The 72089-nt window shown below is 42.7% G+C and overlaps 1 protein-coding gene and 1 long non-coding RNA gene across 4 annotated transcripts; one reads left to right on the forward strand and one right to left on the reverse strand.

The window, feature by feature from the left end:
• Positions 1-10052: 10052 nt before the first annotated feature.
• Positions 10053-14763, reverse strand: LOC117353530. Its single transcript, XR_004537969.1, has 3 exons — positions 14630-14763; positions 11876-12050; positions 10053-10570 (listed from the first exon to the last, which is right to left on the reverse strand). It is a non-coding gene; the product is annotated as an uncharacterized LOC117353530 (long non-coding RNA).
• On the forward strand, positions 13475-52760 carry ALKAL1 (ALK and LTK ligand 1). Of its 3 annotated transcripts, XM_033929537.1 has the most exons (6): positions 13612-13742; positions 14814-15121; positions 40986-41036; positions 46960-47040; positions 47472-47548; positions 52100-52760. In XM_033929537.1, exons 2-5 carry the CDS (start codon positions 14830-14832, stop codon positions 47534-47536), a joined length of 489 nt encoding a protein of 162 aa, XP_033785428.1. In that variant the 5' UTR covers positions 13612-13742; positions 14814-14829; the 3' UTR covers positions 47537-47548; positions 52100-52760. The 3 variants fall into 3 exon arrangements, with proteins under 3 accessions (XP_033785429.1, XP_033785428.1, XP_033785426.1); XM_033929538.1 differs by lacking the exon at positions 14814-15121 and having other exon boundaries at positions 13475-13742; XM_033929535.1 differs by lacking the exon at positions 13612-13742 and having other exon boundaries at positions 14798-15121.
• Positions 52761-72089: the final 19329 nt, after the last annotated feature.

The raw sequence follows: 72089 nt of genomic DNA on the forward strand, positions 1-72089 counted from the left end.
CGCAAGACAATTGAGCGCAGCGACAACTCAGTGCCAGACAATTTAGCGCAAGATAACTCAGCGCAATGACAATTCAGCGCGCCACTAGAGGCCGCTGCCCATCCAAGGAAACATGCACGTACAGCACTTTAACACGTCATGTGTCACGTGATCACGTCAACGCGTGTTCAGTATGATTCCCTTGACTCTTTGCGTTTTCAATATAAGTCACGTGAATGCATTTTCGTTACTATGGTTACGTTATCTCATGATATATATTCTCTGAACAGCATTTAAATATAAGTCACGTGAATGCATTTTCGTTACTATGGTTACGTTTCCACATTATATATGTCCTCCGAACAGCCCGCCTTCCTTTCGCTGCCTGACCGTGTCTGTTATAGGTAAAGATCTGGTTTTGCTAGTACTTGATCTATAACGAATATTTGTCTTGCGCGGATTTTTCTCGCTTCTGGTGAGAGCGAACGTACTTCCACGTTTCTTCATTTACAGGTATGTTTATATTTCCGGTTCACGAGCAAGAAAAGGGAGGGTATGATTATAAAACTCAGCGTTGTGTCTTGCGTGTGCGCAATTGTCTATGAACTGACTATGAACTGTTTATATTGGGTATGTTGATATTTATATTTCCGGTTCATGCGCAAGAAAAGCAAGGGTATGATCATAAAACTCAGCGCAATTGATTATGAAGTTTATATAGGGTATGTTGATATTTACATTTCCGGTTCGCACGCGCGCGCCAACCGTGATTGTAAATGTCGCTGCCTTTGCAAGCAATACCAGATGCGTGCAGTTGAGTATACCTTTTCCGATTTTTTTCCATATAAATTTACTGTCCGGGGTTCAGGGCTCTAGTTTTCCCATTACTTTGGTCACGTCCAGTCCGAGTGAGCCGTTATTAGGTATGTAGATTTAGTGAGTATGTTGATAATTAGTTTACGATTCAATGGATATAACTACATGATAATTAATTTAGACCTTTGTTAATAATAGTTGAGTTAACATAATATTGTTTTTATTTATTTTGTTTAGCATCTATGTCCCTCCCTGACGAAGAAACGAAACCTGGGTCGGGGGGACAGGGACCATAAGTAGAGATAAACACTGAGGCCTAAATTCTCTATTACTGCGTTTAACTTAGGCGTGCTTTGGACGTCCGATGTAATTGAATAATTACGGAGTTAAGGGTCTTAATTAATGTTAATTGGGTAATTAACGACACATAGACGTCCCTATGAAGTACTTGACGAACTGACATCTATCGAAAGCATAGTCCCGTCTCCAGCTCTGGACGTGGGCATTCCGTGGGCGTTCCGTGGGCGTGCCAAATGGGGACACTAGATAGGCGCTACCTGGGCGACCGCGTGCGTCTAAATATCGTGAATTATGTAGACGTAAGAAACCCTGGTCTAACTTAGATTTCAATGCCGTTTCAACTATCGTAATTGCGGCTCTTTGTTAGACGCGAGGCAGACGTCCGCTGTGTTTTTTCATCAATAATTGCAATAGTGAATTTGAATAGGTAATTTTCATCTTTTCTCTGTCCTAATAAATATAATGACACCATAACAATGGAACACATTATATTGCATGGATAACAAACCACATTTCAGCCCGAACCATAATATAATTTACACATGGCTTTTACAACCCCCTTTTTTTTCTCAACAAACAGCACTGCAATCGGCTCTCTTTTGAAAGCAAAGAAAAACCAGCACACATTATCAGCACTTAAAAAGAGAATAAACAGATACACACCTTAACATTCCAGCTTCCCTCATTGCAAAATGGAGGTCTTCAGTTGCACAAAACTGACCTCATTGTGACCTCATCAATCTGCATCTTCCAAAGTAATATGCCACAATTAAAAGATGTGCCGGGTGTAGAACCCACAACCTCTGGATGTTAGGAGCAAAGGCTGGCTCCTAACCGATAGAGCTACAGCTGCTTGACTGAGCTGTCCGTGCTTCATTAGGTATCATATCAGGATGAACTCAAATAAGTTTAAGCAAAGGAATGCCTAAAGATTTGGAAAGTTTTCAAGTAGAAAACAAATATCAAATATATATTAAAGAATTGCAGCACAAATAACGCCTAAACGGAACAGATTATTTACGGTCATATATGCATTAGGACAGTGCTTAGAATGAAGATTAGCGTGTGAGAAAAACGGAGCTCCACCTCACATGCATTCAAGCACACTTGGGAATATGGGTTTGGGGCTCAGTGAAAGCAGCGCTTTTAACCATTGAGCTAACACTCTTTTGTCTCAGCCTACTATGACATTATAGCTAAACTCCTTTTCCCTTAGCACTTCACTAAGATATGATATGACAAGGGAACCAGAGGCATTGGAGCTGTAGGTCAGTGAAGAAAGGCACTCTCTACCAATCGTCTGGCTTTTGAGGGTTCAAATCCCAGCCTGTATTTTACTTGTGGCGTATCTGCCTTCCAGGTGCACTTTGATGATGCTTTCCACTTCTTATAGGAGTTGAATATAACATTACTTGCTGTGTAGCAGAAAAATAAACTTTTCCCCCTTCCATGCTAAGAATTTGAGTTCAACTCATCTTATATTTTTCCTTTTAAACTTGGCATACTTTGTTAGTTTATATCATGGTAAAGTATACATTTCTGAAATGGTGAAGAAACAATAATATACAACTGCAGTGTTTTGTCTCACCAAACTGCTATAAGCACAAGAAAGCATTTGTAGCTCAACACGGTAATGCTCCTGTTCTGAGCTCTTACCTCTGAAACTCCCCGGTTCGACTCCCACCTTTGCTCATTTTAATAAGGTCCTAGTTTTTTCCTATTAGCTCTTATAACAGGGTCTACATGGTAGACTTTGCCATTTGTAAGGTGCACAGGCAAACCTATTTTCAACTTACCATGGCTCGGACATCCTAAGCAGTGATGAGAGGAAACCTTTCCTCTGACAGCAAGATGACATTTGTGGATCGCCTGGTTAATGTGCTCTCATCACTGCTTAGGATGTCCGAGCCATGGTAAGTTGAAAATAGGTTTGCCTGCAAAGGGAAATGTTATAAGAGCTAATAGGAAAAAACTAGGACCTTATTAAAATGAGCAAAGGTGGGAGTTGAACCGGGGAGTTTCAGAGGTCAGAACCGTGTTGAGCATTACCGTGTTGAGCTACAAATGCTTTCACTGAGCCCCAAACCCATATTCCCAAGTGTGCTTGAATGCATGTGAGGTGGAGCTCCGTTTTTCTTACACGCTAATCTTCATTCTGAGCACTGTACTAATGCATATAGGACTGTAAATAATCTGTTCCGTTTAGGCGTTATTTGTGCTGCAATTCTTTAATACATATTTGATATTTGTTTTCTACTTGAAAACGTTCCAAATCTTTAGGTTCCTTTGCTTAAACTTATTTGAGTTCATCCTGATATGATACCTAATGAAGCACAGACAGCTCAGTCAAGCAGCTGTAGCACTATGGGTTAGGAGCCAGCCTTTGCTCCTAACATCCAGAGGTTGTGGGTTCTACAACCGGCACATCTTTTAATTGTGGCATATTACTTTGGAAGATGCAGATTGATGAGGTCACAATGAGGTAAGTTTTGTGCAACTGAAGACCTCCATTTTGCAATGAGGGAAGCTGGAATGTTAAGGTGTGTATCTGTTTATTCTCTTTTTAAGTGCTGATAATGTGTGCTGGTTTTTCTTTGCTTTCAAAAGAGAGCCGATTGCAGTGCTGTTTGTTGTTCACTTTTGTTTCCTTGCATCCTAACAGTTTTCAGAAGTGGTGGAATTTGCTGTTTCTCCTCAGCATTCTGCAGCTACAGGTGCATGAGATATTTTCATTTGCTCTTAACTGCAAGCCATTCTAGTAGGAATGTGTTTCTTTTGATGCAATATAGGCATTGGGCAACAGCTATGAGTTAAATCAAACTTCAGAAGGCTTGGACAGGTGTTGAAGAATGATCCAGTTAGGGGGGGATGTTTTTGGTGGGGAGAGGGTGTTCAGCATGAGAGAGAACAGGTTGCATTAAATATTAGACAATGGGCTGCACATAATAAAAGCTGAAGCAAAATATTGATATGTAAAGGCAAGGCTAAAGAGTTACCAGGTGTCCTGGCTGAGAAATGAATATAACCTATTTGCTAACCTTACTCAAGACTTGAACCCCCTGATGTATGGAAGATGAAAAAGCAATGCCTTAAGGCATAGAGCTATAGAGGTAACTTTGTTTAGAACATAGAGCTTAGAGATGTGAAGGAAATTACTACAACGTCACTACAGCTGTATATTGCAAAACCACATCCAATTAGATTTGAATCCTAACGGTTCCTATGACGTCACCCGCTAATTAGGCGTGCTTAGTATATAGAAAGCTTTGGCACAGCCATTTTTCCTATGTAAGACCCCCTCATGTGAGTTGGTGTTTGTGGTGTTCCGTTTCCTCAATGATGAAACTTTGTGCTATGACTTGCCTGTTCTCCTTTATACTCCCTTCTGCCTTTGACACTCCTCCCCACCCCCATTATCTGTATTTCTTTAGTTTATGGATTTTTCTGGATGTTGGTGTGAGGGATTGTTGAGGACTTAGGTTTTGTGTTAAGTGTGGAGGGGAATCAATTGTTAGGGAAAAGAAGGGGCCAGGCCAGGTTACACACAGATGCCTACACCCATCACTCTCCCTGCTTTCATAATGTCATGGTCTGCCCCACTTCCATTTTCCATATCTGCAACTCTCCATGCAAGAAATTCGATTTCCGTTTTGGAGCCATGTTGTAAGGTGAAGATATCTTTTCAGGCTACTTGTAGAACACGTTCAAACACACCCCCATAGGATAGCCAATGAGGTGTGATGGGCGTGGTTAGGAAGCGGGCCAAGGAACCGCACCCGAACGGTGCCCAATAGGCATTGAGAAACTTTCCCCCCCCCCCTACTGACGAATAGATGCCTTCTAGGAGCTGAATTTGTCATTTGAAATCCTACTACTGCTTCTTTGGGATGTGCTTTAATTTCAGTATTCAATGTAAAAGATTTATTATGCACAATTGTAGTTTTTAAAAGGAATCAAAATTTACCCACAAAAACATGAACAATTTGATTGAGACAGGTTTCCATCATTACATTTTACATGATTATTTGTGAGGGCCTGACTTGGAATACTTACTTCCCTGGGACAGGAGGCTCTACGATTGAATCGCCGGGTCAGGCGGGTCCAGGAGTCCCTGAACTGCAGGTATGACCTGCGATGGCCTGCCACTCTAAAATAGTGGTGCTCATGCCCTAAAAAGAGCCTGGCCAGCAGCCTGGAGTCCTCTGTGGAGAAATTTGGCTGTCTCCTGGCTGCCATTTTAGAGGAAATAACTGCGTATGAAGAACAGGCGATTCTATGACGTCACAACGCAAAAAAACGCGATGACGTTTTTGTGCCGCTTGGGCGTGCTTGCAGCGACCGATCCGCGCTACAGCAACACTGTTGATTATATCCTAAACCACGCCGATCTCGCTGTTATACAAAAAAGTATAAAAAACAAGGAAGGCAACCAAGTCACATCAAGGTCTGTGAGGGGGAAGCTCAAAGTGCCTAACTTGGCTCACAACTTGCAAACCAAATATAGTGTAATATGTCAAAGAACATGTCACATTATATGATGTTATAGGGCGCTCTCAGTGTGAACCCTCAGTGAGGGTTCACACTGAGAGCGCCCTATAACATCATATAATGTGACATGTTCTTTGACATATTACACTATATTTGGTTTGCAAGTTGTGAGCCAAGTTAGGCACTTTGAGCTTCCCCCTCACAGACCTTGATGTGACTTGGTTGCCTTCCTTGTTTTTTCTAGTTTAGGATTTGTTTGGCAAATTAGGAGTGTGTTGTTGTTGGATACAAAAAAGTATAGCAGAACACTTAGAAGCTTACCATGTAAACCTAATGAAACCTCACCTCCCCCAAACACAATGACAAGTTTAGCTTAGCTATGCATGTTTGGGTGGGTGGAAAAAAAAAATATTATGTCTTTGGTAACCTTAGTCAGGACTTGAACCCCTGACCTTTGGAAGATACATGCAGTGCTTTTAAGCACTGAGCTATGTTGGGGATTTGGGAATGGGAGTCTCCAGAAATGGCTTTAGGTACAAGCTATGATGTCAGACGCTACTTTATGGTTAGGGTTAGGGCTAGAGTTAAGTAGCTCAGTAGCTCAGTGAATAAAATGCGCTGTACCAATCATCCGTAGGTTGTGAGTTCAACTCCCGGCTTGTCTTTTACTTGATTATAACATGAGGGGTTTATGCTGCAGGAGTGTGTTGTTGGGGTATTGCAGGGGTGTCTAGGATGACAGAGAATAGTCACTTGCGTTTTCAACAACGCATTTGAATTTCTTAAGACGAAACCTTAGTGAGCCGGGGGAGGGAGGTCACCGCAGCCTCGCGCCTCAGATGAAAAGGTTCATTTTTTAGGGACCGTGTAAGCTGATCTGGGACAGTCTTCAGCGACTCAGAACCCTCCTCCCGGCTGGGCAGAAGGAGGAGGTTTTGGCGGTGGTGGTTTTGGTGGTGAGTGAGGGCGGGAGGGGGGATTCACCTGGCTGCTGCATCTGCACTCCTGCTGGCCACAGACCTACTGATCACAGAGCAGAGATCACAGAAGCACGCAGGTATGTGCGCATGCGCGGCTAGGGTTTTATTATATAGGATATACACCTATCGCATCTCATTTTCATCATAAACACATTAGCGAGACTATACACAATACATTACAAAGTTGAGCTTGGGTTTGATAAAATAAACAGCATAATTTTGACTCTGTATTACATTTATTGAATCATACTTAAGAATATGGGTGTTGCATCCGTGACAACAGTGCTTTACACCATTGAGCTACCAGTCTTTTGCCTCAACTGACTGTGATATGATAGCTAAGTAGAGTATACTTTAGCACATCACTAAGGTATGCTATGACAGGGGAACCAGAGACACAGGTGTAGGTCAGTGAGTAAAAGCACTATATCGATCATCTGTAGGTTGTGAGTTCAACTCCCGGCTTGTCTTTTACTTGTGGCATATCTACCTTCCAGGTGCACCTTGATGATGTCACAATGAGATCAGCATTGTGCTGCTTGCTACTTCCTCTTCCTGTGAACTGGAAGCCACATTCAGGTTTAATCTGTGTTTTGATTCTGTTTCTTGTTGTGAAGAATGAGCTGATTGTTGCAATGTTTTAAGACCAGGAGAGTGTTCTTTCGAGCAAGATATCACTTCTAAACTATCCTCTCTGAAATAATGTCTCTGGGAAATCGAGAGAAAGCTTATTGGATGACTTAAGGTGCCTTTCCTGCCAGTCTTTGTGGAAGTTAAACGAAGTTTATAAAAAGTCTATATGGTGTTCAAAGTTCTATCCTTTCCACTTCTAATAGGAGGTGAGTATGACATTTCTGTACAGCTTTCTGTGTAGCACACATCTACCGGTTCCCACCTTCCATACTGATAATGTAAGTTCAACACCCACTAGGTACATTTCATCTTCTAGTTCTCCTTTGAAACATAACACATTTTTTTTCCTTGTATTAATGGTAAACTGTACAATTCTGATATCCTAGAGGAAAAAGATACAACACAGAAGTGTTCTCTGCTAGATTAACTAATATATAGTTTACAAAATGGTATACTATGTTTTAGTTATCTTTTTCATCATCCTATACTTACAATGCTGAATGTGTGATAATAAAGAGTATAAATAAAGTATAATTTAAAAAACAAAACAAAAAAAAAAAAAAACCGTACCCACGTCTATCATGGGTCCATTGGAGACGTCCAAAAAAACCGTACCCACGTCTATCATGGGTCCATTGGAAATGTCTTAATGACGTTTCAGAAACCTGCGTTTATTTTGCGCGACTACATTGTAGGGACATCTACCGTACGCCTAAGTACCGGTTAATTGGCACTGCCGTTTTCGGGACGTCTAAAGCGCGCCTAACGTAGACGTACTAATAGAGAATTTACTCCTGAGTGGATATATTTTAAAGCCCACATAACACAGTTCTTACACTTCATCAACGAGGTTCAACATTACCAACAACCACCTGGCGAAGATAAGTATATTATATATAATAGCAATTCACATAGAGTGTCTTGTTGATATACTAAAGGTGGTATGGGGACGTTGAAGGCGATGATGGTCCCCTTGTTAACCTTGTTTTGGTGACATCACTAAAAACATTGGTTATAAGGTCTGAGCACTTCACATTTAAATAAGGATATTAATTAAGTAACATTTATTGTTTAATTAGAGCTGTGATTTATTAATAGTATCCAAAATTAATATGACAATGCCAGCATCTATTAGATTTTGAATTATCAATTTTTTGTAATCGAACTGGGGTCCAAAAAATCCTGTGCAACAGAAATAACCATGTTTGTCTCATAGATGCTGATGCTGTACATTTTAACCTCCAAGACCAAATTCGTGGCCATCGAGATGCAGAAATATACTGTTTTATCTGGATACTCCAAATGTCTCTAAGATTATTTTTTGGCTTTTTATTTAAAAATTCCAAAATTAATTTATACCACTGAGTGGCTTGATGACCTACTAAATCTGTCTGATAGCAAAGGATCTGCAAGCTATAATAAGTTTTTAAATTTTTCCATTCAGGGAACCCACTCCTGCTTCAACTGCAACGATCTATATTGTTGAGAATTTAAAATACCAAACGCTTGTTGCAGCCGTGAAAACTCAAGCAGCTTCTCATTAGATATTACTTCATCTAATGTCCGAATTCCTGCTTGCATCCAATTCTTCCAGGCAATCCCAGTACTGTCCACTTGTATCTTGGAGTTTAACCATAGGGACTGTAAAGTAGATTTTATTATAGGAACATCTGTTAATTTATCAATAAATTTAATTGTTTTCCATGTATTCAATATAATTCTGTTATTCCTAGCATAACTAGGTAATCTGATACTTAATGCATGGGATAGTGTCATAGGGGACATGATTTTCCACTCTAGATATAGCCAGTCTGGAAGATGTTCCATGAGCTCGGGGAGGATCCAATACATTCCCTGGCACATTATATAGGCCTGATGATACCTATAAAAGTTGGGAAAATTTACCCCACCCTCTGTAATTGGTTTTTGCAAAGATACTAAAGCAATTCTAGCTTTTTTACCCAGCCACATAAATTTAATAAGAATAGTATTTAATTTTTTATAAAAAGACCCCTGAAAATAAACCGGTATCATTCCCATTTGGTAACAAACCACAGGCAAAATCATCATCTTTACTGTTTGTATTCTCCCCCACCAAGACAGATGTAATGGGTTCCAATGCTCACACATTTCTGATATCTTTAATAATATGGACCTTTCATTTACTTGCAACATTTCTTCCAAAGTCTTCTGTATCCAAATACCTAAATATTTTATACCTCCTTCTTTCCAAAGGAAACAATTAACATTTAAAGGAAGAACCTCTGATTTACTCCAATTTATCTTATAACCTGAAAATTTACCAAATTTATCATTCAACTCAAGTAAACATGGAATGGTGGTCTCTGGATTTCTCAAATGAAGCTAAATATCATCTGCATAAGCAGAGACTTTATATTCCTGACCTGCATAAGGAATACCTTGAATCTCCTTCATCTGTTGAATTGCTAATAACAAGGGTTCCAAAACAATATCAAACAGTAAAGGAGATAATGGACATCCCTGTCTAACTCCCCTCTCCAGACGAAATCGCTCTGAAAAAGTATTATTAATATATAATCTGGCAAATGGGGAGCTATACAAGGTTTTTGATTAGGTTTTAATTGGTTTTTAATAGCATGATCAATTATCACACCATTTAGAACTAATTAAAACCCTTAAGTTAGATGCCAGTAGGCACGATCTAGGCACCTGCCAGCAACTAACCTTTGGTGGCTTTTTCAGACTCCAGGCCTAGCTGTTTGGCCCCTTGGAAGATAGTCAGTCATTATATCTTTCTGATCCCAAAACACTGTGGCCATGACCATTCCTGCTGACTTTTGGGTCTTGAATTTTCTTGGCCTTGGAGAACCTGAGTACCGCCATTGCATGGATTCTTGTTTTGTCTCAGGATCATAGTGGCATAACCATGTTTCATCAAGAGTAACTAGTCATTCCAAAAAATTGGCACCAGTTCACTGAAAATGCTGCAAAATCAACTTAGAATTATCCACATGATGTCATTTCTCATCAACATTAAAACATTTGGGCACCCACTTGGCTGACAGCTTCTGCATACCCAGCTGCTTGTGGATTATACACCCAGCACATTCCCTGGATATCTGTAGTGTCTCAACAATTGTTTTAGCCGATATTTGCCAATCTGTCAAAATCAAGTCATGGACATGATCAACAACTCAAAAGCTGACACTATTTAAAGCCTCCTAGACCTTGCTGCATTTTTGGTTTTTAAATCTTCATACTGAAAGTTTGCACACCAGTTCTTCACTGCGGAGTATGATGGGCATTTGTCACTCAATGTTTGCATGATACATTCATAGATTTCCTTAGGTGTTTTCTTCTGCAGGAACAGGAACTTCATATTTTTTGTTGACCTGAAATAATGTCAAAAAAATATAGCATTATAATTCTGCAAATTGGCACTTTGCAAAATAAAATAACACTCTTTTCAGCTACAGAGGCAAAATAACACTCAGAATTTAGGAAGTTGGTTGGGCTGAGAACTTTCATAAGAACATAAGAATAGCCTTACTGGGTCAGACCAATGATCCATCAAATCCAGTAGCCTGTCTTCACGATGGCCAATCCAGGTCACTAGTACCTGGCCAAAACCCAAAGAGTAGCAACATTTCATGCTACTGATCCAGGACAAGCTGTGGCTTCCCCCATGTCTTTGACAATAACAGACTATGAACTTTTCCTCCAGGAAATTGTCCAAACCTTTCTTCAAACCAGCTACGCTATCCACTCTTACCACAACCTCTGGCATTGCGTTCCAGAGCTTAACTATTCTCTGAGTGAAAAAATATTTTCTCCTCTTGAGTGTTGGTAATGTATGACGGAGTGAAAAAATCAATCCACTTGTACCCGTTCTACTCCATTCAGGATTTTGTAGACTTCAATCACATCTCCCCTCGTCTCTTTTCCAAGATGAAGAGCCCTAACCACTTTAGCGTTTCAAGTTTAATGGTTTTTAGATATATCGCCTATCATAATACTAAGCAATTATACAAAATATTTAAAATCAGGGGGTACACAACAAAAATACATATTATCAGATACAAAGACAGAATGGACTAACATGGCACAAAAGGACTAAGGGTGAACTACAATAAGGTATAGTAAAGGAAAGAAAAGAAAAAAGAAGGATAGAACAAAGGGGAGGGGTAGGAGTTTTATTCAAACTGTTGATTATCCGCACGGAATGGAGAGAGAGGAAAGTAGGAGATTAGATCATTGTTCAAAGGCATCTCTATATAAAAAAGCTTTAAGAGCTACTTTAAATTTTCCCGATGCGAGAGGAGTTCCATCCCCTTTATCATCTTGGTCTCTCTTCTTTGAACCTTTTCTAGAGCCACTATGGGCTCCTTTTATAAAGGTGCGTTAGGGCCTTAACGCGCAGAATAGCGTGCACTAGCCAACATTGAGCTGGCGTTAGTTCTAGAAGCGTAGCACGGATTTAGCGTGCGCTAAAATGCTGCATGCACTAAAAACAGTACCGTACCTTAGTAAAAGGAGCCCTATATCTTTCTTGAGATAAGTGTACAGTATGCTAATTTTTGAGCATTCTTAATGGCCTTTGCGGGCACATTAAACTTATAGGCACTTTAATACTTTGCACTAGCTTAACTACTTAACAGGTGGATATATCCTCTCAGGAAAGCTGCCACCTTGCTCACCTTCCTCAAATTGCTGTCCAGCAAGATGCACCAAGAATTCTGATTTGCTTCTTTAACATGACTGGACTTCCTTCCATTGGCATCACTCCATGCTATACGTATGCAACATGCCACCTAGCTGTGCATCTGCATAGGGTAATGGAGCTGACAAATAACACCTGTTCCAAGTAATTGCCTATTGTATATAAACAGAGAAATATATTTTAGGAAAATCAGTCCTATACTTCTATAAAAATGTTTCCTGAAATAACCAGAACTCTGAAGTTGCTAATATAGAATTACACATAAATGTACGCTTCCAATTTGAGTTGTGTAATTAAACTATGAGTCCATGGAGATAACATTTGAGAAATAACATTTAAAAAAATGGAGGACAGAGAGCTTCATAATTATATAGGAATTTTTGTGATTAAAAACTATCATTTTATTTTGGTTTTAAAAATATCTAGTCCGCTTATTGTTCCTATAGAGTAGAGGCTCCAAATGGATAATTTTGCTCATGTCATAACAGGAATAAACTTCACCGGTATGCCAGAGCATGTTGGAGAGGATCTCAACTTTTCTGATTCACTGCTAGGCTCCCCAGCACTGATTATTAAAAAAAAAAAAGAGCCCCTTCTAGAGATCATAATGCTGTAATATTCTCAGAGAACAGCTGTGTGTAAAAAAACGTTTCCTCCTGATCACATTCAGTTTCTGGCACAGAATGGAGACTTTTGGATAACAAACATCTTTCTTATGTATCTTACAACTTCCCTGTTTTACAGGTCTATAATAATGATCTGATAATAAATAAATATCCTTACATAAATAGGATCTATAGATGCTTTGTGATGTTGCCGACAGCTGTAACACCAAATAATTCTATTTTAAAATATGTATAGACTCATTTAATGATTATAAAAAATGGCAAGCCACACCCACAGTTCATTCCAGTCATATGCCAGTAAGTCTGAGTTTTCCCTTGAAGATTATGGCATCTCTATTCTCTGTCTTTGATACCTTCTGATTTTAAAATTGTGATTTTTTTTTCTTTTATCCATATATATGATGCCAGGTCAAAGGGATTCCGGTAAGTTCCCAAGTACAGTCAAACCTTGGTTTGCGAGCATAATTCGTTCCAGAAGCATGCTTGTAATCCAAAGCACTCGTATATCAAAGCAAATTTCCCCATTGGAAATAATGGAAATTCAGACGATTCATTCCACAACCCCAAAACTTTAATACAAAATGATATACATACTTGTATTGCAAGACCTCGCTCATTTTGAACAGTCACTACACTCCTGCAGTGTCAGAGAGAGAAGAACCATCGGCTCAGTTATGATGATGTGACACGTGCATACTGTATGTACTTGTATTGCATGACATTGCTTGTATATCAAGTTAAAATTTAATAAAATGTTTTGCTAGTCTTGTAAAACACTTGCAAACCAAGTTACTTGCAATCCAAGGTTTGACTAGTATCTTTTTTTTGTTTTGTTTTTTGAGTCAGCAGACATACCCACATCTTCCACTACAAGGAAATCTAATTTTACAAATAGATCAGAGCTACTTTAATTGATGGCTCTCAGTGTGATCCACTAGGGAAAAGGGTGAAGGTGAGTGTGCCAGGAAGAACCATGGGTTAGTCGAAGAATGAATTACTGAAGCTGTTTTCATTGCCAGCCACCCACCTAAAGTCGATAGTATTCAATTGAACAAGCACATACTGAACATATATATAAGACAAGGTGAATGGAAGCTAAAAGCATCACTCAAGTAAGAGCCATACTGAAGAGATCTCCTGTCCATTCCCCTTCTGTGAAGGATAAGAGAGCTCGGGGGACTTTTCAGGTTCCAAACAGGATTTTCTCTGGACTTAAAGGTAAGCTCCTTAAACAATTTTAAAAGCCAGGTAAACAAAAGCAGGCGTTGCTATTCCTGCTTTGGGTTATACTTTCTGAAAATATATTAAGCAAGAACTATTAGAACAAATAAATGAAAAAGTGTGGGACGTCAAAGACACATTAGCTACATCATTGTAATGTTTAGAAAGTTTCCCAGATAATTTTTACCTTTATTATATATATAAAATAATTGTGACATGCAGTCCAAAACTCTATACAATTGGTTCTACAATTAAAACTGCTATTAACTGTTGTATCAAACTGAGGGTTTAAAAAATGTTTTTGATACACTGAATATGTAGTGTAATGATATGTTTATAAGGACGATTTTTAAACTGTATGGATAGTCGTAATGTGTTCCCATCTAGCCTCATGTAAAACTCATAGGAGGTTGCAGGATTAGTGAAATGTGTATAGTTTGAGAATAATTAGCAACTAAGGCTTATTTTAAACAACAGTTAACCATTTCATGGCAAACCTGCAGTTTAATCTGGATTTCTCAGACGAGGGCTTTCATGTGTACAGCATTGGAGTTATGCTGCTTTGTGCTCGAATGCAGTCCGGGAGAATGAGTGTCTTTTTCCCTGTACTTTTGTTGGTGGTGGTTTTTTAATCAGTGGTTGTAAATGTGCCCTTTAAGGGGGTCTCGGAGAGGTGGAATGGGAAGCAGCCCTGTGGGTGGAGAGTTAATCAGGGGCGGATAGTCCTTGACATGCCATTAGTGGCTTCGAATAAATGTGTCCCAGGAGGAGTATTAGCTAGTTGGATGGACTGGGGTTGGAAAAAAAAAAAAATAGAGAAATGTGCTAATTGCCTTTTGAATGTCAGAATCTGGTCAGAGTGTTAAGCCCTTCTACAAAGTTACCTTCGAGCAAGAGTTCGGGGTTTTGTGTTTTTTTTGTTAACTTTTTCATCTCTGGTTTTCCAAAAGGGGCAGAGTGACTGGCCCCAGGTAATGAGGGGAAACCCTGAAGTTTGGCATGGCTAGGGGCTAGCTGCTGTAACCGTCTGTGTCTCTCTCCCCCTCCCCCCCCCCCTTTCTTCTCAAGGCTGACAGAGAGAGAGATGCGGGGCTCTAGGAAAAGTCACGCTCGGGTAATCATCTGCTTCCTGCTACTGGCGACCTCGGCTTGGGGCAGCCACTGGGACAGCGACGTGGAGCAGAACGGACGGCGGACTCTCTTGGACCGCTTATTACAGGCCGTTGGGGAGAAGAGCCGGAACAGCAAGGAAGGCAGCAACGTGATCCCCAGAAGATCTGCCAGGAGCGGCTATTTCGCAGCCCAGGAGTTTCACAGACCAGCTTCCGGGGAGAGAAGCGCTTCGGTCCGGCGGCTGGAGGGCAGGGCACGCAGAGGTAAGCGTCACCGTCGCTGATGGGACGTCCACGTAATTGCCTCACGTTTCACCCCCACGTGTGACTCGTTTCTCCTAGGACAAGCGGGATGAAGTCAGCCACGTATGGGGGGAGGTCCCGTCAGCTCCCGGCTGGCTATCCCGCTGTCCACGGAGAACCTACGTTACAGGTAAGTAACTACACTTTTCACAGCACGGCTAGGTTTTCCACTCTCTCTGTAACCTGAACAGAAAAGGAAAGATGACTCCCCCCCCCCCCCGCACTAAATAATCGCTATTCCTTCAGTTGCATTTCATTTTAAATATTGTCTGTCCTGCTTTCCTGTGCAAAAAAGGGTTACAACACCCTTGCGATGATCATCAAAATAGTTACAAAGTGCCTCGGCACGTTTTAATCAGTTTAGCACATGAAGTTTACTTCTGGAGGCGTTGCTTTAAATACGAATTTGTACTCTGTTGTGTGATAGATTTATTTGGTCTAACTACACATTTCTTTATGATGTTCATGTTCCATTTTCACTGTGCCCATTTATTGGGGAGAGAGAAAAGGTGCTTTTATAGTTACAGTATGCTACTATTGTGACTATTACACTGAGAGGTAAAGGTGATGGGGATGGGATTTGCTACAGCCTTTCTGTGGTTACAATCGACGCGGCTGAACCGGGAGGAGGAGCGGGGGGGAGGGGGGGAGATGGTTAAGTGACTTGTCCAGAATCACAAGGAGCCACAGTGGGGATTGAACCTGGTCCCCCTGGTTCTCAAATTAGTACACCCTTCTAATACTCTAGTATAGGGGTAGGCAATTCCGGTCCTCGAGAGCCGGAGCCAGGTCAAGTTTTCAGGATATCCACAATAAATATGTATTAGATGGATTTGCATGCACTGCCTCCTTGAGATGCAAATCTATCTCATGCATATTTATTGTGGATATCCTGAAAACTTGACCTGGCTCCGGCTCTCAAGGACCGGAATTGCCTACCCTTGCTCTAGTATGACTTTTAAAAAAAAAAAAAAAATTTAGTCATGCTTTCATTCTTTGGATCTTTAAATAAATATGCTCTAAATTATTATTTATATATGTTCTGTAGGCATTATGAGCTTTTAGTCATTCTCTCTTAATTAGATCCAGGTTGCTTCTTCTCATACAGTAGTTGCTCTGGTGGAGCTTTGTTGTTCTGGGATGGGGTGGGCTAGGATCTGAAATCTGAGTGCTTTGATCCTATTCTTCTGGGGCCAGTTAAAGTAAGGGTTAAGCTGAGGCTCCTGGCAGGTGGGGGGAGGGTTACATCTGAGGATTTTATCAGTCCTGTTTAAATTGTTTTCTGCTTTGCTGCAAGTCTAAGGTTTCCCTGTAGCTTCAGTCTGTGCTGGCTTACAGCTAGATAACATGAGTTTTATATAACTAACCACTGTAAGCAAATGTAGCTGGTCTATGTAGAAAAAGCAAGTATTTTATAAAGGGAAAGCATGTATCCAGGTACTAGTGACCTGGATTGGCCACCATGAGAACGGGCTACTGGGCTTGATGGACCATTGGTCTGACCCAGTAAGGCAATTCTTATGTTCTGCCCAGTGTGTGGCGGTGGCCAAATAAAATAAACAAGATGCTAGAAATGATTAGGAAATGAATATTATAGTGCCTCGGTATAGCTTCATGATGTGACCTCACCTTGCATATTGTGTTCAGTTCTGGTAGCCGTATCTCAAAAACCAATAGCGAAATTAGAAGAGGTTCAAAGAAGAATAATCAGAATTGATAAAGGGGATAGAACTTCTCTCATATGAAGAAAGGCTAAAGAGGTTAAGGGTTTTCAGTTTGGAAAAGAGATGGCTGAGGGGAGATAATGATTGAGATCTACAAAATCCTGAGTGGTATAGAATGGCTGAAAGTGAATTGATTTTTCACTCCTTCAAAAGATAGAAAGACACTCAGTGAAATTACATGGAGGATTGAGTGACTTGCCTAGAGTAAGAAGGAGCAACAATGGGACCCAAACGCAGTTCTCCTGGTTCTCAGCCCACATTAAAATACCTATTGTACCAAAATGTAACTTGTTTCAAGCTACAATTGAAAAAGGAATAAGCTAAATATAAAATCCCTTTCCTTCCCTTCATATGTGTACTGTATGTGGATTAATGTTGGTAAATGTGTGAAACTAGGGGGGGGGGGGGTCATGTGATGCTTTGGTGCTAAGTGGTTGCTGAACTGCTTAGCTCCTCTCTGGCCTACCCAAACCCAACCTCTCCTATCACTACAATTGCCTCCTTTTTCCATATCAACTACCTTGATCCTGTTGGGACTGTACCTGGCTCCTGTGGTGTGGCGATTGGGGCTCTATGGCAATGAAATAGCTCCGCAGAGGTGAAAGCAAGGTGGCGGAGGGAGGGAGCTGCGCCAACGTCACCGCAAGCGAGAGCAGTATGGATTGTTGAAGTAATGACAGAAATCTCAGCGTCGGTCGAGGGTTCATTGGATCGCCAGCTTAAACTGATCCTGGAAAAGCTGACGGATGTGGGAGATAGTGTGGCAGATCTCAACCGGGACATGGAAGCAATCGGACAATGCATCGACTTATTGAAAACGGACACGGGGCAGCTCAAGGTGGAGAATCAGCACCTTCACAATGTATGTCAATAGTTGGAGGAGAAGGTCAATGACCTTGAAAACAGAAGTCGCCAAAACCAACTTACGACTCATCGGCTTGCTGGAGACGATAACAGATAAAGATCTGCGGGGCATGCTAGAGACAGCTGTTTACGCACCTAGATTTACCCCAAGATGCAAGCCCTTTGAGGGTGGAACGGGCCTATCGGTTGGGGGCCTGTCTGGACCCTAATTGGTAGCCTCGGGCAGTCATTTTCCACCTGTTAAATTATGCCCACAAAGAAATGATCCTGCGAGCGCTTCGTTCTGGGAAATCCTTGGAATACCAGTCCCACAAGATTCTATGCTTCCAGGACTTCTCCAGCGGCATTGTGAATCGGCAAAAGGCTTTCACACCTCTTTGCTCACAACTGGCTCGGGCCAAGGTGTCGTTCACGTTGTTATACCTGGCAAAGCTACACTTGCACCATCAGGGCAAACAGCAAATTTTTCCAATCCTTCTGAAGCACTACAATATATTTCTACACACCACATTCTGCCAGATGAGAGGCCCTCTAGAGCGGAGGGCTGAAGTTTGAGGGGCAGCTTGGAAGCCAGCGTTTTCCTTTTGGCTCCCGGCCTCACTGAAGTCAGGTCTACAGATACTGTTTTGACTTGGGGCTTGTGTGAGCTGGGTTCTGGTTCCTTTAGTGTAAAGTTTTCTTTACTGATGTTGGGGTAGTATGGTGACTATTGGTTAGAGGTATTATCTCCTCTTGTATCTTTATTTGTGGACGTTAGCATGTCTACCCTCCTTATAACTTGGCCTTTCATTTTTATTTTCAGGCTATGTGGCACAGCTTCATAGGGGGGTGATGAATGTGGGTGTGAATGGCTCTGCTTTCCCTTCTTCTATCTTGTGTGTCTGAAGTTAGGCTGTGTGGATGTGTGCTGGGCCAGGGTTGGTAAGCTTGGGATCTTTTGTTTACTTGGGGGCCCTTTCCAGATTCTGCTAGGTGTGGCCCGGGGGGTGGGGATGCATGTGAGAGTGTATAGTGATGGGACCTTCGGTTTGCAGATTCCCTAATTGAGTGTGTTTGGTTGGGCAGGGGTTGGGGGGTTGTTTGGGGAGTGAGAATGTTTAGCGGGAATTTTACCACTAGTAGCCTGGGTTACTCTGGGTCTTCTTGGCCGGAGTGCCTTTGATCTCCTTTGTGGTAGATGCTGGCTGGGCTTTAGCTTAGTTGCTCTAATATCTTTATCTTTGTAGCATATAAGAACATAAGCACTGCCTCTGCCGGGTCAGACCAGGGGTCCATCATGCCCAGCAGTCCGCTCCTGCGGCAGCCCCCCAGGTCCATGGCCTGCAAGTGATCCTTCACCTAAATCGTTTATTCCCTATTCGTTTACTATCCTGTATAGTTATCCTCTATCTGTACCCTTCAATCCCCTTCTCCTTCAGGAAGACATCCAATCCCTTTTTGAAACCCAATATTGTATTCTGACCTATCACCTCCTCTGGGAGCGCATTCCAGGTGTCCACCACCCTCTGAGTGAAGAAGAACTTCTAGCATTCATTTTGAATCTGTCTCCTTTCAATTTTTCTGAATGCCCTCTTGTTTTTGTTGTCCCCGCTAGTCTGAAGAATCTGTCTCTCTCTACCTCCTCTATGCCTTTCATGATTTTATAATTCTCGATCATGTCGCCTCTACGTCTCCGCTTTTCCAGGGTAAAGGGCCCCAGCTTCTCCAGCCTTTCAGCATATGAAAGGTTTTCCATGCCCTTTATCATCCTTGTCGCTCTTCTCTGGACCCTCCTGAGTGTCGCCATATCCTTCTTAAGGTACGGCGACTAGTATTGGATGCAGTACTCCAGATGCGGGCACACCATCGCTCGATACAGTGGTAAAATAACTTCCTTCGTTCTGGTAGTGATACCCTTTTTGATAATGCCCAACGTTCTGTTCGCTTTCCTTGAGGCCGCTGCGCATTGTGCCACCGACTTCATTGTTTTATCCACCAATACCTCTAAATCTTTTTCTAGGTTGCCTTCCCCCAATAACTTCCCTCCCATCATATAGTTGTACATCGGGTTCTCTTTCCCTATATGCAAGACTTTACATTTCTCTACTTTGAAGCTCATCTGCCATCTTTTTGCCCATCACTCAGTTTGTTCAGGTCTCTTTGTAGTTCTTTGCATTCCTTAACAGTTCTGACCCTACTGGAGAGTTTTTTGTCATCCACGATTTTTATAACTTCGCACTTCGTCCCTGTTTCCAGGTCATTAATGAATATATTGAACAGCAGTGGTCCCAACACTGACCCCTGTGGGACAACACTTGTGACCCCTTTCCAGCCAGAATATTGTCCCTTAAGTCCTACCCTCTGTTTCCTGTCCGCCAGCCAATTCCTGATCCATCTGTGCACTTCCCCTACCACTCCGTGGCTCCACAGTTTTCTTAGTAGACGCTCATGAGGTACCTTGTTGAAGGCTTTTTGGAAATCCAGATATACGATGTCTATGGGGTCACCCTTGTCCAATTGTTCGCTTATCCCCTCAAAGAAATGCAGGAGGTTTGTTTGGCATGATCTTCCTTTACAGAAACCATGCTGGCTTGTTCTCATCAGATTATTTTTTTCTAAATGCTCATTGATACTTTCCTTGATCAATGATTCGGCCATCTTCCCCGTAACTGAGGTTAAGCTCACCGGTCTATAGTTCCCTGGGTCGCCTCTCGATCCCTTTTTGAAGATAGGTGTAACATTCGCTATCCTCCAGTCCTCCGGGATTACCCCTGTTCTCAAGGATATCTGCCGCAGTATCTGCTGTTTCGTCTCTGAGCTCTTTCAGTATTCTCAGGTGGATTCCATCTGGGCCCGGAGATTTGTCAGTTTTTAATCTATCTATCTGTTTGAGTACGTCTTCGAGGCTTACCTCCATGCATTTTCCCTCTTGATCCCCCTTGAAGTTTTTTCCTGTTCTGGCATGTTGGATGTGTCTTTTCTTGTAAAGACCGTCGAGAAGAACATGTTTAGTCTGTCGGCCACCTCTTTTTCCTCCTTCACCACTCCCTTCCTGTTGCCCTCATATATATATATGCAGGTTTCGGGGGGTGGGGGGGAATCCTGTTTTTTGGGACTTGTGATGCTATTTCTGTTTGCACTATTTATCCTTGGTTGATGGAAAATATTGCATGTTCATTGGGGAGGTCGGGTTTGGGTTGGGGGTTATAGGGTTGTCCCTGGCCGACTTGTTGGCTTGTATGAGGGGGAGAAGGAATGCTTATGGATTGGAGAGGGGTGGGAGGTCTCGGGGGGGGGAGGGGGGAGGAGGGTTTGGATGGAGGGTGACTGGGATCTTTATCGCTAATATGTGGAGTGACTGGGGGGCACCAGAGGATGTCTTTGACTGGTTTTAATGGGGCCTGGTGGCTAGGACGGTCCCCATTTTTCTATTGGTTTCTTTTATATGACCAGTCTGCTTTTCTCCAACTGTAGGAGGTCCGAAGGATTTAAAACTTTTTACCTGGAATGTGGGGGGTATACCCTCGTCAATGAAATGGAAAAAGATATTACAGAGCTTGAATAGACACAAAGCTTCTATAGCTTTTTAACAGGAAACACACCTGACCTCACATGAGCATTCCTAACTCCATACTTGGTGGATTGGTGACAACATTGAGGCTCCTGCCTGCCACAGGAAGGCAGGGGTGATCATCCTTTTTCATAAGAGCTTGGTAGTTGAGAAGTTTCATGAACACATAGATCCTGGGGGATGCTATATAATTGCCCGGGATAAGGTTAATGGGGTGGATCTGTTGCTGTGCAACCTCTATGCTCCCAATACTTATGATAGGGACTTTTTTGGATCCATTTAGCATCATTTATTTCAACAAGATCCCTGTCCTCTAATTGTGGGGGGTGATTTTAATAGGGTGGAAGATCCAGCGGTGGATAAGTCTGCACCCCGGGCGACAGACCGGTTGGACATCACGAAAGGGGTCCCTTTGTTTTGTGATTCCCTTACCCTATTGGGTATTTGTTGAGTGTTGCATCCCTTGGACAGAGATTATACACACTGTTCTAGAGCTCACAACACCTACTCCTGTATTGATTATATTCCTTGCTCTGATGAGCTGTTTCCAAAGGTCCAGGAGGCAGGTATAGGACCCACTGAGATTTCTGATCACGTCTTTGTTTGGGTCATGCTGTCCTTTGCTTTGGAGTCTGTGGGAGCTCCACACTGGAGATTTCCGCTAGATTTATATCATGATGTTAGGTTCAAGGAACATATTCAGTGATGTTGGGCTTCTTATCAACTTACCAATGCACAACATAGGGAGCCCCCTACCCTGTTTTGGGAAACTGCAAAAGCGGTTTTGTGAGGTGCGATTATTGCCTATTCCAGCCATAAAAAGAAGATCCAGGATCGAGCCATATTACGTTTAGAAAAGCAGCTTGTGGAGCATCGCGTTGTTATGGTCGTCTTCCCAGCAAGGATAATAAAACTCAATTGTTGACCATTCAGCTTCAATTGAACAAGCTTCTTCATCAAAGGGCTTTAAAGTCGGCCAAATACCATCAGTACCAGACATATAAGCATGGTAATAAAATGGGGGCAATGTTGGCACGACTAGTTCGTGGTATAGGCCAATCATCTCGGGTATTATGTATCCACTCCCACCCGGGTAAGGTCTCTACACAGGATGGGGATATCTGTCGCTTATTTCAAGATCATCCTTTTTCATAAGAGCTTGGTAGTTGAGAAGTTTCATGAGCACATAGATCCTGGGGGATGCTATATAATTGCCCGGGATAAGGTTAATAGGGTGGATCTGTTGCTGTGCAACCTCTATGCTCCCAATACTTCAAGATCACCACTTTATATGCTCAGGGCCTGGATATGGGATTGTCCAGTGACACTTACCTGTCTAAGTCTGAATTTGCCATGTATTATTTCAGAGGATTGTATTGCCTTGAATCTTCCCATTCGGGAGGAGGAATTGTTGCTGGCCATACAGCAGAGTTCTTTGGGTAAGGCCCCTGGCATGGATGGCTTTTGGGCAAAGTTCTACATAATTCTGGGGCTGGAAATCTCGAATCTGCTAGTCTCCATGTTTAAGTTTCAAGTTTATTATAAATTTGATCGCTTATTCAAAATTCTAAGCAATGAACATATCAGTAAAATTACAAAATTAAGAGGGCAACAAAACAAACGGATAACTAAACCTTACAAAACATATTGAAGACTAGCTTTACAAACATAATAAAGCACGAGGAAAGGATTGGAAAAGAAATACAAATTGAAGAGAAGACAATTATGGTAAAAAACAATAGGAAGGGAAAGAACAATGAACCTCAGAAGTTATGGGATTGGAATGAAACTCCTAGTCAGGCTTTCTAATTATTAAATGCATCCTTAAAAAGAAAGCTTTTTAGTTTGCTCTTAAATTTATCCAAATTGTTTTCTTCCCTTAAGTAAATAGGGAGGGAATTCCATGTTTGAGGAGCTGTAACAGAAAAGTTGAAATGCCGCAATGTGTTAATAATTTTAAGTGAGGGAATAACTAGTAAATGTTGATCATTGGACCTCAGTAGTCTGGTTGAGGTATAGGGAATCAATGATTTGTAAGTGAAAGCCGAAGTTTTGTTTAGCAAAGATTTGAAGGTAAGCAGACTTAATTTATACATTATACGGTGCGCGACTGGGACTGTTTAATCATCAGACTGCGGAGCAGACCTTGCCAATGACACTTAGACAAGCTCAAATTGTGGTCTTTCCGAAACTGGGCCGGGATTCCACCTTGGTGGAATCCTACAGACCTATATTCCTTCTTTGCTGTGAGGCTAAGCTGCTGGCAAAAATTTGGCCAAACTGTTACCTGCTTTGATCGCGGCGCTGCAGGTGGGCTTTGTCTGGGGTAGAACTGCAGTTAAAAAATATTTGCTCGATTTTATCTTTGGAGAGAGTACATCTCACTCATACGCCTTCTCTGCTGATTAGTTTTGATGCAGAGAAGGCATTTGACAGGGTTCACTGGGACTTCCTCTTTGGAGTCTTAGCTAAATATGGTCTCGCAGGATTCTTCAGTGATGCTATCCATAACTTTATTCAGACCCGAGGGCATGGGCCTGTGTCAACGGTGTTCTATCTGATTTATTCCCAGTGTGTCGGGGAACAAGGCAGGGCTGTCCATTGTCTCCGTTACTCTTTATTCTTACTTTGGACCCATTGATCCATGACATCCTTTCTAACCCTGATATTGTGGGGCTGGATATTGGGACCCAATCCTTTAAAATAGCTGTTTTTTGCGGATGATATTCTGGACCACTTGACGAGACCCTAATTGTCATTGTCTACTCTGCTTGAGGGTTTCGCTGAATATGGGGACTTCTCCGGCTTTAAACTTAACATAGACAAGTCAGAGGCTTTGGCTACAGATGATGACTTACGGCGACAGTGGGGCATGGATTTTCCCTTGCGTTGGTTGGATGGTCAGTTTAAATATTTGGGTATCTGTTTACCGTCCAATCCTCCAGTTTTTTTGTATCAAGTTAATATACCCCCTCTGCTCACTCATACTACTCAGCAGCTGCTGAAATGGCAGACTTTGCCGCTTTTGCATTAGTACTGCTTTAATACTACTACTACTACTACTACTACTTATTTCTATAGCAGTACTAGATGTACACTGCACTGTACACAAGACACGTAAGAGAGCCCCTACTCAGCAAAGCTTATTATTATTCGAGACCATCAGAACAAATAAGAGATTAGAGAGCTACATTCATTATGGAAACAAAACAACATGGTTACTGAACAGGTAAGTAAGGGGTTAAGAGTTAAAGCCCACCTTTTTTTTTTTTTTTTTTTTTTTGAGGCTGCTTTTTAGCCTACATTTTAATAAGGCCAGAGACAATGATATACTGGCTCAAGTCTGTTGTGGTGTACAGAACAGCATGATGGGATGAAGGAAATCCTGGAGCTGGTTGGTGGTGGAGAAAAAAATCGGTATAGGCAGGAATGAATTACCTGATCTGATGGAGTTTCTGGGGAGGAGTGTAGGGAGAAAAAAAAGATGAGATACTGAGGGGCTGCAAAATAAATGCACTTGTAAGTCGGTAAGAGGAGTTTGAATAGTATACTGCTTTTAAATAAGTCAATTAATTTACTGAACTCGACGAATGTGCTGATCATTTGGGAATATGGTATTCCTGTTTTCAATATGTTATAGCTATTAACAAGTACAGATTTTTGTGCAGCATTTGTGTTCAAGCTCTGTATGCTAGTTTTTTAATGTGTCAACACTAGTATTTAACTATTTTGACTATTTGTAAGATGTTGTCCTGGCTCTTGCATCTACCTTTATTAAGTAGGCAATCTTGTTTGGTTAGGTGGGCTTGCTAATTTAGAACATTACTTGTAAGTAGTTTTTCCTTTGTACTGCTTAAATTTGTATGAGCATGCATGTAGGCTTTGAAAATCAAATACGATACTGTATAGTTAATGATTCATGTAGCCAAGATGTATACAATATGGCAACTGTTCTTGTCTCAGAAAAGAGAGCATATGATAAGAGAGCAGAAGGCAAAATCCATATATTCATATCCAATCATGTGAATACAGTTGAGATTAAATTTTTATGTATGAATGCATGATGACTAAAGATCATTCTTGACTTACTGTCTTGATGATAAGCCTAATATTTGTTGTATAACAAAGACCTGGCTTTCTGATGTTGATGTACCGTATTTATTTTCAATCAAATAGTTTCTAAACCCTAGGATTAACAAATGTGGGAGAAAAGTAATGTTTTCCTAAAACTGAAAGATTTAAATTCAAGACTGTTCCGAGTTTTCCTGGGAAAGGTGGAGCTCTGTTTGTCTTTTGGTGGCTGATCTCTTTGTTTGATCTACTGTCCTGCAGACTGGTCAGCTTTTGACCTGCTCAAATTGATAGAACACATTATTCCAGTGTTAATTATTGGCAATTCTAATTTACACATAGACCATCAGACTAATAATGAAGCTATACATTTGCTGGGGCTTGAGCAGCAAGTTAGTAGTCAGACTGAAAGCCGGTCATACATTAGATTTATAAGTATTTCTATTATGAAACGTTTGGCAGAGGACACTGTGTTCCTTGGAGTGATCATTCAGTTTTAAGATTTGTTATGTGCTCTAAAAGGTTATTAACCACCTGTGGGTCTCATCACAGACAGAAAGGTAGATGAACACTTTAATCCTGAATTAGAAATAAAATTTTAGACTCATGTATTTGAAAGAAAAAGTTATGGGTTTGGCCAGGGCCAAGATGGTGGATGAGAAGGGTGTCCAGGTTTGAGCTCCATGATCTCCATTGTTGGTCTTGTTTACCTGCCCATGGTTCCTGACTCCCGATGGGGAAAACCTGGGGGATTCTTCCAGACTCCAGTGGAGCTCCAAAGGCAGGCCAGATCACTTTGGAGATGAATGGTGTTCGTCTAATGGGAAAAATTGCCAGTTGTTTAATGGGGTCCACTGTAGCAGGAGTTACCACAAACCATAGTGGGGAGGAATATTTATTAAACCCTCTGCCAAGAACAGCTCCACTGAGACCCAGAAGTATTTTGGACAATGTAAGTCACTCAGAGAACAGAGAGCGATTTTTCTCTCCAGTGGAGGAGAAACCACATTAGCCATTTCACCTATTACTGCTGGATCATCTGGTATGCAACTTGGAATCAAATTCACAGTAACCAGTGGAGTTGGAGGAACTTCTGTAAGTCAGGGTTTGGTGGTGAAACCAGCCGTTGTGACTTTAGTGTCAATATGGAATAAGAACATAAGAATTGCCGCTGCTGGGTCAGACCAGTGGTCTATCGTGCCCAGCAGTCCGCTCACGCAGCAGCCCCTAGATCAAAGACCAATGCTCTAAATGAGTCCAGCCTCACGTTCCATTTTAACAGACTCAGGGGGTTCAAACTTCTCTTATGCAACTAACGTCTACGTTTAATGTGGATATGCAGCCTCTATAAACTCAGAGGAGCAATTGCACTAGGCTAGTTGAGAAGTCATTGAAATCTTTTCAAGACTTTAAGCTGAGTACTATCATTGGACCTTTCAGCGGCTTTTGACACTGTCGACCATCAATTAATTTTAAAAAGATTAGCTTTGGTGGGAATTACCAACCAATTGCTTGAATGGTTTAACTCCTACTTTAGGGATCAATCTTCCACTGTGTTCTTTAATAACTCCATTTCAAAACATACTCGAATACTTTTGGAATTCCACAAGGTTCAATACTCTCTCCACTATTATTCAATATCTACCTCGCCCCATTACTGACGTTGTGCTAATCAATAGGCTTTACAGCCTGTGCACATGCAGATCATCCTTCCTATCGATCCTTCAAACAATAACGAGATAGATGACATAAACCTGAAGTTAGATAGCATGTTTTCTTTTTACCAGTTGTTTATCTATCTCTTAGCAACACTAAAACAAACTGCCTCCTTTTCCCTTGGAAGGAGGGTATTCAGCTAACCTCACAAATTTGCATCAACAACATTCCCATCAACCATGTTAACTTGGTAAAAATCCTAGGCATAATTATTGACTCTAAACTCACTTACCATATGCAAATAGGATCAGTAGTTAGAAGCTGTTTCCACAAACTGAGAATGATCAGGTCTATAGCAAATATTTTGGAACCATCATTATTAAACACATTGATTCATTCATTTGTGATTTCAAAACTCAATTATTATAACTCCCTGTACAAGGGGATACTACAGAAAGAAATCGGGCATCTTCAGCTCATTCAAAACACCGCTATCAAAGTCATCACAGGCTCCAAGAAATTCGACCACGTTACTCCGCTATTGAGGAATTCACATTGGCTTCCCATCCCACATAGAATAACTTACAAAATTGCCATGTTAATTTTCAAAACACATATAACTAATGAACCTGTATTCATCGACATTGGTGGGAGAGGTACTGAAAAGGGGTGGAGAGAGGCAAGAAAGGGAAAATGTTACATGTGGTAGGGGGGAGGGAGACAGACTGCAGACAGACTGCAAGGAGAGGAGGTAATAGGGAGAAATGTTGGGGAATAGGAAGAAATATAAAAAATTATGGAGGAAGGGAGAGATGTTTGACCTAGGATACAAAAGAGGGTGAGAGACGGTGGATAATGGGAGAGGCGCAGTAATGTTGGGACAAGGGAGAGAATGCTGCATAGGGGAAGGAAGAAGAGAGATGTTGGACCAAGGGAAGGGAGAGAGATATGTTGAACATGGGTGTATGAAAAGGAGGAAGAGATACACAACAGATGTTAAACTTTTAATATAGTGACTGTAATATGTCAGTGTTTAAAATTTAGTCTACTATCTTTATATTTTGCACAATAGAAGGGGATATCACTTTTTCTCTTGTGTTTCATTGTGGCTTCTTGGGTATTCAATTTATTATTTTTCTACCTGTTTCTAGTTTTAATTTGTGGTTAGTTATTCTCTACGGTATGAGAGTCTACTGTAAGAGGGTCTACACATATGAGAGAGACATAGTTTTCTGTTAGTATTAACTGTGCAGAATGGATCTGTACTGATCTGGCTTCTTTAGTTTTCCACTAGGTTTACTGATGATCTAGTATGCCTTGTAGTGTTTGGTGCTGTGTTTTCCTAAGTAGGTCCTTGTTACTTGACTCGTGGATGTTACTGCTATTTTAGTATGGTAGAATTGCTCTGGGTGACATTTGTAACCTCTTATTCATCTGTTCAGTGCCCATGTTCGTATAGTAAAATTCAATTATCTAGATCCCATATTTAACCTGCTTGTCTTTCTTGGATAGATTGTAAGCTCTATTGAGCGGTGGGTGTCTTTTACATACTTGTGTACAACACTGTGTATCTCTAGTAACACTAAAAAATTAGATGGAACCTGATTTCACAAACTACTATATAGAATCAACTTTCTACCATACTAATTTTTATTGATGATCAACCAAGATATTATGAAACCACCTAAATACATTTCCACTGAAAGTTAGGACTCACAAGCAAGTAACATCAAATGTTTGACTGTGTCAAAGGCTGACAGTCTAGCATGACTAGCAAGGCAGCTGTGCTAACTTTATGGTGACGAACATCGATCAGTGCCTGATTAACTTCCAGGTCAGTGGACCTATCCAGATAGTCAGTGCTGGGAGCTACATATAGCTGGGATTAAATACCTACGTGGCATAAATGCGCATGAGTCAAGTCTCTTTCAATTGAAATGAAGCTGGAATGAGAGGGCATAGGATTAAGTTAAGAGGTGATAGGCTCCGAAGTAATCTAAGGAAATACTTTTTTACAGAAAGGGTGGTAGATGCCTGGAACAGTCTCACAGAAGAGGTGGTGGAGACAGAGACTGTGTCTGAATTAAAAAAAGGCCTGGATAGGCATGTGGGATCTCTCAGAGAAAGAAAGAGATCATGGTTTCTGCGGATGGGCAGACTAGATGGGCCATTTGGCCTTTATCTGCCATCATGTTTCTATGATTAGTTTTGCCTGCAGCTGGGAATTCTTGCAAACTGCTTACCACCATGAGCTAAATATCACTTCCTAAATTTTGAAGAAATGCTTTCTATTTATTTTATTTTATTTTATTTTTTTCATCTTGCCAAGATTTTGGCCACCTATGCTCCAATCTCCTAAACTCACACTACAGCTTTGCCTGCCTTATACCAGCAAAAACTACAGCAATAATGGTTTGATTTTCAAATCTCTCACAAAAAGCCAGGCCGCAAAGTGAGATGTTGATACTAAGTATCAATCAAATCCATTTTTTTAGAAACATAGAAGTTGACGGCAGAAAAGGGCCATAGCCCATCAAGTCTGCCCACTCTCATGACCCAGCCCCTTGATTTAACTGACCCACCCCCCTTTACATCCTTAGAGATCCTACGTGAATATCCCATTTACTTTTAAACTCTGACACGCTTTTGGCCTCAATCACCTGCAGAGGGAGTTTGTTCCAACGATCGACCACCCGTTCTGTGAAGAAATACTTTCTGGAATCACTATGAAATCTCCCTCCCCTGATTTTCAGCGGATGCCCTCTGGTAGACGAGGGTCCTATATGACAGAAGATATCCTCTTCCACCTCGATCTTGCCTGTGATATATTTAAACGTCTCAATCATGTCTCCTCTCTCTCTTCGTTCCTCGAGTGAGTACAGCCGCAGTTTATTCAGCCTTACTTCATACGGGAGATCCTTGAGCCCCGAGACCATCCTGGTGGCCATTCGCTGAACCGACTCAATTCTTAGCACATCTTTCCGGTAATGTGGTCTCCAGAATTGAACACAATATTCTAGATGAGGTCTCACCATGGATCTGTACAATGGCATTATGACTTCTGGCATCCTGCTGACAAAACCTCTACGGATACAACTCATCATTTGCCTTGCCTTGGAGGAAGCCTTTTCCACTTGATTGGCAGTTTTCATGTCATCACTAATGATAACTCCTAAATCACGTTCTGCCGTGGTCCTAGCTAAGGTCTCGCCATTCAGTGTGTAAGTTCTGCACGGGTTTCTTCTACCCAGGTGCATTATTTTACATTTTTTAGCATTGAAGCTGAGCTGCCAAGTCGATGACCATTGTTCCAATAGTAGTAGGTCCTGCATCATACTATCTGGCAAAGTGTTTTGACCTACTATGTTGCATAGTTTGGCGGCGTCGGCGAACAGTGATACTTTTCCTCTAAGCCCCTGGGTCGTGTCGCTTATGAACATGTCGAATAGGATCGGGCCTAAGACCGAGCCCTGTGGCACTCCACTGGCCACATCTGATGTTTTGGAGGGGGTACCGTTTACCACCACCCTCTGAAGTCTACCGCTGAGCCAATCCTTAACCCATACAGTTAGTGTCCCCACTAATCCTAGTGATTTCAGCTTATTCAATAACCTGCGGTGCGGGACGCTATCAAAAGCTTTGCTGAAGTCCAAATACACAACGTCTAGAGCCTCCCCAGCATCCAGTTGTCTTGTTACCCAGTCGAAGAAGCTAATTAGATTTGATTGGCAGGACTTGCCCTTGGTAAATCCATGTTGATGGGGATCGCACAGATTTTCTTCGTCCAGGATTGTTTTTTTTTTGAAAATCATATTTATTAAGAAGGGAACAGGGCAACAAATACAAATACAACAGGTACGCCTGAGGCGTATATACCAAAAGGTGCCAAGGCAAAGGGCAAGTACAAAAAACAAAGTAGAAATCCATAACAGCACCTGGGAAAGTGTCACAAAGAATATAGAAGAACAAAAGAATTGCCGAGGAGGAGAGCGTCCCCCCCACACACCGGAACAGGAGAAATTGAACTACAAATACAAAATGTACGAAACAGGCTCATCCCGTCCCAGCGGAGAGGAAAGAAAGATACCAAAAGCCCCCCCAGGGTCCCCCCTTAGGAGGGAAGAGACTCAAAATGCAGCATCCAAAGGTGCCCCGTTGGCCCCCTACAGTTTATAATAAAGAAAGCAACAACAAAAACCAGCCATCCAAAGCAGCTCCCCCGTCCAAGGGACTGCTCACCACAACAAACAACACCCAGAACAACAAACACACCACAAGCACACTCCCCATTCAGTCTCCCCCTATCCCCCCTATACCGGGCAACCAAAGGTAGCTGCAGAAACTCTTTCCAAAGAGCCTTATATGCTAGCCGCTCAGGATTTAACGAGTGCCGGTAATGTTGAAGCTCAAAGCTAGCCAGATCAGACAGCTGGGCCAGCCAACTGTCTTGTGGAATGGGCCCCTCTCTTGTCCAGTGCAATAAAATAGTACGCTTGACCGCCAAGAAGATCAGGTAAACGAAACGCCTCTGAGGCTCCGTTAGTCCCTGAGATTCCAGCAAGGTTTGGTCCCCCAATAGCAGGGTTTTATAGTCCCACTCCAAATCCCTCTGCAAGACCAAGCGAAGCTGTGCAAAAGACGTGTTCCACAGGGTGAGCTGAGGGCATTCCAAAAAGGAGTGCAAGAGTGTTCCAGGGCTCCCTCCACATTTACTACACAAAGCATCGTCCCACAAACCCATCCGCATGCCCCGTTGCTTGGTAATATAGACTCTATGGAGAACCCGAAACTGAGTCTCCTGCCGAGCGCACAAAGACCTGGAGAACCCAAAAAAGCTCCTGGAAGGCCTCAGGTGTGTAGGAAGTAAAAAGGTCACGGTTCCACTGATTCCGCAAAGGGGTCAATAAGCCCTCCCAATGAGCAGCTCCAGCGAGTTTGTACCAAACAGAGAGTGACCCCAAGGAAGCCGGGATGCTCAACAGATAATCATCCAGAGTCCCACACAACCATGCCGAACCATGTAATTGGGAAAGACTATCGAAGTAGTGGCGGGCCTGCAAATAAGCAAAAAACTGAGTATTGTGAACGGCCCAACGGTCCTTGAACTGCGCAAAGGAGGCAAAGGCACCGGAATCAGCATCCATCATCGAAGAAAGGGTACAGGCCCCACGTGAAGCCCAAGACGTAAAGGGACCACAGCCTAGCCCAGAAGGAAAAGCAGGATTGCCCGTCAACTGTAAAAATGGGGACGCCAAGGGTGTTTTGCCCTGAACCCTACGCCACCACCGCCACGCCAAGCAGAACGGCCTCAAAAACCTCAATTTAGAGGGCAATCCCCCTCTCCCACTCACGGGGTCCCGAGGAGAGTGCAACAAAGTCAAAAACCGAAAAGGTGCACACCAATCAAGCATCCAACCCGGCGGAGAGAACCGAGCGGATCCGGATACCCCCTCATGAATAAAGCGTATAAGAGCCGCCACATTATAAACTCTAAGATCAGGTAGACCAAGACCACCCTGACCCTTAGGTAGGGTCAACTTGGCATAACTAATACAGGCAGAACGGGAACGCCACAAGAAGGTGGTAAAGATAGAGCGAAGCTTACCAATGTCCCGTTGCAGGATCCAAAAAGGCACAGTTTGTAATTGATAAAGAATTTTAGGCAACAGAACCATTTTAATGAGAGCAGCCCTGCCAAATAGCGACAGTGGGAGTTCCCTCCACGCCTCGCATAGGAGTCCAATCTTCTTGATGGCGTCCAGAATGTTAGCCCTATACAGAACTCGGGGGTCCGGATGAAGGTAGATACCCAGGTACCTCATGGGCTGACACACCGGCGGGATAGGTAAGTGCGCATGCCATGGCTCCCAGTCTAGTCCTACAAGAGGTAATACCGCAGACTTATCACAATTAACCTGAAGGCCCGAAAGAATCCCAAAATGCGCTACCAAGCGAAGAGCGATCGGCAGATGGAGGGGAGCCTGATCAAGAAAGAGTAAGATGTCATCAGCGAAGAGGGTGAGGCGACACTCAGTACGCCCCACCCTAATCCCCCGCAGATCAGGACAAGTGTGTATCTTAATGGCTAAGGGTTCCAAGGCCAATACAAACAGAAGCGGCGAAAGAGGACAACCCTGGCGGGTCCCCCGGCAGAGTTCAAAAGGTGACGAAAGACCTCCATTAATAAGTAGGCGAGCTGTGGGCCGATCATAAAGGCCCTGAATCCAGTGCACAAAGTTCCCGGTCAAACCATACTTCGGCAAAACCCAAAATAAATACTGCCAGGAGATGCTATCAAAAGCTTTTTCCATATCTAATCCTGCTATTGCTGAGGTGCCTCCATCCCCTTGGCGATCATGCATGGCGGATAGAGCCTTGAGCAGGTTCATAGAGGCATACCTATGAGGAACAAACCCCACCTGATCTGCGTCCACCAGTTGCGGTAAAAAGTGATTTAGCCGAGCCGCTAAAATGGAAGCCAATAACTTGACATCCTGGTTCAATAAAGAAATGGGTCTATAAGAACCAACCTGCGTGGGATCCTTCCCCGGCTTTGGAAGTAGGGTGATGTGAGCCAAATTAGGCCTAGGGCCAGTCTCGCTACAAGATAAATGATGAAAATAAGCTTGCAAAGGCTGGACCAATATATCAGACAGAATTTTATAATACTCTGGTCCGTAGCCGTCCGGTCCCGGGGCTTTAGCCAGATGCATTTTCTTAATGCCTAAGCGGATTTCATCCGCGGAGATTGGGCCATTCAACTGCTCTGCCTGACTCTCCGAGAGACTCGGCAAGGGGAGATCCCGAAAGAAGGCGTCCCGGTCATCTTCCGTGAAGGCCCGTCTGGCGTAAAGGGACTTGTAAAAAGCCACAAACTGGTCTCGAATTTGAGCTTCCCGAGTGAAACTCTCTCCCTGCTTATTCCTCACCAAGCGAATAAGTCCTTTTTTCCTATAAGGACGCACCAGGGTCGCTAAGAGCCTGCCCGCCCTGTTCCCCCATTGGTAGAACCAAAATTTCTGAAAATAAATACTATGGCGGGTTCGTTGGTCAAGGATCGCACTGATACAGAGGCGAATGGCCTTAATCTGCTGGAGGACATCTGCATCCCGACTAGAGCAATGTCGTCGCCACAGAGCCGCCAGATTCCGTGAGAGCTCCAAGAGCTCTGCCCCCCTGCTTTTTACGTCGGATTGCAACATATTGTATAATATGCCCCCGCAAGACCACCTTAGAAGCCTCCCAAAAGGCTTTCCGGAGTCACATCAGAGGTGTCATTATGGGAAGCATACTCAAGCCAATGAGCTCTAAGAAAAGTATGAAAATCCTTATCACTATACAGGGCGACCGGAAAACGCCAAGAGCGCTCCTCTCGCTGGTCCGTAACCCCCAAAGCCAGAACCACTACGGAATGATCAGATAACGGCGTATCCTCAATGGTAACCGTGTCGACGCGGGAAAATAAGGAAGAAGATACTAAAAGATAATCCAAGCGCGAATACATGTTATGAGGGTGCGAGAAAAAAGTATATTCATGGTCGAACTGGTGAAGCATTCGCCACGTATCGACGAGTTCCAACTGACTACAAAGAAAGTTCACCCCCCCGTTGGTCCTGGTTGCGTGTCCGCGGCTTGGCAGGAGAACAGTCCAAAGAGGGGTTAGCCACCACAATGAAGTCCCCTCCAACTATCAACTGGTAAGTGGGATATTGTGTGAGGAGACCCAGAAGCCCTGAGAAAAATTTATGGTTATAAACATTGGGGGCGTATATATTGCAAAAAAGAAAATTATACCCCCATAATTCCCCCAGAAGAAGGACATAACGGCCCTCCTTATCCTGAATAATCTTATGGACATGAAAGGGTAGCTGTTTGTGGACCAATATTGCGACCCCCCGTTGCCTACTGTTATATGCAGAATAGCCCACTTCCCCGACCCAGTCTCTGCACAACTTCTCATGTTCGGCAGCAGTAAGGTGGGTCTCTTGGAGATATGCAATATCAACACGATGCTGCTTAAGCCAGGTAAATATTTTCTTACGTTTAATAGGTGAGTGGATACCGTCTACATTGAAAGTGGCTACCTGAAGATTAACCATAGCTACTGAGAGAAAAAAGCCACCAGCACTCCCATAGAATAATCCCACCCATACATACCGGAACCCGAGCCTCCCAGCTAGACTCAGCTCCAGAAAACAACATCACAAAAGCAGGAACATACCCACCAGCTCCTCCAGTCGCCCATGGAGATATCAAGCGTCCCACCCCTCCCATCCCCATTCGCCCCATACACCCCTCCACAATCAACCACAGCCACACCACACTCAGACACCGACACCCCCCCCAAACCCCCCTCCCAGAAAGCTGTCCCCCAAACAGCCACCACCCCCAAGTCATACAGACTCCCATACACCCAAACCCTTGCTCATCCCTCCCCCGGATGCAAAAAGAAAATACAATAAGAAATGTAAACCAGATACACAGCTGCCAAGGAAGTAATGCAGCCCCAAGAGCCCCAGAAATAGCGGGAGAAAGATACTATCCAGAGGCTAAAGCAGAACTACCCCCCCTGCAGTACCAAAGGTAAACAGTACACAAAAAGGCACAACAGGTACCAGCATCACGCAAAACAACAGGAAAGAGAAGAAAAGAACAGAGAAATGCCACCAAGCCCCCCAGCTGCCAGGAATGTATGGTCCAGAAGCATCAGCCCCGTCCGCTACAGCAGAATATGGAGATGACAGAAAAAGAATACAGCCAAAGTTCAAGTCCACTACACAGCCAGTCCCCAAAAGTGCGCAGACTGAGCAGAGCTCCTCCAACAGTTAACCAGGAGCGGAAGGGAAGAATGGTCCCAGCAACGTCCCAGGGGGTCAACAGGAGCACCCCTGCAGCACTAGAAAGTTCGGAGAAGTCACCAGCGAATCCAGTCCTAGCCGGCAGAACCCGAAAGGACGGAAGTCCCTCCAACATCACCCAGGTAGGGTGGCCAGGAAGGTGCGGACCTCCTCCGGAGTGTTGAAATAAGCAGCCCTGTTATCATGGAACACCCTGATCCGTGCAGGCTACTGCAGGGCAAACCGGATCTGGCGTTGGTGTAGCTGGGTGCAGTAGGGCGCCATGGCGCGCCGTTTCTCCGATACTCGAGCTGAGTAGTCCTGGAATATCAAGATTTTCTGGCCTTCATAGGAAAGATCACCCTTTGCCTTACAGCAGATCAGTAGCCGTTGCTTGTCTGCATAATTCAAAAGACAAGCTATGACCGGCCGGGGCCTGCGGTCACCCTCGCGGCGAGCACCAAGCCGGTGGGCCCTTTCCACCAATAGTGGTACTCCTCCCGTATCCAGATTTAGTTCCTTCGGCAGCCAGGTTGACACCAAATCCCGCAGGCCCGCATCAGGCACAGATTCAGGAATCCCGATCAAACGGAGATTGTTGCGGCGGCTGCGGTTTTCCAGGTCCTCGGCCCTGTCCTCCAAACGCCCGCATTTCTCCTCGAGCGCAGAAGCCCTCGCCTCCAGAGCCCCGGTCTGGTCCTCCTGCGCTGACACCCGCTCCTCCGCCTGTTGAATCCGCGTGGCCTGCCGTTCCAGAGTGTCCTTGATGCCATCCATCGAGGACTGCAGGCGAGTCAGCTTGTCATCCAGGATGGCGGTCAGGTGTTTTTTTAATTCTTCAACCGCCTCCGATTGCAGCGTGACCGTCGGGCCTGGGAGCGCTGTAGCAGCGGATGTGGGCGTCGCCATCTTGGCGGGCGTGTGGAGGCCTCGCGGTAGTTTTGCTGGCCGGGACGCCCGAGTCAGCATACCTCGGAAACCGGCCAAAAAGGACAACAGCCGGCGGCCCCCGATCTGCCCCACCGGAAGATGTCACCAGCAGCGCCAGAGCCCAAGAAAGGCGGCGAAAATGCCGATATCGAAGCCGGAGTAATCGGGAGAGGTGAGCAAGCACATCTGCTCAGCTTGAGTGCATCACGTGACCCCCTTCGTCCAGGATTGTATCGCGTTTTTGTTTGATCAGTGTTTCCATGAGTTTGCTGACTATGGATGTGAGACTCACTGGTCTGTAATTTGCCGTCTCTGTCCTGCAGCCCTTTTTGTGGAGGGGAATAACGTTAGCTGTTTTCTAGTCCAATGGGACTCTTCCTGTGCCCAGGGAAATATTGAAGAGCGTGGATACTGGTTCCGCCAGGACCTCACTCAACTCTCTGAGCACCCTGGGGTGTAGGTTGTCTGGTCCCATTGCTTTGTTTACATTGAGTCTTGATAGTTCGCAGTAGACATTACTGGGCGTAAACTCGAAATCTTGAAATGGGTCTTTCTGGCTTTCCCTTGTCCGTAACTGTGGGCCGGATCCCGGCGCCTCACAGGTGAAGACTGAGCAGAAGTATTCATTCATTCAGTAGTTCGGCCTTAGTGGCATCCGATTCTGCATAATTTCCATCCAATTTCCTTAGTCGTTCTATTCCATCTTTGTTTCTTCTCCTGTCACTGATATACTTAAAGAAGGATTTATCCCCTTTCCTAATGTTCCACGCTAGATTCTCCTCAATCCGGAGCTTGGCCTCTCTGACTGCTTTTTTGACAGCTTTTAGACCTATCCAGATAGATTTCCTTTGCCTCCCTCTTTCCTAAATGTTTGTAGGCAATAAATGCTTTTTTCTTCTCTTTAACGAGGTCCGAAATTTCAGTGCTGAACCACTGGGGTCTCTTGTGTCTCCGACTTTTGCTAACTGATTTTATAAAGCAATTTGTTGCTTCGTGCAAGGTGGATTTTAGAGTTAACCACATAGTCTCCACATTGTCAGTTTGTGCTTGGTTTTGCAGCTCCCGATGGACAAACTGTCCCATGCGTTCGAAGTCTGTGCCCCTAAAGTTGAGGACCCTCGTTGCTGTGTTTGATCTAGAGAAACCTTTCTTGAGGTTAAGCCATACCATGTTATGGTCGCTGGAGGCCAGTGTATCGCCAACCGAAACCCGAAACCTCTGATACGCTGTCTCCGTTGGTGAGTACCAGATCCAGTATTGCTTGGTCTCTAGTGGGCTCCAATACCAGTTGTCTGAGTCGTGCACCCTTTAGGGAGGTTAATATTCTTCTGCTGCCACAGGTAGTGGCAGAGAGTGTGTTCCAATCTGCATCGGGCATGTTGAAGTCCCCTAGCAGCACTGTATCTCCACGCAACATAATGTTCTCTATATTTTCGATCAGTTCTTTATCTTTGTCTTCCTGTTGTCTTGGAGGTCTATATATGACACCAAGGTACAGGCATTTTTCGTTCCTTCTGGCCAGGTTCACCCAGAGGGATTCCCCGGTGTATCTAACATCCATGATTCTTGTAGTTTTGATGTTTTCTTTAGTGTATAGTGCCACCCCTCCTCCTAACCTGCCCTCTCTGTCCCGACGAAGTAAGTTGTAGCCAGGTTTGACCATATCCCACCCGTGCGAGTCCATGAACCAGGTCTCGAATATTAATAGGAGGGAAGAAGGAGGAACTACAATAAAATATAAGATAACAATGATGGAAAGAACAAAGGGAAAGGGAGACGGATGTTATACTGCTGTAATGCTTTGGGCAAAAACAGAATAGAGAGGGAGAGAGGAGAAAAAAAAGGTGAGGATAATTAAAGTTCAGAAATGATTTTTAAAAAAGGAAACCTTAATGTTCAAAAACGTCCTTTGAAAAGGAAACATTTCAATGCTCCTTTGAATTTCTCTAAATTAGTTTCTGCTCTTATGTGTAAAGGCAGAGAGTTCCAGATTATGGGGGTGGTTATAGAGAATGTTGTATGACAAGTACCGATGATCTTTAATGAAGGTACGAAGACTAGATATTGGTTAGTAGATCTTAGAACCCTTGGTGGGTCATGTGGCCTCTCTCCACTCCTTTTCAGTACCTCTCCCTTCCTCCCTATTTCCAACAAACTTTCTCTTGTCCTTTCAACCTGGTGCATCATCTTTCCTTTCTATTCCTTCCTCACCACACTTACAGGTAACTCTCTCTCTCTCGTGCTGGCTCCTGCACCATTCTCCAGCTTCAATGGGTTAATCGGCAGCAATCGCTACAGGCTGCCTGCTGCTAACCAGAAGCATCCACAACACAAACAGGAAGTTGTAAAAAACAGAGGAGAGGCTTCAGAGTTACCGGTGGGCAGCCTCTAGGAGTCGCTGCTGACCCGTTGAAGCCAGTCAGCTGAGAATGAAGAGAGAGGTGCAGGGACTGTGGGACCCAACCTGCATCCCTGACACTGGTGTAAAAAGGGAGGGGGTGGCCAGTGAAATCTCCGCAGCCATTTTGAGGATCTTCAGGGTTGGACCAGCAGCAGCGAGCAGTTTTAGCAGGGGCAGGAAAGAGTTGGCCTCTTTCCTGCTCCTGAAGAAGCCACTAGGCCAAGGTAGGCTTGGGGAGGGTGCCCTCGGTCCCCATTTCCACGGTATTACTGTGGCAGCGGTTTCCATTGGTCAACCATTGCTCTGGTAATACCAGGCCAAATTGGCAATGCTTTCCCATTAACACAGGAATTCCTGCAGTAACCACAGAATTCCCGTGGTAATGGCTGCAGTGTCATTCTCTACTTATAAGTACATTCATTCTGCAGCTCCTCATAATTTCTCCCTTCTTCTCTCTCCCTATTCTCTTCCCTGGAAACATCTACCGTGTTTTAGTAATAGGGAGGGGGTAGGGGGTAGTAAATGATGGAGCCAATATTTAAAAGCACTTATTTGGAATGTGCTGCTGAAAATCACTACAGACCACTCCAGTGCTATTGGAACAAAGTGAAAGTGGAATATGAGATTTTCCAGATTAGTGATGACATTCAGCACCACTGTCCAGATCTATCCAAATAACCTAGGGTGACACACCCCCTCCGCACCCCCCCCCCCCGCGCTAACAGCCCCCAAACCTCACCCCCACCAAACTAACCTTTTCTTGTTGGCCAGACGGGTCTTGCCCATCCTGCCGGCAGGCCCGCCTCGTCGAAATGAGGTGGGCCCGCCCCTTCCCGGCCCATCCCCACTAAGTCTAAGGCCTGATTGGCCCAGGCGCCTAGAGCCTGGGCCAATCAGGCCTTAGATTAAGTGGGGATGGGCGGAACCGCTATGCCTAAGGCCTGATTGGTCCAGGCTTCTAGAGCCTGGGCCAATCAGGCCTTAGGCTTCGGCGGGATGGGTCGGGAAGGGGCGGGCCCACCTCATTTCGACAAGGCGGGCCTGCCGGCTGGATGGGCAAGACCCGTTGGCCAACAAGAAAAGGTTAGTTTGGTGGGAGTGAGGTTTGGGGGCTGTTAGCGCAGGGGGGGGTGCGGAGGGGGTGTGTCTTCCGGCAGGAGGGATTGGGCACCCTCCTGCCGGTGATCGGTAGTGTCGGGGGGGGGCAGCAGGAGGGTTTGGGCACCCTCCTGCCAGCGATTGGTAGTGTCGGGGGGGGGGCAGTCGGTAGTATCGGTGGGGGGGCATCTTCCGGCAGGAGGGTTTGGGCACCCTCCTGCCGGCAATCGGACAGGAGGCCGCGGCCTGCTATACTTATAGCGGCAGAGAGATCCCTTGCCGCGATAAGTGTAGCGGGCCGTGTCTGATCTAACCCGATTCTCTAACCAGCGTCTGTAACATGGACGCCGGTTACAGAATCGGGGTTTAGTGTAGGCCCGATTCTGAATTGGACACCTCTCCCGGGCGTCCTATACAGAATCAGGGCCTGAATGCTCTGCACTGCTCCTGACACTCATAGAGTTCCTATGAGCATCGGAAGCAGCACAGAGCCTATGCTAAAACGCTTTTGCGGTTTTATAAAAAGGGGGGAGGTAAGTGCAGATAAGGTAAAAGATGGTCATTTCCATATGAGAAGAGATCTGCTATATTTTTATTTGAATTAAAAGATGTACTTGATATATGCAAAGTTTATGAACATACCTTGTTTCCTCAATCCATGCTAAAATATGTATATTCTACTTATATTTTTCAGAAATATCACATGATGATAGCTTAAAAGATAAATTCATAAAGCATTTTACAGGTAAGGATAATTGTGCATTACTGTATGCCTATATTTTAATTTTTTATTTTCACTAGTTGCTACAATGCCTCTTTCTGACAAATGAGTACAAAACAGATGAGGAAGAAGGAAAGATAAAAAGCTAGAAAACAACATTAAAAAATCCCCAAATGTGATTTCAAGATGATGATAGAGGAGGATTAGTAGTTAACTAGTTACACCTCAATAGCTCCAAATTTTTCTTAATTTTTCAGTTTTAGAAATGTTGGTCATTTTAGAAATCTATCCACTTGTAAATACCCAATATACTGTATATAAAAAAAAATCTGGACAGACACTCTAATTACTGTATATACGCGAATATAAGTCGAGACCCCCCATTTTCCCGCCAAGCAGGAGGAACAATGGTTGACTTGAATATGTCGGGCAGCTTAATATTCAAGTGCCCTGCCCTTCCAGGCACTGCATCCAGCTCCCTTCCCTCCATCCTCTGCCAGGCACTGCACCCAGCTCCCTTCCCTCCCTCCTTTTCCTGTCAGGTTCTGCACCCTGCTCCCCCACCCTGTCCGTCGTACATCCTCTGCCAATCTCTGATGGTCCAGAGTTGCAGCGGGCAGGAGTGAGCTTTATGTGCTCCTGCACTGCTGATAACCCAGTTGGTTAGTTGGTTGGTTGCTGCCATGGCTGCCACAAGTTCTGAGTAGCACTGAGCAGAAGCACGAGAATTCACGGGAGCCAATCAGAAAGCCGTTTAATGTCAAAGCACGCTTCTGCTCAGTGGCTGAAGAAACCAGAACTTGCGGCAGCAGCCACCAACCGACCGGGTTCGGCAGAGTAGGTACAATGGATAGGACAGGGCAGGGAGGGGTGCAGGGGGCAAAGCCTGGTGATGACCTGCAAGGGGGTCGCTGGCCCAAATATAAACCAGGACCCCCATTTTTGGGCCCATCTTTTGGCCCAAAAATCCCAGTTTATATTAGAGTACACATCTCTCTCCGTATTCACAATTTCATTATCCGTGGTTTCAGTTATTTGCAGTTTTTTGAACACAGTCTCCGTCCCCAAATTTACATCACAGGAAATTGGAGGAATCGCCCGAAACCTGCAGCCGAGGCGGAGGCCGATGAACTGACAGCATCCAGCGCTGTTCCCAGAGGCCCTGGCCTGCCTCCGAGCGCACACGCACCTGCAACTCAGCAGGCACGCGCTGACTCTGTATCTGGCATTTGCCAGTGCCAGGCACGCAGTCTGGTCCGGAAGTCCCCCTCCAAACCACAGCAGGTTACTGCTCTCTCCCTCGCAGTGGTAGCCCTGCGCTCTGTTCTGGAAGCAGTTCTCAGGATCCAGACCCATGCTTTCCTTTGCAGCCACACAGGAACAGGTCAAGTTATTCGCGTTTTTGTGCCTTTTTTTCTAGGATTTTTTTAAACAGAAAACCCGCGAATAACATACAAAAAGTTATTTGCGGTTTTTCTGTATTCATGGTCATGCTGTTCCCCTATCACCGCGAATACGGAGGGGGAAGGTACCTCAATATTTTCTACTCTCTATAAATTATCCAAATGCCCATACAATTGTGTAATAAATATAATAGTGTGTAAGAAGGCGACCTTGGTTATTAGCATATACCAGAACCAATTTACTAAACTACGGTAAGTGCTAGTGTGAAATTACCACATTCAACAGGCTTATTGTGGAATGTGGGCTAATAAATTTGCTTGCCTGTGTATACCACATGTTAAGAAAAATAATTAATTTTCTCTAAGGGGTGTGTTTGATGGTAGAGAATGGGCATGACTGCACTAAACAGCATATGAGGCGTTGCTGCGTGCTATCTGATTAGCTGGGGTTTGCACGTGGGCCCTGTACCACATATAAAATAGGTGTCAGGGCTCATGTCATAACTTTTTTTATTTTAACATTCACATACCAATGTTGAAATTAGCACGTTTCCATTAATTGGGAAAATGGATGTCGGTCATTTTCTGGCCGAAGCACAAGTGGCCTTAGCACGCAGGAAAGACATACATAACCAGCATGCTAAAGCCACTTTTTGCAGTGTCTTTAGTAAAAGAACCCCACTGTGTGTATGAGCACAGTGTAGCGCAGTGGTTAAAGCTACAGCCTCAGCACCCTGAGATTGTGGGTTCAAACCCACGCTGCTCCTTGTAATCCTGGGTAAGTCACCCAATCCTTCCCCCCACTGCCCCAGGTAAATTGGTTAGATTGTGAGCCTTCCAGGACAGACAGGTAAAAATGCTTGAGTACGTGAATAAATTAATATAAACTGTTCTGAACTCCCCTGGGAGAACGGTATAGAAAATTGGGAAAAAAAAATATGTTTATAAGCCGCTTTGTTCTGTATAAGGCAGTGGTTCCCAAACCTGTCCTGGGGGACCCCCAGCCAGTCAGGTTTTCAAGATATCCCTAATGAATATGCATGAGAGAGATTTGCATCTAATGGAAGTGACAGGTATGCAAATCTCTCTCATGCATATTCATTAGGGATACCTTGAAAACCTGACTGGCTGGGGGTCCCCCAGGACAGGTTTGGGAACCACTGGTATAAGGCATGCAAATTGTTGCATTAAAATATCATCTCCGGAACTCCATCAAACAAAAATGCACTTTATTATCTAAATGGAGCTGTTTTCGGCTGCTGCCTTAAAGCGGCCGTCGATTACGTGTCAATTGTGCGATGGAGCTGTTTAGAGAATCGCGCCTTCGGAGAAGGTAGGTGCTGGAAATGTAGGCCAAGGTTTTCAAGGCCTACACCTCTGGCACCTACCTTTTTGGTGTGAATTGTGCCCACGTAAACACTTTACGGTGCTTAACGCCACTTCTAGTGTTAGCCATGCCTACAGTGGCGTTAGGCACCATAAATTGCCTATGTAGGTGCAATTCTGGAGCCATATCTTTAGGCACTGGTAGTCACCTTGAAATTTGTTTTAAAGGCCTTTTAAATGGCATTTTGTTCTTAACTAAGTTAAGGCGTCATTTATAAAATATGGGCCTTCGTGATGGCAATGTATGCATTCTAAGTGAAAAGCCCCCAATTACAAAAAAATATATATACAGTACTCCCCCCCCCTGAAATTCACGGGGGTTACATTCCAGGGGCACCTACGAACTTCGAAAAACAGCGGCTATTGGAGGCGGGAGAGGGCTGCAGGGGCGGCAGCTCGCCACTTTGCTGCTTTTTTTGTTAACTTGGATCTCGCCGGAGGTGCCGAGGACTTCTGCCTGTCTGCAGTTGGCTGCCGAAATGCTCTGCCGCCTGCTGTCTTATGTTTTTAGGACTTTCTCTGGAGTCATTGTAGTCTAAAAACACGCATGGAAAAAAATCAGCGAATGACCGAGTCTGTGAATTCGGAACCGCAAATTCGCGGGGGTATACTGTATATAATTGTTCAAATCGTTAATGCTAAGTAATGTGCTGATATTTCCTGGTGAATACTGATGAGTCCACACCTACAGACTCAATGAGTTGTCCCAATTTTGTCTCTTCCTTAGGAGCCACATATGTGTGTGTTGCAATATTGTAACTAAGCTTCTTCCTTAGGAGTCATTATTAACAGCATCTATTAAAAAATTACAGGAGTTCAGGCTAGAATTCATGTTCACAAAAGACGCCTTCTTGAATGTTCTCAGACCTCTGTGTCTAATGTGGTGATGTATCCTATTAGACCAAGACAGAAAATTAAATGTACACTTTACATAGAGTCTAGTATAACACAATGATATGAAAGAATAAATTGACTGAATTCATACAATAGAGTTCCATTCAATATTCTCATTTAATCCCCATTTAGAAGCAGCCCCTAACAGAAATATCCACCATTGCTCACATTCCAGCAATAATTGGCTTATGTCATATCCTATAGGTAAAGGTAACATCTGATCTGTAATTGTTCTCTTTATCTGATAAAACTGGTGCTCTTGTAAAATAAAATAAAAATGTTGAAAAGACTACAGAGAACTCATTCAGTTTCAATTACTGAAGAGAAACGGGAGAAAAGAACTGACTGACAGTGAGAGCCCCTTTTATAAAGCCGCACTAGCGGTGTTAACTTGTGTGATTTTTCATCATGCGTTAACCCCCGCGCTGGCCAAAAACTACTGCCTGCTCAAGAGGAGGTGGTAGCGGCCAGCACGTCCCGCAGTTTAGCGTGTGTTAAACCGCTACCGCGGCTTGATAAAAGGAGCCCTGAATAAATTACCTCTACTGATTCTCTAAATTATCCTCTTGGTACAATAAAGAAGACCTCTGTTTTAGGCAGAGGTCTGATAACATTGGGTGAACCATGAGCCTGATAAGAGTAAGGGGGGTGGGGGGAGGGGAGAACGGGTGGGAGAGGAAAGTCAAAAGGACTTGGGAAGTTTTGATTAAAGGAAAGAAATAGGGCCATGAAGGTCTAGAAAGGGTAAGAAAGGTATAAAATAGTTTTCAATATGTTTATTGATCATAAAAAGTACAGCATAAAAAGTGAATACATGACAGATTCATGCATAATAATAAGAACAACAAACAAATCTACATCAAGTGAATGACGGTCCATTAGAGCACTGCAAGCATATGTGGATCTGCATAATAAGAATAACATTAAAGGATCATAAAATAGTTAAAAGAGAATGAGAAATAGGAAAATGAGGGGATTGGATGGTAAACTGTGGAGAAAAAACTGAGAGCAGTGATTGGTGGAATTGGAATGAAGGGGTGGAGCAGGAGAGGAGGAAAGTGTTAGGGGGAGGGATTAGGCAAGAGCATTGTTTGAGGTTGGTGAGGGTGGCGGGAAGATGTGGATAAAAGGCTTTCCCGCCCCACCCAGCCCCCTTTTTTTAGAGGGAGTTGGGAAGGCTAGGTAGGGTTATTAGCAGTCATAGTGGGTGGAGGAGAAAGGGTTGGAGGAGAAGAGGGTCAGTTACATTAGTCACCAAAATATTGGGGTTCACTGATGTTATGTTGGGTCTCATGTGCGATCCCCCATGAGACAGAGCATGGTCTTGTGGTACCGCAGGTCGTGTATTTTGGGTGATTTAAAAGTTAAATTGTGGTAATAGACAGCTAGTGTGATACCGTCTAGTTGTGGAGGAAATAATTTGTATTGAATGGTGATAGTCTATTTTGATCGCCTATTTTACTGAAATTTTACTAGTTTGTACTAGTTTTAGTTCATCAGATTATTTTGATGAGTCAGTGTATTATGTTGTCTTGATTATGTGTGTTTACATGATTATGTATGTTTTGCTTGTAAACCACTTAGGTCTTAGGCGGTGTAGAAATTTTTAAAATAAATATGTTGTGTATTATAATAAGCTGCAACCAATGCTTTGCCACTAATTGGGAGTGTGTAATTATTTTGGGAGTGAGTGAAGTTTTGAGAGGCGAATGGATTTGCGAGTACCAAAGTTAAGTCATCTACAATCAACATGTTTCTAATTTCATTACTCATCTAAATGATACTTTTGCAAACACATGTTTTTAGGGTTCATAGTCATTTGTGTGCAGGACTTCGACACGTGGGGTTTACTTCATACTCATCGCGCTGCCGTTGGGGGGTGGGGGGGGTTGGAACCCTCCATTATAGTGTAAACTTAACTTTTTCCTGATTTTTTTTTAAGTTAAGTTTTTTCTCTAATGTGGGGTTGCACCCCCCCCCCCCCAACGGCAGCACGAAGAGTATGAAGTAAAGTGGTGGGGGTTCCCCCACACCCCCCATCGGAGCTCTTTAAAAATAACTTTTTAGGCGACGCGCTGGGGTCTTGCGCCGAATTGTCTGCGCTGCAATGTTGGTGCGCTGAAGTTTCGCACGCTTTTGTCCTGTCACTGTTTTTAGACATCTAAGTCCAAATGCCAGTTATAGAAGTGGTAAAAAGCATATGATATGTAATAAAGAGAAATGTTAACAGCAGTGGGTAATAATAAACTCTTATAATTCAACAGGGCCAGTTGAATTTACATCCGAGTGCAGTCAATATTTCTTTCACCTTTATTACAACACAAGGGATTGTGCAATACCAGCTTGTAAGTATATTTTACTGCACAGACTTTAACAAAATGGGTATCACAATAATAAGTAATTCTGTTGGGGCAAACCATTTGTAATACAACAGCCCAAATGCAATCAATGTATGTGGGGAAAAAAAAAAGTGAAAAGTTATGGAAGTTCAAACACATTTTTTGTAAATATATCAAAAGCTTATTCCATTGAGGCAAACATAAAAACACCTACCAATTTTATTGAAAGTTTTCCATTAAAAACACACATTCTACAACAATTTACCATTCAAAATGTATAAACTGATAAATGTAAATGTATAAACTGATATAAACAGCTGAGAAAAAGATCTATGATCCATTGTCCTGCAGTGAAGCATATGCTGCTGTGCAGTTGAAATTTCATTGTTAACAGATGGAGTAAGGTTAATTATATCCTCTTTAATGTTATGTTACAGATTACAAAAGGTGTGCTAGATTGCTAACGAGGCTAGCAATGAGTCCGTTGTGTACACAGCCCTAGAAGGCCATATGTGTAAGTACATCTAATTTGTTTTCATCTGTCTTTCATTCGCATTTGAGGTCTGATAATATATTAACATTGATTTTATCATTATTGTGAGGTAAGGAGCTGGAATGCTGAGTAGCATACACTAGAATATAATTCTATCGCTGCTCTATACCCGTTGTGCAGGAGCTTAAGTAAAGATAAATTACTCATGAATTAAGAGCTGTAAAGGCCAGCTTTACCTAGAACACTGAGGGCCAGATTTTCAAACCTTACTATGCCTTTAACAATAGACGCTAAACCAGTTCCAGCTGGTTTAGCGTGCCAGCATTTTAACAGGCAAAAGATTTGTCACTATCCCCATCCCATCCCCGCAAACCATCTGATCCCATCCACACAAGCCTCGAATAGTTTTATACTGAACTTGTTTTATTAAAGTATGAAAAGAAACAATATTCTCTATACAATTGTCATTTTATAAATTGCAAATAATACAGTGCAAGGATCAACAAAACCCCTGTCTCCTCTCTCCTTCCCCTCACAAATATCCCCTCCACTACTGAGAAAACTAAAGTTAAATCACTACAGAATGCTACATAGAAAAATCAAGCTAACAGAATACTTCAGTCACACGTGGCAGGAATAATGTTAGGGGAGTACAACTAGAGCAACTACACTCTGGTCAGAGAGAGCCCTAAGCCAGCTGGAAGCTAAAGAAGTACAGCCTGGGCTTTGCAGTCCCCAGTTATGTCTTAACACCAGCTCTAGCAAGATACATATTTCAAATCTGATATTCTGATCACAAAATTTTTAAAAAAAATTTTCTACCTTTTGTTGTCTGGTCATTTTATCACATTGGTCTCAGGCTCTGGTTTCTGTTTCCATCTGTCTACTCTTAACTCGCTTGCCAGGGTTTCCTGACCATCTGAAATGGCTTCTTTCTCCATGCTCACCATTCATCTTCCATTTCTGTGTGTGTGTGTGGTTTTTTTTTCCTCCATATTCAGCAAACATCGCCTTCTCTGCCTCTTATATTTCTTTCTAGTATTTCCCCAGTGCCCCTCTCCCTGCCTTCATTATCTCACCATTCTATGATCCCCTCCTCCTGTGTATAGTATCACTCCTCTATATCCCTATGCCCTGACTGTCCATCATCTTCCACTATGTTCAATATTTCACTCACTCTTTCTTCATCCCCTTGGTTCAGCTTTTCTCTTTTCCTTTCCTTCTTTCTCTTCCTCCCTGCAGGTCCTGCACCTCTATCCCCTCCCTTCAGCACTCGGGTGTGGGTCTGGCACCTATCCCTTCCCTCCAGCTCCACTCCACCCACCACATGGGCCCAGTACTTGTTTCCCTTTCCCCAATCCCCAGGCCAGATCCAGCAACTGACTCCTTGCCCTCTTCTTGAGTGCAGCAGCAACAGACCCCCCCCCCTTGCAGGTCCAGCAGCTACCCTTGCAGGACCAGCAGCTCAACTGCAGGTCCTGCACCTCTGTCCCCTCCCTTCAGCACTCAGGTGTGGGTCTGGCACCTCTCCCTTCCTTCCAGCTCCACTCCACCCACCACATGGGCCCAGCACCTGTTTTCCCTTTCCCCAATCCCCAGACCAGATCCAGCAACTGACTCCTTCCCCTCTTCTTGAGTCCAGCAGCTACCCTCCCTATCTTCGGTCCAACAGCCTCCCACCCTTGCACACTCCCTCCCTTGCTCACAATGGTGGGCGGCAAAAAAAACATCAAACTTGTGACTCTCCTGGGGCAGGCCTACCAGCCTATTAGAAGTTTTTTGCATGCAGGGCTGCTCCAACTGGAACCTTCTTGCCACTGAGTTCCTCCTTCCGGCTGGAAGTTACATTGGAAGGAGGGACTCGGCAGCAAGAAGGCTCTAGTTGGAACAGCCCTACATGCAGGAAACTTCTATCAGGCTGGTAGGCATGCCCAGAAAGGCACAAAGGAGCCAACTCAGGAGAGGCACAGGTTTACCCTTAGGAAGGGGAGGGTGAAAGGGTGGGGGCTGTTGGATTCATGATAGGGAGGGAAGGGGGTTGCTGGACTCGTGAAGAGGAGGGGGGGCTGCTGTTGCATCCATGATCATGAGAGGAGGATGCTGGATGTGCAACCGTGAAGATGGCTGCTGACCGGAAGGGGTGGGAAGAGAGACAACTCACGGCAGATACTTTACTGCGGTTTACTGCGGGGACAAGGCCATTCATCACTCCATGGCAACCAGTACCCACGGAAATCAGTCTTTTTCTCCCCCCCCCCCCCATCCATTTCTGCTGGTTACCCACTACCCACAGTAACAGTCACCATGTCATTCTCTAATTAGAACGGCCCACTGTGGTCTTTTCCGAGCATCCTAGCAGACTCCAACTTGGCCATGCTAATATAGTACAATGAGGTCATTAATATTAAAATGATAGTAAAATGGGCTCATTCATATATAAACAATCACTCCAGGTGATTCTCTAACCTCATTGATACATTTGCAGGCAAAATTTTCCAACAGGGTCTGAGCTGTCATAGTTTTACTTTGCTGATCAGCTCGGGCACTGACAGGAAAGTAAGACTTGACAGCTCAGACCCCACCCCCTTCACAATTTAAAAATACAAAAGACACCCCCCCCCCCCGATTCCTCCCTCTCTCCTCTCAATCCCCCCCAGGGCCGTTTGATATGATGCCTTCTGCTGCCCATTCCCTCCTGCTGCTGGTGTCCTCCGCCCCCCCCTACAAACCCCAAACAGCAGCTCCCCACCCTTCCCAGACCTCGAACTTGAAGGATGACCAGAGGGATTCCACTCCCTCTGGCCTGCAGGCCCGCCTTTTCAAAATAGTGTGACTTTTCCTTCCCAGTGCATCCTAGGTGAGGCTTTAGGCACCTGAGCCAATGAGTGCCTTAGGTCCCTCCCAGTGCATCCCAGGATGCACCAGGAAGAAGGCCCACCATTTTTGAAGTGGTGCGTCTGCTAGCTAAAAGGAGTAGGGATACCTGCAGCTCGGTTGATCGGGGCAGGGAGAACTGCTTTGACAGAAGGAAGGAGCTGTGCTTAGTGAATGTTCTGAGCAAGTGCCAGGCAAAGTTCCTCCCACTCTTTACCGGTGATGCTCCGCATAAATAGCGTGCATATAATTTGCATTATATTATGCTGAGAATCACCTGTAAAATAAAAACTGCTCCCACTGTGGCCACTACATTAACTTGCTGGATTAACAGTGAGTTTTGAGAATCCAGCCCTGGGACTGGAATTGAGAAGAGCAGGAGTACTCCAAATGAATTGTTGCTAATGGGGGATGGTGCTTCAATACTGTTTTCAATAGTTAAGAATAAGCAGGTTCCCTGGAGTCCGAAGACCTTGCCTGTCACTCCCTACTGGCAGGAGTGTAGGGAGAGGCATCCCACTTTGTATAATATATGTTTAGATATGTGGGAAGGAACATATGTTTACCTGCACGTGTGGTGGAAGAAGCCAATTTGTAAATATACATGTTGTAAAAATGAGCAGAATATCTCCCCTTTTATCAAGCTGCGCTACCGAGCATCATGAGCTATATGCCGATCCGCTCGTAGGAATAGAATGGGCAGCTTGGCATTTAGCTTGGCTGCTCAGCAGCGCAGTGTGATTAAAGGGGTAGGGGCAGGATTTGGAAGCTTCCACGGGTTAGAGCGCACAGGCAGCCAAAATACTGCAAAACATCTTTAATATGTTTTGTGGTAGCCTGTTTTTCTCACACCAAGGGGTTCTTTAACAAAACTGTGTTGATCTATTGTAGATTTGATTTTAACTGATATATTATGTGCACATCCAGGGGGAGGGAGGGAGGGTGGATTTATTTTTAAATGATTCTCTGAATTCTTGTAAAATTAATGTACTGGATTATTTATTAGTGCTTATTATCTCTTACGGATATGAAATGTATATCATAATGAGCTTTTTGAAGATTTGATTATTAATTAAAAAAATTAATAATAGTTATGGGATAGGGTGGGGGGATTTGTTTTTTAAAGAATATTAAGTGATGTCTTAAATATAAAATGTATTTAATTTGTATTGCACTTATTGAAAATGAATAAAAAAATTTATATAAAAACAAAACAAAACTGTGTAAGGGGTGCACTAAGGCTACGTTTACTGCAGCTTTAGTAAAAGGGTTCCTAAGTATGTTAGAAATGCCATTTAGTAGAAGGGCTCCCTGTTACTAATAATAAATGTAGCCCATGTTGATAACTACACCCCTAAATCTTTACTTCTGTTAGGTTAGCTTTGAAATAGTATTTTTTTTAAAATGGAATTTGTAGTGATCTAAATGCTAGTGTAAAAATGAACATCAGATTCATATTATTTGATGATTTTTGTTTTTCATGCATAATGTTCTTTATTTCTTAAGTATGGAATGGGAAAACTGCTTTTTGATTAAAGCTTGAACAGCTTAAAAAAAAAACCCACCCATTAAATAATGAACATTGTGCCTCTACTAGCCATTCACGTTTGGTCACAAAATGGGTTTTGAAACAGTTCTTTTTTAAAATTGCCATCACTATTGTACTTTAATATCATTGTATGCTATTTTATTTTTCAGATTAAGTCTAAGAAGGCCAGAATTTTGATTTGCCATGAAAGTGCCTTGAAAAGTTTCCCAAGATAACTGTACTTTGTAGATATACAGCATCATTTTGCAGAGATGCATTTTATTTTCCTGTTGTTAGAACATTCCATATTTCTCTGAGAAAAAAAAAATAATCATGTTTTAATTTATGAGCGTGTTTGACTAGAACTAAAATAAGCCAATTTATTTATTTACTACATTGTATATAATATTTACTAATGGTACATCATTTGCAGGGAGTTAAGTTACTTTATTTTTGCTGCCGAGTCTCTTGTACTTCACTGGTGTTTTGTTTTGGTTTTATTTTGTGCGGAGGCTGTTATGTCCATTGTTTGCACTAACTTGAAATGCACAAATCTCTGTACTAAATGCTGAACAGTGGGTTTGCTTTATTATCAGTGCAAAATATTTGATACTGCATTAAAGCTTTGGTAATGATATGAAATTGCACATCTGATACAGTCCTACGTTGCACCTTGCTTTCAAGAACACATGTATTGCTATTCTGGATTTTCATCAATGCCTTTAATTCTGGCACTTAACAGAAAGCATTTCAAATAAATAATACAAAGACGTACAAAAGACTGGAAAACTGCAATGCAGTACAGGTGGAATAAAATAAGTGAAGACAATATGCTCGTGTAATTTTTTTTTTCTGGAGCAAAATCATTTAATGCCTAGATAAAGTTCTAATATGACTGAAAGGGTTATTTCTAGTGTAAGGCAGCCTGATTAAGGCCCCCTTTTATGAAGCTGCGTTATGCTTTTTTTATCGCCAGTTGTGGCGGTATTAGCTCTGGCACTTGTAGGAATTCTATGAGTGTTGGAGCTTTTAACGTCATGGCTGGCAATAAGAAAGACTACTGTTGCTTCATTAAAAGGAGGGGGGGGGGAGTTAAACTAGCTATATTTTGACCCGTTACAGTTTGTAACTCATTTTCAAAAGAGAAAAATGTACAAAACTTGCATTTGGATACTTTTTTTGCTAAAACATCCAAATCACTATTTACAAAACCCACTTTTTTATGCAGTTCATTTGTAGTGCATCCAAATCTCCAGGGGGCATGTTGGGGCATGGTTTGGGTGGGCTTATGATTTGAATATTTTTCTGCAATAATGGAACATTATAGAAAACGTCTAGAGCAAACACTAGCTGTTTGAGGCTAGACCTGTTTCAGTAACGAATAAGTGTCAAAAATATGCTCAAACTGACCGGATGACCACTGGAAGGATTAAAGCATGATCCATCTTTACTCCCCTAGTTGTCACTAAACCCCTCCCACCACCCAAAAATGTGAAAGAAACCGTATATACCAGCCTGTATGACAGCTTCAGATGTTATGGTCAATCCCTTTAGGGTAGCCTAATTAATGGTACAGTGGTCTATAAGGATGGAGACCCAGGACCATTCTACCTAGCACACTTCTGGTGACATGTGTGAGCCCTCCAAAACCCACCCAAAACCTATTGTACCTATAGAAGATGACTCCTGCAAGCTATGTTCCCTCTAAGGACTGAGCTGACATGATCAAAAATTTACATTGCAAGCAAAGGCCTGAGTTGACATGAGAGAAATTTTCCATGACATTACCTTGTGACCACTTCTTACAGATATAAGCACATATACATGAGGTTGAAATGAGCCATACTCGGTATGCTTTCCCTACTTGTTTACCTGTACTTTATAGTTCTCTGAATTGTACTCGGATACTAGATATTTAGTAGAGCTTAAAAGGGAACACTGCAAAGTCCCCCTATATGAGCACCACTCTTAATAAAAATAAAAATTGTGAGGGCCGTCTACCAGCTGCCTCTCCCAGTACCTCTGTTACTGATGATATTATACACACTGGTGCCGATTTTTGTAGGTGCCTTAAACTCGGTTAAAAACACTGTCAGATAGTATTTTTAGCTGAGTTTTAAGGCGCCTACCAGCGCCTAAAAAATTGGCGCGATATCGTACCTACAGAGGTGCTTTAGGCTTCTGAACACCACTATCAGCGTGGCTAATGCCATAAGTGGCATTAAGCAGCATAAAGTGCCTCCATAGGTGAAATTCATATCACAGGTAGGCGCAGGAAATATAGGCCAGGAAAACCCTGGCCTACATTTCTGGTGGCTACCTTTGCCGGAGATGTGATTCTATACTCGGTGTCATTGCACGATTGACACTCGATCGCCTTAAAATTCAGTTGAGGTAGCCGCTGACCATGGCACCGGTTACAGAATCTGGACCACTGTGGCCCAAATCCTCTAAATGGCACTGTAAGTTAAGCAGTGGTAAGCGCCTTACCACTGCCTAACTTAATTGTTTTAATTGGTGTGGTAATTGACTGTCATTTTAAAAAATGTAGGTACCTGTAGGCACCTACCAAAAAGGATGTTGTAATCATGCTAATAGAGCAGGGGTGTCAAAAGTCCCTTCTCGAGGGCCATAATCCAGTCGGGTTTTCAGGATTTCCCCAATGAATATGCGTGAGATCTATTAGCATACAATGAAAGCAGTGCATGCAAATGGATCTCATTCATATTCATTGGAGAAATCATGAAAACCTGACTGGATTGCGGCCCTTGAGGAGGGACTTTGACACCCCTGTAATAGAGGTACCTAACGGTGCCTAAGGTTAAGATATGCTTGGTTCGTGTCGGAAATGGCCTTAGGTGCCACTAGGCCCCTCTGTAGACGTGACACTCGTCAAACATAGGCGCTGGGAATGTAAGTCTTCAAAACTGTGGCCTACATTACCAGCACGTACAAATGTTAATGTTAGGTGTGATTCTGCAAATGGCACCATAGTGTGATTGACACACAATCAAGCAGCATTTTTGTAGACAGCCGCAGCATCCAGCCCTGTAGTCACTCCAGGGAATTATGTACCAAAAATCAAAGTAATGCATAGCAAAATAATAATTGTACAACATATCAAACAGAATAGTATTTACAGTATTCTGGAAATATATGGAGGTACTTTAACATCTGGCTGTTAAGTCAGCCATAGTCCCCCAAACCAGCATCTTCCTGTTGGCCATGTGAAGAGCAGTGTTCAGAAGTACTGTACCAGAAATTCTGAAGTTACTGGCAACCATAAAATAATTCACCTATCAATACAAATAAAACAAAAGATTGACAATATGATTTCGTTTATTAGACTAAATATATTTTTCAATTAGCTTTCAAAGGCCAAAACCCTCTTCCTCAGGTCAGGGCAGTATATTGCTCTTAGATTAGATTTATAATTTTTATTGATTTTATATAATAACTTATACAAAGTGCAAGAAAATATCATAATAAAATCAAACAGCACTTACATACTACATCAGATTCTTAAAACTACCCAAACTTCCTCCCACCCAACCCCCCCTTACCCCTCCTGGATGTGTATAAAGAATGCAAATAATGCAATAAATAACCTGAATAAATTAGAAACCATCATATACTGCCACAGTCTTTAACAAACATATCCAAAGGGCTCCAGATATCATTAAATGCCCAGAACGGACCATTTTGCTTCACTGACATTCATTCATACCGAAACACACCCACCAGAATGTGAAGTTTAGATGATCCCAATTTTTCCAGTTTCTTGTGATTTAACTGCAACCCATCTCCAGAAGCTTATCTTTGTGAATATCAAGCAGACTCGCAGGCATAATTGAAGTTGTTTTGACCTGAGGAAGGGAGTTTTGATAGCTGAAAGTTAGTCAAAACTGTATTAAAATTATTTCCTCAATTTCTATCTCTTCATCCTCTTTCTTCCCCCACTTCCATCAATCCAGCATTTGTTCCCTCTCTCTGCTCACCATTTATATCTAATGTTTGCCCTCTCTCTTCCCCTTCCCATCTGTTCAGCATTTCTCCCCACATCCCTTGAGCAACTGCTCCCCGCCCCAACTCCCAGTTCATCTGCCTCTCTCCCCCTTCCACCTAGCCAGCATTTGCTCTCTTCTCTCTCTCCTTGTGAGCCTTTGGGACAGCTAGGGAAATCCAAAGTACCATTTTTATTTATTATATTTTAATGTATCTTTAATCTATCTTCATTGAAAACCGCTTTGAACCTCACGGTATAGCGGTATATAAGAAATAAAATCAATCAATCAATCCTTACTACTCCATCCAGTGTCATCTCACTTTCCTCTCCTCCCTACTTGCATATAGCATCTGTTCTCCTTTCTCTCTCCTTCCCACATCTGCCCTCCTTTCTCTCCCTCCTCCCCACCCTGGAACAAGGAAGTAGTGTCAGAGGGGGCAGATTGTCAACAGTGTTTATGTGCCTGAAGGTCCCACGATGGCTGGATTTCAGTTTGCTGTTGCTGCAGGTTCAGACAGCAGGGTAGGGCAGGAGATTCTAGTGTGACTGTGCAGCCTCCTACTGAAAGGTGCATGACCACACAGCTTAGAGGAAACATTGCCTGTAGGCTATTGTTGTGGTGTACAGTTGAGTCCAGCAGGGTTTGGGAGGGCTTATCATACAATATAAGCAGGCTGTGGTGAGATGTATTCTGAGCCCTTTTAAGTGAAGTTCATTGCAGTGCCTCTAGGGGGCCCCACTGCTCTGCTGGGATGCTGTGTATCAGTCTACAAAGAACACTGGCCCCTCCTACATCCCAATAGCTTGTTTGTGTGCATTTTTCTTTTGGACTTTTTTTTTTTTTAAACAGTCCTAAAAGCTCAAAAACATCTAGAAAATAGTCATTTTCAAAACAAAAGTTAGACATTTTTCTGGTTTGAAAATGGTCATTTTCTTTACTGGATTTCTGGATGAGATTTTTTCTCCCAATGTCCAAAATCAGATTTATCCAACAGCAAAAAACCTCCCAAACCCCAAGAAAAGGAACTAGACAAGGGAGAGAGACAAAAGCAGAGACGGCTCAACTACATTCACCAACCTATCAATAATGTTTAAGATGTAAGTAGATTAAACGGAAGAGCCCTCAGTAACACAGCCACCCACCGGAGAACCAGTGGAAAAGGCTGTCACATGGCTTACACCCAAGCGAGTGTTAACTGTGAAACATCCCCGGGCTCTACTCCATATTTTTTATATAATAAAGTGCACCCAACAGTGCTAAGTGTGAAAAAAGATATACATAAATAAAAAAAACACACTTTACCATTCACTACGATTGTCTCTGCCCCTTGTCCAGGGGGCCAAAAACGTCCAAGTCCAGCCAAGCAAAAAACAACAGGAAGTACTTAGCTTCTCCGTGAAGACAAACAGCCAGCAAAGATATTCTTTGTCCAACGGGACTCCGTTTCGGGGGTGCACACCCCCTTCTTCAGGAACAGCTGGGCTGCGCTGTGACCATCCAAATCATCCGGCACAGCAAGGATTGACAAAGCAGGAAATGGCCAAAAGATTAACATATGAAAATACCATATAGTACATACGAAGAGCTGCACAAATGACATGTCATGTGTGGAAAGTGGAGTGGAGGAGAAGTCTAGTTGTTAGAACAGTGGATTGACAACCACAGTTCAAACCCTCACTGCTGCTTCTTGTGATAAGAACATAAGACCTGCCAGACTGAGAACCAAAGGTCCATCAAGCCCAGTATCGTGTTTCCAACAGGTCCCAAAGTAGTAAAACAGATTTTATGCTGATTATTTTAGGAATAAGCAGTGGATTTCCCTAAGCCATCTCAATAATGGCCTTTTAAGAAATTATCCAAACCTTTCTTAAATCCTGCTAAGCTGATTTCACCACATTCTCCAGCAACAAATTCTAGAGTTTAATTACATGCTGTGTGAAGTAATGTTTTCTTCAGCTTGTTTTAAATCTACTACAATAACCCCTCTGACTCCATGGTTTCAGTACAGACTTGGTTATTTGTGATTTTTTTTTTTTCCAAACAAAACTCTGCATTGGACCTTCCACAGAACTTACCTGGTAGTCTAGTGGCGACACGGGGCAGGATCGATCGTCCTTTGCTCCTGCCCCGTCATCAAAATGGCTGTCATGCATACGCACTGTAGTCTCGAGACTACAACGGGAACTCACAGCAGCCATTTTGATGACAGCTCTGCACGAGGTAGGAGCGTAGGACGATTGAACCTGCCCCGTGTCGCCGCTAGACCATCAGGTAAGGTCTGGGGAAGATCCAGGATGCAGGAGGGAATTGGGGGTGGGTCAGAGCCAGCCCTAAAAATTATTTGATATTTTTCAATATTCACGGGCCAGCTCTGCTCCTAATCCCCACAAATATTGAGAGTCTGCTGTACTTTGTAGCTTCATCGCATGCCCCCTAGTCATAGCAATTCACATCTACTCTTTCCACTCCACTCATATTTAATAGACCTCTATCATATCAACAACAATTTATTATTTCTAGAGCGCTACCACGTGCATGCAGCACTGCACATTGGCCAAGCAAGAGATGATCCCTGCTCTGAAGATCTTACAATCTAATTAATTTCACTCCCGAACCATGTCTTCTCCAAGCTGAAGGGTCATAGCTGCTTTAACCTTTTCTCATAGGGAAGCTAGTCCATCGCTTTTATCATTTTTTATCATGTTGTTTAATTATCAACAGCTAGAAACACAAAAATATATGACAAAACATAATTTTGCTAACTTTCCATAAAGGTATACTACTTTAGATGTAAGCTAATTAACAGAAAAGGAGAAATGCATAACACAGTATTGGCAGTGATAGTAGAAGAAACATAAAATCTTTGCCTGGTGCCTAACATGTATCCTTAACACTCAATGATTATACAGTATATTCCTTTTGAACTATTGGTTTTCTGTGGTAAAACACACTTTGAAGAGGCATTAGGAACATTGCCATAAGTACAGAATAGGAAAACCATCTCCTTCCAAGTTAGAATTACTGTATATGTATCTTTGTATATTGCTTTTTTTAATAAAAAAAAAAAAATAGTTGTGGGCATATCCTGGGTATTAAAAATCTAAAATATGAACCAATCAATGCAGGCTCCCCCAACCTGGTCTCCTATTTAACTTATTGTCATTCAACAAACAATCAACCAGAGTTCATTGATAGACTCTTAATTCCTTATAGTCTCTCTAAATCGCTTTGTTCTATGTCACAGAATCTCCTTGTCGTACCATCACTAAAATCAATCAACACGCTGAGATCCAACAATTTCGCTGTCACTGCACCTTCTATTTGGAATTTGCTGCCTAATCATTTACGTATCGAATTCGTGTTGAAGCAATTTAAAGCAAAATTAAAAACATTCTTGTTCCAAGATGCTTTTGGACAATAACTGTATTTTTAAGGACTAAAACGAGCTTCATAGCTTTTTACCCTTACCTATTGTTTTTTTCCCCTAAATGTGCTCTTTTTCTCAAAGATTGTAGTTCTTGCCCTTCTTTCCTAACTGTGTGAAGTTAGTACATATGTTTTGGTATGTGTTTACTAACCTATCTTGGTTCTGTTTAGTATTTTAATTTTAATTTGTTTTTAAGAAACGTTTTTACTCTGTACACCACCTAGAAATTTGATTAAACGGTATACATTTTTTTTAAAAAATAAACTTGAAACTTGAGCTATAGCCACCCACCACCAAATTTTGGATAAGCCATTGGCTTTAGAAGCCTTGTGGTTCCACCTGCAGGATTTCTTCAGTCAGTCATGGTATCAGCCATCTTCATGTCTAAATCTCAATTGGGAAGAATGTTTAGAAGAACTGGTGTTATATGGGTTTTAGAGATTTATTATGTTGGCTGCTGTTAGACTGAAATTTATCCCCAGAATGTGATATAGATGCTATTTTCTCTCTCCTTGCAACCACTAATATTTGTGAGGAGGCTTGAAAATTCTAATTTTGTGAGGTATTGTTTAGTCTTGTATTATGCTGGATTCAATGACGGTCTTACAGAGTAGTGTGATGTGACTGTGACACTTATAACCTTCTGTAAATCATGCTGCAGTATTCTGAATCAATTCAGCTGGTGCAAACGCTTTGTAGTCGCACCAATATAAAGTGCATTACAGTAATCCAGCCTTGATGTTATCATGGTGTGAACCACTCCAACAAGACTTGCTTTCTCAATGCATGGAAAGAGATAGTTTAGTTCTTGTAGATGATGAAGGCACAATTTTTAGAATATGCCCTACAAGTGAATTTTCAAAAGGAAACTCCTTATAAAGTACTTCAGTACCTACAGCAGTGATTTCCAAAATATTTTCTATGGCAGAATTCCTAAAATATTTTTCATACACTGAGGAACCCCACTCCCTTCCCCAACACAAGGAGACCAGCTCTTTCAGTACTAAGTATAAGCTCCCTACCCCTGGGCCTACTATATCTTTGGTGGTCTAGAAGGGTCAGAAACAATCTTCAGTCACTCCTGTCCATGCTGACTCCACTGCCAAAACTGCTGCTGGGACATCCCACCACAGTCTCGTGAGACTGCTGTTAGAGATCCCAGCAGCCATTTTAAGATTGGAGACAGCATAAGCAGTGTTCCTAATCATGGCTTCAATCTCAAAATGGTTGCTGGAATCTCTCGGGACAGTCTCTTCAAGACTGTGACAGGAGGCCCAGCAGCCATTGTGTTAGCGGAGCCAGCATGGACAGGAGCAACTGAGGATTACTTCTGCCCTGACTAGCTAAAACTTTCAGTTTGTGAATCACTGACCAGTGAATTGTTGCATCTACTGTTTCATCAGATGCAACATTCATGCCATAAATCATGCTCAAAGATTTCAAACTGAAACCACAGGTGTTAGCTGGCTCTGTCACTCCTTCCCTCATTCTTACCCTTTTAATTATAGAAAGCACAGACAGTTTTCAGCTAAGGACTTTACCTAGATAAATCTTTTGAAGATTGCTCTTCAAGGAGGGCAATTTTCAAAAGGATTCAGACTGGATAAACTGGTGTTTGCCTATAGAGAAATGACTTTCAAAACTGCCCCCATCTCCCACATGTAAATGTATGTGTGGCACTGGACATGCATGTATTTCCTCATGAGAAAAGTGGCAGCACTGGGGGTGGGCTGGAGAAATTAAGTACAGGGGCTTTGTTTGGATATCTGTATCTGCTTTTATCTCCCTTACTCAATACACATTGTTCTTGCAAAGTCTTTCCACTAGCAGAAGCCCACCATGAATTTCAAAAGAAATCTCCATGGGTTCACCAAAATGAAGCTCTATATCAGAAGAAGACACCCTGGCAAAAAGATTTCAAGAGGAGAGTCAGAGAAAGAGTGGACCACTGGATTCCAAATTGGGAGTTATATCACAGACTGGTAACCAGTCCACAAAAAATTACGATACACTTCAAACTAGAAATAAAGCAAATGAGCCTATCGGATTTAAATTTTGAAAATGCAAGGACAACTGGCACTAGTCGTATCACTAATATAAGTTCCTCATCCAGAAGTAAACATATGTTATGAGACAGAGAAGTCGGAAGTGGGTTGGAGTTTCAGCCTGTAGGGAGTGCCTCTCAATGGGCTTGTAAGTACGAGACTACAACTCGCATACATTCAAGTAATTTACCAATCTCTTAGGATAGAAATACAAAAAATAACTATAGATAACTACTCACACATTTATCTTTTTTCTTCTTTAGTCAGTGTGCCAGCAACATAAGAACATAAATTGGTATGACCCTACTACTAACAATCATACATCCTTTCAGAGCACAAAGTTTTGAGAGACAAGGGGACAAGCAGTGCCGTAAAAAGAGGGGTTGGGGGACAGGCCACCCTGAGCTCCAGTACCTATCCTCTCCCCATGTACCTCTTTAATCCCTGCCTTTACAAAGCCACACTAGTGTTTTTAGCGCCAACTGTGGCGGTAACAGCTCAGACGCTCATAGGAATTCATTGGAGCTATCACTGCGGTAGCCGGAGGGGGTCAATGTTCAGAAGAGAGTCAAGGCAGGTGCAAGCCGCGGATGGAAGATGTTCACGCTGGTGAACATTTCAAAAGGTATTTGCGGGGCAGGGGATGTTCATGCAGTGGGGAAGAGCAGAGGGCGCACGGCTCCATCCTCCCTCGCTATACCACTGAGGACAAGGGAGAGCACCCTAGGGCAGATGTCTCTACCTCAGGAAGTGTCTCTCTCCCTTTTGTCATGTTTTACTGTTTTGTGAGCCCTAATTAGTCCTACTTACACATTGCAAATTCTATTGAGGGTAAATAATATATATTCATAACTCTCATGAAGACTTGCTGTAAATTATTTTAAGCCAGCTCTTTTTTTTTTTTTTTTTTTTAATTGTTAGGGTCACCAGATTTTACTTAAAGCTCCGTTAAATTTGCTATTATTTTTGCTTAATGGAGCAAATTTCTTGGCATTATAGCTATAACTTTTATGTTTTCATACTCAGCAATGATACATTGATAAAAAAAAATATTTTATATCAAGTCTGTTCTATTGAAAAAGAACAATAAATCAGTACAGAAATAATATGTGAGTCTCCTTAGAACCCCACTAATACAGTATTACAACCACAAAAGAATAGGAAAATATTCTCTTGTCATCAAATAATTATAAAAAGACATTTTATGCAAAAACTCTAGTAGTATTTTATTAAATGAACTAAAAAATATATGGGCTCGTGAATTGAGTGTGGAAATATCTGATGAACAGTGGAATCTTATACTACTTGAACATATCAGATGCTGTCAAGCGACCTCAGTGAAACAATTATATTTCATGGCAAGACGGGTTAATTGGACCCCTGTTAAGCTTAGCAAAATTAATACTGAAGATTCTCCTTTGTGTTGGTCATGCAAGAATGAAAAGGGGACATTGGATCATATGCTTTTTTATTGTAGAGACATTTTGGAATCAGATTTGGAGTCATGTTCAAATATTGTTATCTATAATTATACCTTTAACATACATAGGAGCTATTTTTAATATTCTAGATGATTCTGTTGATATAAGTAAGAGCAATATAAGGTTATTAGCTATTTTGACAACTGTGGCCATTCAATCTATTTTTAAAACATGGAAGGATTCAGCTTCATTGTCATATCAATTCTGGTGGAACTCAGTTTGTCTAATTGGAAAATATGAAGCAAAAATAGGTAAAAAAGCAAAATTTGATAAAATATGGTTGCCCATAAAAAGTATGTGGAAACAATAAAGATTGTATATGTATGTAGTAGTAGTAGTAGTAGTGTATGTGTATGATTGGGTATATATGCTGCACTCTTTGTATATCAGGAAAAGGGTGGGAAGGGATTTTGTTAAGGATTTACATGTATCCCTACCTTACGTTAATGACTATCATAAAGAAATATGTTGAAATATGTATTCTTCTGTCTGGATGTTTTGTTATAAAAATTTCTTAATAAAAATTATTTGAACTTAAAAAAAAAATGAACCTTCAATATCAGCATTTTATTGTGGAAAATAACAGAAAATTAACATACTTCGCTAATAGCTCCCTTCCCTGGTCTGGCATCTCCTGTCCCATCCCTTTCCCTTCCCTCTTCTCTTCTCTCTCCTCTCTCCTCCCCTGGTCTGCCATCTCTCCTCTCCTCTCCTGGTCTGGCTGCTTTCCTCTCTTCTTGGTCTAGCTATTTTCATCTCCCTTCCCCCTGGTCCATCTCCTCCCCCTTGTCTGTCTCCTCTCCTTTCCTCTCCCCTAGACTGGTTTGGCATCTGTTCTCTCCTCTTTTCTCCTTGTCTGGCATTTCTCTTCTCTGATTTTATCCACTTTCCCCAGATGTACCTTAAAAACCTCATGGTCTAGCACCCTCTTTGGGGACAGGAAAGATCCCAAGTCATTCTTGCCCTCTACCGCCTCTGCACCTGTTGCTAATAGAGCTTCAGAATGGCTTCAGTCTTTCCTGCCCTCTATCGCTGCTTCACCTGCTGCTAATAGTTTCAAAATGGCTGCCAAAACTTCATGTGGCAGCTTCGTGAGACTTCCATGAATCTCGCGAGGCTGCCACATGAAGTATGTGGCAGCCTCGTGAGATTCACGGAAGTCTCACGAAGCTGCCACATGAAGTTTTGGCAGCCATTTTGAAACTATTAGCAGCAGGTGCAGCAGCGATAGAGGGCAGGAAAGACTGTCGATCTTTCCTGCCCCCCAAGAGGCCACTAGACCACCAGGTTTTTAAGGTACATGTGGAGAGGATGGCCTGTTCCCTATCACCTCAGTATCGGTTACCGTTCCTGCGGCAATACCATGGAATAGTCTGCTGGTATAATACCAGGCATTCTTTGGACACAGTCCCCATTACACCAGTAATTACTTCAGTAATGGTTACCGTGTCATTCTCTACTCTAAACCCTTCTATAGCCTCTTATGGTAACCTGATGGGAAAAGGGCAGGAGAGAGACTCTTTTCCTCTGATTAGGGTTTTGTGTAACCAACTCCCAGGGTTTCCCAACTCCTTCCTGGGTTTCAGCTTTCAATGGGGCAGGGTAGTATATTCACTCCTCCCCCCAGCTGCCAGTATAGCCCTGTTTGTTACCCAGGTGCTGGAAAGGTAGGGTTACCATATTTTGGGCCACAAAAACCCTGACACATGGCCCCACCCTATTCCACCTCCAGCCCTGTCCCATTCCACCCCACCCCATTCTTCCCTCTGCTCTGCCCCCACAAAGTCTCAGGAGGACTCTCTTCTTCCCCAACAAGCTCTGGTCATGTCTGGAGGGCCTGGAGCATGCGCAAATGTGTATGACATCATCTGCCCATGCTCGGAGGCCCTCCAGATGTGTCCAGAGCTCATTGGGGATTTCCACAACCCGGACATGTCCAAGTTTTCCCAGACATCTGGTAATCCTATGGGAAGGGACACACAAAGTTACTTTTATTTGTTAGGACCATCAGCTGAAGTCATACAGCAAGCAAGCACCACACACTCCTCTCCTTGAATAATGCAGACCACACCAGGATGTAAAGTCCAAAACCAAAATCCAACTTTACTTCTTGAAACCAGGAAGAGGCACACGCTTAATCAAGGAACAGTTGCTTTCAGAACACAGTTCAACTATACCATATTATACCATATAGTTTTTTATATCCTACAATTTTCAACAAGGAATCATTGTGACTTAAAATAAGATTGAGATCAGTTATTACATTAGCAATTAGATTCTAGAGAGTGGGTTGGGTAGAGTTCAGTCATTATGAGGAGAAAAGATAAGCCTTTAGCATTTTTCTGAAGTTGTAATAGGAGGGAACTCAACATAAGTATAAGGGTAGCCTATTCCTGACTCTGGGGCCCAGGGATTCAAAAGTGGATTCAAATAGTTTTTTCATTTAACATGTTGAGATGAGGTGAGGGATAGCTTAAGATATTGTGTCTTTCTTGTGTTATGGAATGAACGAGGAATCTTGATGTCTGATATTGGTCCGCCAAAGTTGTCACCTTCCTCTTCACTCCAAGATGTTATTTTCTAATTTCCAAACTCCAATTTCAGTGATTAGAAGGTGGGTTCTGACTAACAGAAGCCAAATCTCTTAATCAGACCTTTTACTAGTCAGTTGGTGTGCTCTGACCAAAAGACAAATCTCCCGCTGAAATCTAGATCTTAAATCCTCTCTGGAGTGAGATCACAAAACTAAGACCACCCTCCAGGAAGACCAAGAGCTGGCATGGCTTCTCTATAGATTTGCTTAGGCTTCTGGAAACTGCTGGAACCCTTGTTCTGAGTCCCTGGCAGTTTCAGAGGTACCTGCCTGTCTGCATGTAGTCTGTGGTTCCCACAGAGACCAAGGTGCATGAACTTTTTTCAAACTCCCTAGGTCAGAAGTTCACACCCTCTAGATGTTACCAATTATCACCTATTGTTTTCCTCCAATTGCTAAACTGTACAGTTCTACACTAAGGCTACCCTTCATACACCAATACACAGAACAAGTTTGCAGTTCTGGAAAATAGATGCACTCCCTAATTCCTCACTTCAGTGCATTCTATTTGCTCATAGCTACATCAGCATTACACCTTTTCATACCCCCAGGAGCTCCCTTGCACAAGCAACATATCACTAGAACATCTCTCATTTCCTGGCTTGCAGCCCAAATACCCCTTTCACCAGCAGGGCCCTGATGCTTAACTCCATTAAACCTCCAAACAAACTAGATGCTTAACAAGGAATTATAATGCTGGGCCCGCCTAGCACCACCAATGACACCTACAGATGTCACATTTTCAATTGAAAGGAAACTTTGGAATAAAAGGGCATAGGATGAAGGTGAAAGGGAATAGATGAAGAAATCATCTCAGAAAATACTTTTTCATAGAAAAGGTGAATGCCTGGAACAGCATCCTGGTGAAGGTGGTGGAGACAAAAAGTATATTTGAATTCAAAAAAGCTTGGTATAAGTATATTGGATCACTAAGGGAGAAGAAGAAATAGCAGAAGGCATGGTTAGGCAAACTAGATAGGCCATATGGTTATTATCTGCCTTCATTTTTCTCTGTTTCTAATTATATACATAAATGATTAGAATACGAGTGTGTATGTGTGCACATATGCTAAAAATCTGCCTAAGCACTATTTTGTAAATTTGTGCTTATCTTACATTGTATGTTTATTTTATATGTAATTGTATTACCTGTTTTGATTATAGACTCCTGAAGAAGGTATTGTTTTTATGTACTGAAACATTGGCAGTGTCGAGTCTGATCTTTGAGTGAAGATCCCATATGGAAACATCTCGTCCATTCCCACTTCTTGTGCATATTGAAGTTCCAAGGCATGCAAAAATGTTCTAAACCCTTGGTTCTGGGAGCACTTGAAGTATTTTCTTCTTTCCTATAATGCATTGTATTTCTTCCCTCTCTCCTGGTTGTTTCTCTAAGTCCTGTTAGTATCTAGTCTTAAATATATCCCCCTAAATTTTAGTGATTTGTAAATATGATTGGCGTTAACCGCTTTGACGATTTTTAGGCGGTTTATCAAATTTGAATAAAACTTGGAAACTTGGATTTCTGTGGTTTGGTAAGTTTTTGACTGATTCTTTTTGGTGGGTTTGCTTATCTTACATAGCACATATCTTACACATGGGCATACACATATGTGGGGTCTGAGTGGAGCATGGGTGCTGCTCGTACTTATAGTATTCTAGGTTAAATGTATATCTCCAGCATTAAGGCACCCTTTTTCCTTTATAGAACAGTACCACATAGACATGATTGTTATAGAATTACCTTCTTTGCAGGGAGGTGGGCCAGTTGAAAGGGATAGTTTTTGGGGTAGAATTGTTTGAAATGTGGTGAAACATTACTGGGGATAGTTTTGGGGGGATGGAGGCAGTTTAGGAGATTGGGAGGGTCGAGAAGAGAGAGATTCAGTTCGAAAAGATGAATTCCCTAACTCCTAGCTTCTATGCTATGCTTCTCTCCTAGAAATAAATTGAGCCATTGGGGGGGGGGGGGGGGGAGAGCTTATATATCTGGAACTTCTGAGTCAATCCAGCCCATTTTGAAGCTCAATGTGCCATGTCAAGATTCATCCTTTTCCGTTATATTTTCAGAGAATTATTTTACCCTTGGGAAAAACAGATAGATGGACTTGAAAGAGGACTATCCTCCCCCGCCCCCCATCCCCCATAATGTCCAGTTCAGTAGGGAGTTTAAAAGTGGCCAAAGTGAAAGAAATTCATAGTCTCAGTCCAGTTACACAGGCCAAAGCAAAAGTCACAGGCCTGGCTAAATTCCTACAAAGCTGTGTGTTCTGCACTATGCCTTCTTACTTCTTTGTGAGAAGAGAAAGATCAAGGGTTGTGCTTCAGTTTAATATTGAATAGCTAAATTCACCCTCTGATTTGTGTCCTTTCTATGGCAGCCTCGTTTTTGTTTTGTATAAGTACCATTGAAATTAGTTATTATGCAACATGCTTTAGCCTGTGATCAAACTATTAAAGGCAATTTTTCAAACACCTGTGCCTCAGAACTTATTCATGTTGAATGAAGTAATTTAACATCACATCACTTTGATTAAAAATATCCTTCATTGTGGATTGCTCTTCAGAGTAGATCAGTACTCTCTGTTGAGTTTCTCTGGTAAGGACGGGCTATAAAAATGAACAAATAAAAAAAGACTTCACTTGCTTGTGAAGGGTAATTTTATTAAGATATCTTCAGCAGAGAGGCCTAGAAGGTGCCTATTTTGAGATTATTTTTAAAGACACATTGGCCCAAAATTCTTTACAGTGTGCCGTAAGTTAGGCAGCAGCAGGCGCCCTACCGCTATATAACTTAATTCTTTGAATTGATGATGAACAGTGTGGTAATTGGCTAACTTGTTTAAAACCAATTACAATCTAATGTAAAAAAAAAAATGTAGGTGCTTGCAAGCACCTTGAAACGTTGGAGTCCACAGAGGTGTCTCCCAGTGCCTAAGTCCAAAGTAAGCATGGTTTACGCCAGAAGTGGACATAGGTGTTTCTACGGATGCAATTCTCATTGAAAGTAGGCATTGGAAATGTAGGCCTGTAAAACCCTGGCCTACATTTATGGTGCCTATTTTCGACATGGCTATGATTCTCTAAATGGCGCCGTTGAGTGATCGACATGTGATTGGTGCCACTTTTCTAAGCAGCCACCACTAATGGCGCCATTTAGAGAATCCAGCCTATTGTGTCTATATGTCTATATAAAAAAAATCACCAAAACTTCCAACAATTGCTGGTATAAAGATACATAGGTAAGTACAGTAGAACGCTGATTATCCGAATGCTGATTATCTGGATGTCCAATTATCCTGATTGATTTTTGTTTCTCGGTTTAAATTTGAGTTCCCCCCGAAGTACCATTCCTATCACCCTCCCACCCAGTGTTTCTTCTCTGCTTCTGCCATCGCTGCCATAAGCCCAGCCTCTCCCCCCACCAAAAGAGGAGACTTTCTCCCGATGTCAGCATACCCTCTACAAGAGAAGAGAGTGTTCCCCTCCCTCCCCAAACAGACACTATCAACCCCCCTCCCATACCCAAAGGAAGTACACCAGGCCTAACTTGTTTCCCTAGTGGTCTGGTGGCATGCTGGGGCAGGAGTGATTTCCACTCACTCCTGTCCATGCTCTTTCAGCAATGGGGCCAGATGATGTACATCCGAGGGTGCTGAAGGAACTTAGGGAAGTTCTGGTGTCTCCGTTGACTGACCTTTTCAATGTTTCTCTAGAGTCGGGAGTGGTACCGGAGGACAGAAGAAGGGTGTATGTGGTCCCTCTACACAAAAGTGGAAGTAAGGAAGAAGTAGGGAATTACAGGCCAGTAAGTCTGAAGTAGGGAATTACAGGCCAGTAAGTCTGACTTCTGTGGTAAGCAAATAAATGGAAACGCTTTTAAAACAGAGTGGTGAAGTTTCTGGAATCTGGTGGATCACAAGACCAGAGGCAAACAACAAAGGGGAAAGATCCAACACAATCTGCAGTAAAAAGAGCACAATTCAGCAGTAAAAAGAGCACAATTCAAAACAAAGAGAACTGCAGACAAATGTACAAAGATGCAGGCTAATTTTATTAAACCAAAATCATGAATGCGGTTAATGTTACCACCTTGTACCAAACCAAAGGACCTGACTCAGTCCGTGTTTCGGTAAACACGCCTTCATCAGGGATCCCAGGTGGATAAGGTTTCAAATAAAACCACAAAATAGCAGCGACAATAATGAAAACAATCTTTTGGGAACTCCACCGCATTCATGATTTTGGTTTAATAAAATTAGCCTGCATCTTTGTACATTTGTCTGCAGTTCTCTTTGTTTTGGATTACAGGACCAGAGGCAACATGGATTCACTAGAAGTAGCTCTTGTCAGACAAATCTGATCAATTTCTTTGACTGGGTGACCAAAGAATTGGATAGAGGGAGTGCGCTAGATGTGGTATATTTAGATTTTAGCAAAGCCTTTGACAGTGTACCACACAGACATCTAATAAATAAACTGAGTGCTCTTCGGATGGGCCCCAAAGTGACAGGCTGGATTAGGAACTGGTTAAGTGGAAGACGACAGAGGGTAGTGATCAATGGCGATCGCTCTAAGGTTGTGTCAGAGGAGAAGCTTCCGCTCACAGACACAGGGGAGGAACTGGGCAGAGCCACCCATTCTCTTTTACCAGATGGAAAATCTGGTAACCCTACTATTAGCCCATGGCTATTAAATTTTGTAGGTGGTAAGGGATCTCATGCTAATCAGCACATGGCAGTATAGCTGGGTTAATTGATTACTGTACTGCAAACATGCCCATTCTCTGCCCCTAAACTCCGCAGTACAAATGAAAATACTTTTTTTATCAGATGGTATGTGTGCACTAACCCGGAACTCACCGCACCGGATGACACCTAAGCATTCCCTACGGTAAGCCCATTTAAGCTATGGTAAACACAAACTAGTGTGTACTGCAGCTTGGTAAAAGGACCCACAATGAGGGAGAGAAAGAAATAAAGATATTTGTATGAATGTCTCTAGCTATGATTACCTTCTGGCTTAATTAAGAGATCACTGGAAGGAAGTGGGATTGGACAATGGTCTTTCCAAATGAAGAAGAGCCAAAAGAATCAATAAAAACATAAATTTATTAGTATGGATCCACTAAGGTATCAACCCGACACGGCACCATGTTTTGGTGTCTAAAAATGCCTGCCTCAGGGGTTACAATTGTACACGGTATGAAGATATTCTAAATAAAGTCACCAGTGAATTTTTTTTCTTTTTTTAAAGTATCTTATGAATCGTCACTTGTTTAATTGTATGCAACATAGAGGTAAAAATCTGTGGTACCTGAAAATTGGAGGGTGGTCACTGTTACACCGATTTTTTTAAAAGGGTTCTAGGGGAGATCTGTGAAATTGTAGACCAGTAAGCCTGACTTCAGTGCTGGGCAAAATAGTGGAAACAATTATAAAAAATAAAACTGTGGAACATGTAGAGAAATATGATTTAATGGGACAGAGAATGTTCTAGAGAGGAAGATGTGTCACTGCATTTGTCAGCAATTGGAAGAACAGAATATTAAATGCAAATATTATAGCTCTTAAACTGACCCTCTGCCACTTGCTTCTCTTCTCCTTGTACAAACTCACAACTCAGTTGAGGGTTTGTTCTGAATCAATAAAGTTTACTGAAAGTCTTTAAATGGGTGGGAGGATATTATTAATCTGAATAGGGTAAGGTTATTGGGAAAATCTATGTTTCTGTGTTTAATTGATTAAGCATTGGTGGGTGGGTGGGAGAAAATGGTTGGTTATGTATATTTGTAAGTTGAATGTGCTTTTATTGACTTATTATATGTTATATATTTGTGTATTGCACTATTGAAGTTTGGAAAATCAATAAAGAATTTTTTTAAAAAAAGTTTTTAAATGATTTTTAAACAAAAAAGTTGCAGAGTATAAAACAGTAATAACAAGTACAATTTAGTAGGGCCGCCAGAGGTATTTACATTTCAAAGAGGTAGAACCCTAGGGGGTCCCTACATGTATGTAATGAAATATTATTCTGTTATGCTGTCACCATCTAAACAATCCAGAACATCTAGACATCTAGTTTCTCTAGCTGGAAGTACTAAGCACCATTGGTAATAATGGATGTGTAAATGCTAAGGGCTCCTTTCACTAAGCTACGTTAGGGCTCTAACGTGCGGAATAGCACGCACTATATTGCTGCGTGCGCTAGACTTAATGCCAGCATTGAGCTGGCATTAGTTCTAGCTGCATAGCGCACCTTAGTAAAAGGAGGTCTAAGTACACAGAAATGTTAGAAAGCTTTGGTGTCCAGTAAAACTGGCTAGTTGGCAATTTAAGATTATGATTTTGAGATATTTACTAATACTTAAGAAAGTACGATAATTTAAAGAAAATAAAGTACAGTTAAAGTCTTGTCAGTATAGGGGGTTTGAAGATACCTATGATAGCTCGCAAGAGACAGTTCTGACACAGACAAGTTCTTGTAATCAGATAGCCTCGAGTGCAGTGGCGTACCAAGGGCGGGGTGGGAGGTGCGGACTGCTCCGGGTGCCAGCCCTAGGGGGATGCACAGCTAGCTGGCCGGGTCCAGAACCACCTGCACTGCT

Source organism: Geotrypetes seraphini, chromosome 2, assembly GCF_902459505.1.
Source record: "Geotrypetes seraphini chromosome 2, aGeoSer1.1, whole genome shotgun sequence".
NCBI classification, from domain to species: domain Eukaryota; kingdom Metazoa; phylum Chordata; class Amphibia; order Gymnophiona; family Dermophiidae; genus Geotrypetes; species Geotrypetes seraphini.

Bases quoted from the DNA above. Each gene is read 5' to 3' on its own strand.
- ALKAL1 (XM_033929537.1), top strand. From the start codon at position 14,830: ATGCGGGGCTCTAGGAAAAGTCACGCTCGGGTAATCATCTGCTTCCTG. The intron at 41,037-46,959 runs GTAAGGATAATT...ATAATTCAACAG, and splicing joins ATTCATAAAGCATTTTACAG to GGCCAGTTGAATTTACATCC. The intron at 47,041-47,471 runs GTAAGTATATTT...GTTATGTTACAG, and splicing joins GGATTGTGCAATACCAGCTT to ATTACAAAAGGTGTGCTAGA.